This window comes from Lolium perenne, chromosome 4 (genome assembly GCF_019359855.2).
Source record: "Lolium perenne isolate Kyuss_39 chromosome 4, Kyuss_2.0, whole genome shotgun sequence".
Classification (NCBI taxonomy): domain Eukaryota; kingdom Viridiplantae; phylum Streptophyta; class Magnoliopsida; order Poales; family Poaceae; genus Lolium; species Lolium perenne.
In genome coordinates, this window is record NC_067247.2 from 278,382,927 (window position 1) to 278,455,015 (window position 72,089).

At 42.2% G+C, this 72,089-nt stretch overlaps 4 protein-coding genes and 3 long non-coding RNA genes across 18 annotated transcripts; 3 read left to right on the top strand and 4 right to left on the bottom strand.

Moving 5' to 3' along the window:
- The first annotated feature begins 4,769 nt into the window (after positions 1–4,769).
- Positions 4,770–6,843, top strand: LOC139830655 (uncharacterized). The gene is made up of 3 exons (XR_011743627.1): positions 4,770–4,802; positions 4,957–5,066; positions 6,162–6,843. It is a non-coding gene; the product is annotated as an uncharacterized lncRNA (long non-coding RNA).
- A 940-nt stretch (positions 6,844–7,783) lies between these two features.
- On the bottom strand, positions 7,784–19,324 carry LOC127295508 (tRNA-specific adenosine deaminase TAD2). 12 transcript variants are annotated; one of them, XR_007847902.2, is made up of 10 exons: positions 19,005–19,324; positions 13,941–14,122; positions 9,458–9,495; positions 9,295–9,361; positions 9,055–9,214; positions 8,875–8,974; positions 8,500–8,603; positions 8,058–8,170; positions 7,919–7,933; positions 7,784–7,836 (listed from the first exon to the last, which is right to left on the bottom strand). XR_007847902.2 is itself a non-coding variant. In XM_051325465.2 (9 exons), exons 3-9 carry the CDS (start codon positions 13,977–13,979, stop codon positions 8,130–8,132), a joined length of 549 nt encoding a protein of 182 aa, XP_051181425.1. In that variant the 5' UTR covers positions 13,980–14,122; positions 16,314–16,399; positions 19,005–19,324; the 3' UTR covers positions 7,784–8,129. The 12 variants fall into 12 exon arrangements, 7 of the variants coding, with proteins under 7 accessions (XP_051181425.1, XP_051181427.1, XP_071675300.1 ...); XR_007847900.2 differs by having other exon boundaries at positions 7,784–7,933; positions 19,005–19,323; XR_007847901.2 differs by having other exon boundaries at positions 7,919–8,170; positions 19,005–19,323.
- LOC127295510 (uncharacterized) lies at positions 11,032–12,172 on the top strand. Its single transcript, XR_007847904.2, has 3 exons — positions 11,032–11,114; positions 11,500–11,604; positions 11,910–12,172. It is a non-coding gene; the product is annotated as an uncharacterized lncRNA (long non-coding RNA).
- Positions 19,325–19,920: 596 nt separating the features above from the next.
- LOC127295511 (uncharacterized) lies at positions 19,921–20,576 on the bottom strand. The gene is made up of 2 exons (XR_007847905.1): positions 20,476–20,576; positions 19,921–20,184 (listed from the first exon to the last, which is right to left on the bottom strand). It is a non-coding gene; the product is annotated as an uncharacterized lncRNA (long non-coding RNA).
- Positions 20,577–21,953: 1,377 nt separating this feature from the next.
- LOC127295506 (octanoyltransferase LIP2, mitochondrial) lies at positions 21,954–22,879 on the top strand. The gene is given in 1 exon segment (XM_051325464.2): positions 21,954–22,879. A coding segment is annotated over 1 exon segment (723 nt). The 5' UTR covers positions 21,954–22,088; the 3' UTR covers positions 22,812–22,879.
- Positions 22,880–24,765: 1,886 nt separating this feature from the next.
- On the bottom strand, positions 24,766–25,170 carry LOC127347657 (uncharacterized). Its single transcript, XM_051373825.1, has one exon. The coding sequence runs from the start codon at positions 25,168–25,170 to the stop codon at positions 24,766–24,768; it is 405 nt and encodes a 134-aa protein (XP_051229785.1).
- Positions 25,171–26,272: 1,102 nt separating this feature from the next.
- On the bottom strand, positions 26,273–28,070 carry LOC127295505 (uncharacterized). The gene is made up of 3 exons (XM_051325463.2): positions 27,419–28,070; positions 27,219–27,323; positions 26,273–27,008 (listed from the first exon to the last, which is right to left on the bottom strand). Exons 1-3 carry the CDS (start codon positions 27,469–27,471, stop codon positions 26,540–26,542), a joined length of 627 nt encoding a protein of 208 aa, XP_051181423.1. The 5' UTR covers positions 27,472–28,070; the 3' UTR covers positions 26,273–26,539.
- Between the last annotated feature and the right edge of the window lie 44,019 nt (positions 28,071–72,089).

Genomic DNA, 72,089 nt, shown 5'->3' on the forward strand with positions numbered 1-72,089 from the left:
TTGAGACGCCGGCAGTGCCGGCCAACTTTCTGAATCAGCAGGTCGACAGGCAGGCCGGCAGTGCCGGGCCAGAATCGCCGGCAGTGCCGGGGTGCAGCCACCGGCAGTGCCGGCCTTCAACCACCGGCAGTGCCGGGGTGCACTCACCGGCAGTGCCGGCCCAGTATCGCCGGCGGTGCCGGCCAGGGACAGACTTCAGCTTCTTCTTCTTCTTTTCTTCCTTTTTGAGTGGGTCGAGATTTACCCGTGGTATCTTTTTTATATCTGTAATCCACTTAGCACATAGTTAAATTGTCACCGGTGTTGTTAACAAACACACAAAACTCAGAGATCATGAAATGTTCTTTCAACTTGCTGAACACATGAGTATAATAAGGAAAATCTATCAAGAAAAGCTAGCTTAATAAAAATACATTCATGCCATCGTAAATGGGCACTTGATGTGTCGCTCTAAAGGATTAAATTAATACTCCATCGGTTTTGCTATCCATACAAGTATTTCTAGGTCATCCATTTGATGAACTTAATATAAGCTATATATATTTAGAAAATATCATTATTGAACTTTATATTTTATATTGTATACTGCTATAACTTTGTGTTATATTATATTATACAGGTCAAGTTTACGATCTAGTGACACATACAAGACTAATAAACTAAACCAGAGAGAGACCTTCAATCTTACACTTGTATGATGTGATCATAAACATAAAGTTGATGGGTGATACCTTCGATTCAGATTACGGATTGTAGTATGATAAGATTGTTTCCCTAAAAGATCTAGGTTTAATCGAATCTTGGGAAGCACTGCTAAAATGATGTAAAGAAAACGTCTACAAGACTTGCTAGTGTATTTTATCTTCAGTTTACCGGACCGATCTAGTTTATTTTTAAGGGGGTTGTATTCAATGATGGAAATAAGTCAGGGTTAAGGTTTCTCCGGCAGCTATGCATACATATATATAATTGAAGCACATACTTGTAACAAATAAAATAGCAATAAGAGATTTGTGAGTAGTACATCCGTAAATACTCTTGCCTCTAAAGCCAGAGGTGACAAGAGCCTCTTGATCCAACCCATGTCCTTACAACCGCAAGCAACAATAGTTATTAAGTAAATTAATACAGACGAAAGCTTTAAACTAGATGATTGTGCCATAATCTCGAATGAATCGCTAAACATGTACCGTTACTTTCCCCTTTCTGTCACTGAGGTTTCGAGGTAGCACACCGTTTTTCACTCATCTCACCTCTTCCCTTGATCGAATCGAATGATATGGATACTTGCAGATCACCGATACGAGGCAAAGAAACAAGAATACAAGATTGCAAAACTCCTATTCAATCCTTACACATATAATAAGATTAGATACACATAAACGCTGCGAGGATTCATCCAACTTGCATACTTAAATTGAAATCATAATATTCTTACAATGGTCATCAATTCTCAAGGAGATCTCTATTACAATGGTGATGGCTATGGCTATGGAGGAGATGGGAGATGGAATGGATGGACTACAGTGGTGGATCTCCTTAGGTGGGGTGCAGATGAATCTGGTGGATGACGGCTCTGTTTGGCGACGAATGACTTACTTTTTGGCATTGGTCCCTTCACGAAACTTATAGGGTTTGATCTCGGGAATGCAACGGCACACGGTACGGGCGCACGGTAGGGCTTGCCCGTACCGATGCCCATTAAAGCCCCTAGAACCGTCTCTTCGAGCGCAGTCAAATTTGTCATGCTCCTAACGTGATTTTCTTCAGTAATTGCAGATCCATTTGTCATTATGACGCGATTTCCTGCACAACATCAAAAAATAGAAGATATTGCACATCTTTGCATTAATTAGTCATTAGTGGCAAGTTGAGAGTCAAACATAGTCAATTCCTTGACTTAGCTAAGGGTTTAAACGCGAGAAAAAGTGGCGTATTTCACATCCATCAACTTTCCCAAGCTTAAACTTGATCCCCGAGCAAGAAACAAAGAACTATAAGGAACTTGACGTTTAAACCAAAATAACGAGAAAGCAAAATCACTTACAGGTGGTAGCCTTTTGAGTCCAGCACTTCTTCCATTTGAAAGGTTAGCATAGTTAGAGAAGTGCCAAGAATATAATACAAGCATTGGTAACTCGAGACAATCACAATAAAGATTATAAGTATGAATAGCTAGTTGTGTAAACAATCACTCTAGCTGAAGTAGTTAACTCTCAGTTTGCCAAGGAACACTGGAATTTTTATTACCATCAAATTAAGTATGAGCATTCATGTCAAAAGAGGTATAAGCAATGAAGTATCTTAATTACGCCCACATAAATTGATCAAGGCTATCAAAACACTTTACTATCCATTCATTATCTTTCAAGAATATTCATTTAATAGTAGCGAGTCCATGCCAAGACTTGAGAACTGATATCTTTCGGATCCCTTTTCCAAGCAAAAGTCATGAGTGACCTTTTAGTAGGGATTGTGACAATCATGGGGCCAGTGGTACCAGTATCCCAAGAGTGTGTACAACAGTCATGTTGACACGCGTAAAGCAATATCATATATTAATGCATATGTTGACACGCGTAAAGAAATATCTCATATTTATTCACAACCTTACATTTTGGCATGTGTCTCACTAAATTTCAATTCCATCGAGCAACTCCTATCAAGAGTGCTATCAAGTCTATCCAACATCTATGGAGTTAAGTATCTTTAAAGTTAAACCCTTAAGACAATGGGTCATCATACAAGTCATAATTTTAGACTTCTTCTTGTTATACTTGTTTGGCAATATTATTTTCAAGGCAAGACTCGGTTAACTAAATGAACTAGAGTAAGAGCTTTCACAATTAATTAACTAAATATACAAATAAAAACTCACTCCCACTAGTACCATATCTTAACAAGTCTACTGACTAGCACAAACAATTCAAACTTCTAAAGTGGGATACATAAGACATAACTCTTGTAGGCGACTTCATATTTGGAATAGAATTTTGCTACATAGGAAGTTATGGCACATGTACTATACTTGGAATAGCATTTTGCTACATAGGAAGATATGGTGGAGATTTGCTGGAGAATTTTTGGCTAATGGATTTTCGATCCACAAGTCTTTGCTTACACTTTTACTTTATTTTGAGGCTCTAAGGAGGAAGTTTTACTATTACAAGCATGTATAAGTGTCCATAGTGCTGCACATTTCTTAATAAACAAAGTAATATATAGTTAACCATTTATGCGAGTGAATAAAATATATCACTAAATATGGCACGAGAAAATTAGAATTCATCAAAGCACATGAAACATGAGCCTTATACACAACTTTTTTGACAATTTTATTTCCCTTCGTTTTTCTTTTAGAAGCATCCAATTTTAACCTGATTTCATTCCAGTATCTCTCCTATACTATCATTACAAAACTTTAAGGTGGTGGTCTCATTATTATTAATGCAAAAACAAATCAAAAACTATATGCGCTCCAAGTTTAAAGGATAATTTTTTGTTGCTCAAAAAACAAAGTTGTGGTTTGCAAAGCAGGATTTTGATAGGTCTAGTGGGGTGCCTTGACATCTCCAAGCTTATGGCTTTCACCATTCTTGGATAGCTCATAGTGTAATGTTCTTCTATTCACTGTTAAAAAACTTCAACACATAACTCTCTTTCCATTTCTTTTCTATGGGGTGACATTAGTGGTACAAAAGATGCAATACAAACTGCCATAAAATTCTTTTTTTTTAATTTGAAGTGTCCAACAAGTTTATTTCCTGATTTACATTCCCCAAATCTCAAAAGACCCAAAAAGAATCAAGTTGAAACTCAAAAGAATGCACAAAACAAAAAAGGACAGAACTTGTTAAGAAAAGCAACAACATCAAAACGCGAATTGTTCGACCACTTAGACACGTCATGAATTTTAGCCAATTTTGGTGATTATAGAGGATAAAACATTGAAACTGTATGTGAAAAAAACGAGTGCAATCTAGAATATTTATGGTGAAAAGTGTTCTGCAGAAAAATACAACTCCATATATTGCTACAACTTTTATATATCAAAAATGGGTTAAACATAATACTGTATTAAGACGGGAGCAGTGTTTTGGCACAGGAGAGCATATGCTCCCTTTATTTGGAATTGCATGTTACACGTATTTTGAAATTTCAAAAAAAATGAAAACGAAAAATTTGCATGTACGTCTTCACGTGCTACACGCTCGTGTGGCGTGTGTAAAAAAACAAAATTCAATGCTAAAAATAAGGCTTTTCAGAAAATAAATTTTCTCTTTTTTTACATAGACCACAAAAAATATTGATTCCTCGCGAAACTTGACAAACGCACCTATATTATGGAAATGAAGAACATGTAAAAAAATTGTCAATTTTTTTCAATATTTCGAAATATAATATTTTGGTAGAAGGAGCATATGCACCCGGAGCCGAATTGAATTTCCGCCCACACCAGCCCTACCAAATATTTGGCAAGAGTTAGCTGCCATTTTTTTGGTCAAGAATTCCTTAGCCAAACATTTGGCCAATTATTTGCAAGAATTTGTGAATTTGTGAGTGGGAGGGCTGGATATCTATTGGGAGCTAAAATTTTGGCTACAAACCAAACAATGACCAATGCTTGATGGGCAGCCAATCTTTTGGCGTGGCTACTTGGGGGGATCAAACCAAACGCACCCTTACTGCCCAAAGTTGGAAAAGACTAGTTGGCGACGTTCTCGTAGAAATACTCGATTAACCTACTGAGGTCCATCTATGTACAACAAGTGCGGCTACTTCCTCCCAAGATATCTTCCTAGGTATTCCTTGTGAATTCCAAAATGGATACGCTAAAGTCACGGTCCAATTTTGCAGCTTTAATATATGAATTTTCTCTTCTTCTGTGTGGCTTATGTGTTGTGCACTACCTGACTACATGAATACCCTTTATGTCTAATGGGGGTGATTTTTCAGGATGTGACTTTCCCAAATTTAACACATTTGCTCTAAGACTGGGCACTGAATATGTTGCCAAAGATCTTTCCTTGTTTGCAGAGGCTTCATAGAGTTACACGATACAACTGGTCAGTACTTCTATAAACCTAGAAAGATAAATATTTATTGTAGAAACTAGAAAGATAATGAAATGCTCTGATATTTTTGTCAAACTGTTTCAGTACATGTTCATTTCCATTTCAGTTTATAGTGGAGGACGTGGCAAACTTGTATTTTTGTGATGAGTATATATCACAATCAATGTCGTGATGAGTATTTTTTTGGATGCACATTTCTGGTACTCCTGGGGTATTCTTGATTTTATAGATTACATTATACATACTGATGAAGCATACTGATTGGAAAACTAAATCCGAACATCTTTTTTTTTGTGGGAGATGCTAAAATAGAGGCATATAAAAAACTATTCCCCATCATTTAGAAATAATAAATCATGTAGACCCAATATGACCAAAGTTGTGATGCGTGGGATGGAGGAGGAAAGAGACTCGAGGAGAGTAGATTGGTTTTTTTATATAATATTGATATCATTATAAGATCATCTTATACTTTTAGTTCTAAATGATGCGAGGCAACCAGGGAACCACCTCGATGCCCTACCTAGCGGGGCACCTAAGATCCTTGGTTGCTGGTCCCTAGACGGTAGAGCTTACCAGTTCTTTTTATTGGACATGTTTTTGTAAGCATTGAATCTTAGTAGAGTGATTACAATTGTATCCACTATTCAGCAATCTTTTTTCTTAGTACAATATGTGATGCTATGTCTGTACACCTAGCTGTCTCTAATTTATATCATATAGCCTGGTTTATGCAGCAGGGATCAGGAGTTTGCAACATTACATGCGTAAGCAACGATTACTTTATAGGGTACTGCATCATATCATTGTTATGTATGATTAACTAAGTACAAAGTGGATGCTATTACTGACGTATGAAAGTTTGTCTTGTATGAGTGATAATCCTGATGCCACCTCACACGTTTCTTTGTATTACTAGGTTACTTACTTTGGGATAGATTTATGCATGGAAGTATTTGCATGTCATACCGCCCAGAAATTAATTTAGCATTCAAACACTGCACATGCTATTAATTTTCATTGTGTTTACTAGAAATTAACATGATTCAACCTCGCTAAACTGTTAAATGATTCTTTTATTTGCAGTCTGGAAATGTGATTATCAAGCCAGAAGTTCCAGGCATAATCTCAAGACGTGGAAGTCGGCCAGGCCCACTGAATGTATCAATTCGTGCATCATTGTATTCTCTATTAGAGAATACCGAGGAGAGCTCAAGGTGGTTGCCTTCCTCAAGGTTTTCTTCCGAAGTATGAGAGTCCTCAAGAGTGCTTCTATATTAATGACTAGCCCATGCTTCACACCATTTTTAGTGGAGGAGGTGCAATTCAAGTTTAGCAAGATTCTAAATAGATAGACAGTAACAACTGCTAAGTACCTTGGAGTGAAGGTACTGAAGGAGGCGTACCATGGATCTTTGAGGAAGGAACTGATGCCTGCGGAGTTCCTCGACCAAGCTTAATGCTTGTGGAGTAGTGCAAGCTTTTGGGATGTGAACTATGAAGCATGCTTGTTATCTGCGTCATGAGTTTGTTGTATCACATTGCAGACTCCGCAGACAATTCGTGGCTTGATGTCTCGTGGGAATCAGACACACTTTTTTGCGAAGTGTGGACTGATAGTTTGTTGTTGTCTAACTCGAGTTACCAGTTTTCCCCGGTATGTTTTCATAAAGACAACATGTTTCATTGCCTAAATTTTGTGATTCTTGTCACACTGCCGGTGGGAGTCGAAATCCAAAATCACTATGGACTGATAGTTTTCTTGTCATGTAGTTCGTGTTAGCAGTTTCTGTCAGTATAAGCTCCTTGACAACACTTTCACTGTGGCAGTATGATTCTTCGTCCCCATTTTCATATAGATCAATTGGTATTTAGGTATCCATTGTGATGATGAATGATCCAACCATTTATATTATGTTTTGTTCCGCCACTTTTACTGCAAGAATTATATATTGGTATCTTTGTGTTGATCGAGGTAACTAGACCCTTTTGCATTTTTTTCTTGAATGCCAAAACAGATTACATATTTACTCTTTTTCTATTGGGTTGGTTATTTTCTTACCACAACTAATGTGGTATAAACATATCCATGTAAAATTCAATTGCAACCCAAATATGCTACTCTCTTTGTTCCATGATAACTATCGTGGTCTTACTTGTTTTAGTTCAAATTTGAACTAAAACCATGACACTTATTATGGATCATAGTGGGAGTGCCATTTTCTCGTGTCCCGCTGCGTTTGTTTTCATGAAGGATAGGTTGTTCACTCATGTATATTTTTTTCCCCCGGTGGGCACTCTACAGGTTCATATAAGGTATATTTTTTTTCCCCGGCAGGCACTCTACAGGTTCATATATTTATCTCTTTAAAAAATGGATGAAATGGTAGTAATAACTACCTTGTTTGTTTTAGGAACCTTATCATTAAGATTAAAACATTTTATTATACCTTAAAAAAACATAGAAACATGACACATATCTGATAAGGGAAAATGAGGTATACACGGAGCGGTCTATGAGTCTCGAACAACCATTGATCAATTTAATACAATATTTGACGCATCATAATTACAAGTAGCATGTAACATATTATGATAAATATTTCTATATTTAAGGTTGTTATTCCGTAGCAACGCACGGGCATTCAACTAGTTACATATAAAAAGCAGTAGCATATAAAAAGAAATTGCACAAGTAAATTGGCCCATAAAAGAGAAATCAAATGTCTTTCAGACTTTCAAGGTTGCAAATGATGGATATCTGCAACCGCACAAGGGTAAATTTTTGGGTGAACACAAGGTAATCAACAATGGAACAAAAAAAAAATCTTGAATCGCCTGACCTGTAGCCTGTAGATCTGCAAATAACAATAGCAGACCCATAAACAGATGCTGCAGTAAGTTTCAGCACATAGCTTATTGCAAAGAACACAATGATACTATGTAATGGCAGCAGTGCTCAGCTCAAATCATGTCCCAAACCTTAAGCAGATTTCCATCACTTAATTAAATCTAAAATCCCTGTGATCTTCCTCGTCATGCTTGTATTACAGGTCATTGCTGATCTACCCGGACAGGTCTGTGAGGCTTCGGCGCTGAAATGCAAGGGAGAAAATCATCGTCATCATATAGAACATTAAATGACATGGCAAAAGCATGTTTGATGCTTTTATGTTACTAATCCTCAACGTCAGTTTTTCAAATCAAACTGAAAATGAAATCTCAGTGATTAGATCTATATTGCTAAGTGCTAACTGCTGAGATCCCAACTACGTTATAACAGAACCGGTAGATTTTGAATTTTAAGCAACATTTTAGCACAGAACTGAGAATTCTAACGTGCAAAAGAACAAACCGGTAGATTTTGAATTTTAAGCAACATTTTAGCACAGAACTGAGAATTCTAACGTGCAAAAGAACAAACCATTCGGGTTTCCTTGTTCATAGAAATTCCTGAAAAGAGCTACTGCCTCTTCTGCCATTATCCCCCCGGTACATTTAAAACCTCTTGGTCTGGTATCTTGCCTCCTAGCAAAAGAAACATGTAAGACCATGTTAGCTGCACAATCCGTGAATAACCTAATAACTAACGTAATTCAGGTTACAAGAATTTACGAGAACTCAAAAACCATGTATGGCATGCATGCAAGAAAGAAAAAAAAAAGGAAGATTATTCAAGCCCAACTTTGTCATGACACATCATTCAGCATATTGAAATTCTGGCAGAAAAGTGTTAGCACTCAAGGTATTTGATCTCATGAGCAGATAACCTCCAGTTTTCTGCTGATATTTCCCTCACCCTGTCAAATCATCTGACGAAGAACTCTCATGCAATGACATGACTGATCCACATCCTCCGAATTTATCATTCGCACAACCGAAGTATACTTCCCTTATTCCTAACCAAAAGAAAGAAATTCTTATTACTGTTTAATATATAGTTTTGACAAGAAAAATAGAACAATCAAGGTATTCAGACCTAGTATTGCTAATGCTGAAGCACACATTATGCAGGGCTCACACGTGACATAGAGGTCGCATCCTGCGAACTTCTCCGCAACTAGTGGCTGGTCAAGGCCAATACTCTGCCACTCACGGAGAAGGACATCGATTGCTTCCATCTCAGCATGTCTGGTAGCCTTAAAATTGAGATTATCTCTTTTAGAGAGGAAAAGACGGGAAAACATTCAAATATCCAGCACCGATAAGAATAGCATACGTTTCGGGTGGCATTGGTCTTGTTGCTACCAGATGAAATAACCTTCCCATTCTCTACAATCACACATCTATCTTGATAGGGACAGAACAATATGGTTAGCATGTTAGGAACTACATATTCACCTAGTGAACTGTAACAATATTCAAGGGAAACTGGAGCATACCCTACAGGAACTTCGAGGTTGTCCAGCGCAAGCTTGGCCTACAAAAACAAACCCAATTTTTTTTATTCAAGCAACTAGCAGTAGCTCTGCCTCTCCACAAATCGAAATAATTGACAGGTTTATGAGAAAAAAGTAGAAAACAGGCAAAACTGGCTCAACCTGCGTAGCTAAACTAGGCCAGGAGCAGCACGCTCACCAACAACACAGTGAATGCAACAAATGAGCTCATTATCCCAAACACCCATAAACCAACGAACATTTGAGGCAACCGTGAGAAGATGTCCTCGAGCAGACCAGATCTGGTATGTCCCACATAAACGAAGGGCACATGATTCCCACTAGGCTTCAAAGAAGCACAAAGGACACAATACAGAGAGCCGATGACTCTGAACACCGCCGAAAGCTGCCACCGCCACAAGGAGAAAGAATCCAAACCAACTGAGGCCTTGTTCGGTTGCTCCCGACCGGGACGGTATCGGGCCAAAATCCGCGTGGTTCCACCGGTGTTGGGCCCCCGGGTGTTAAATACCGGCCCGCGCCTAGGAAGCGTTCGGTTAAACCGCGCCGGTTTTCAGCACCGCCCGATTTTGGCCGAAACCTCTACGTTAGACCGGTTTGCGGAGATACACAAGGGTAGACGCCCCTGGATTTCATCCCGACCGACGCGAGCGACACGTGCGAGCGATACGAGTTTCCTTCCTCTCGGCTCTCGCGTCAGCGGCTCTACCGGAGGGGATGGCGACGGCAGCTCGACCGGAGGGGATGGCGGCGGCGGCTCAACGGTGGACGGCTGGAGGAGAGGAGATCCTCGACGCTAACGCCGCCATGGAGACCGACCGAAGACCTTGCCGACGGAAGCTCAAGATCCCCGGCATCTCCCCCTTCCCGCCTCCAACGCCGGCTGGTAGAAGGTAAGATCATCTCCTCCTCGTCCTCCCCTTCCCCTCTTGTACTGTTAGGGCTTGCTAGTGTAGGAAGGGTCAGGGCGCTAGGATGTTCTTGCGATTTGGGAAATGGTAGGATTAGCACAACACAACGACAGCAGATCAATAATCCAAGCATGTGTACAGAGACTGGTAAATCTACAGGGCACCTACTTTTTACCTGAACAGTCAGATTGGCACTCTGCTAAAATAACACTCCACAAATCTAAACCAACATCATTTTGCATAACCAATATTATGTGTGTAAAGTAGCTTTTATTAACTCTACAAGGTTTACTCAAGAAATATTATTTACTAGTGGAAAATAGTACCAAATGGAGGAACTGATCTATCTAAACCAACAAGTTCTATATCAAGTTTGACTGCAAGCATGTGGTTTATAAAGCTACAGAATTATAATCCACAAGACTACAATAGTTATTGTTTCTATTCAACTATTTTACTTATCTGCAAGACTACAATAGTTTCAGGCATGTCCCAAGTTCTAATAGCAGCAGATTAGCAACAGTTTCAGGCCACCGCTGTTTCAGTAAACTGTCTATCAGAATCAGACTACAACTATTTTAGTCAACTCTTTTGACAATAACAATTAAAACCCCACGTTTACTCTTTTTTATTTGTTCATGTTCAGTTTGGCGCAGTGGTGACACTTTCCATCGGACCATCAATAACTTCTACAACATAATTCCTCTTACCAGGATTGCCAACTCCAGGTATATGTTGCCCCGGTACTGTTAGTTAAAGATTAGGATTACATGATTGGCTGCATCTGGCAGCACCAAAACCATGTTAATAAATTGCTAATGTCATCTGTTTAAGATTTGCATATTATATTACTACTAATTTCATTTGTCGAGTTTTCTGATTGAAGAAGTAACCCGAGAATTATTTCGTCATCAGTTTCTTTCTGAAGGTAAAATCAGTTCAATTATCTTGAGAAAATAGAGCATAATGTGCATTCAAATGGACCATATCCTGAACAAGCCTCTCCGATGCCATTTTTCCATCCAAACTCTGTTTTTTTATGTGGCCTTCAAATGAATTTATGTGGTCTGCAAATGGAATATCATTTTAACAAGATCACAAAATTACATGCAGGGGGTTGCGGGGAAGCTATCATAGACATGCTATCTATAGAACTGGATTGTTGCTACAATACCTTGCAAGTAGCTGCAGTCTCTCACTTATACAGTTTAATCTCAGGTATGCCAAGATTGATAGGAAGCGATATTCATCCGTGGATGCAGATTTTTTTGTATTCCATTGTCCATAATATTAAATGTTGTCTGGCATCTGAGTGGCATTGCCAACTACATCTACAAGCTGCGGTGAAATCAGTTTGACATATGCAACCTTGATTCTTCTTGTGGCTCATGTGTCGGCATCGCAACCTTGCTCTTACAATTACAGATTTTTTATGTGTGCAGCAATATTCATCTGTTGAGAAACTGCAGGTTGGTCAGGTAGACAACTCAGCACAGCTAATTGATAATTTCATTCTTTGGCAGGGCTTGAAGTACACTGATGGTAGGATCTGGTATTGAGGTGGTGCACGCGAGTGCCATGGATTTGTGATTGTGCCTTGCCACTTAGGAACCGGCAGTGTCTATTTGCTAATTAGGAGTGATGTTTTTTTCTTGATTTTGTGATGAACTAGGAAGATGAATGCTATACCGTGGACTCAATGAGCCATGGAATTTGTGTGTTACTTCAAATTAGTCATCAGCATTCACGTTTATGAGTATATGACATGTGAGTGCCTTTGATTTCATCGACGAACCTTCGTGAGTATACTCCTCGCTGCTTCCTTCGTCAGGTTAAGGATGTGGTTTCTGGCATTTTCTTGTTTTTTCTCTGTTCAGATTCATCCTTTCAGCTCATATAAAAGAAAAGAGAACATTTGCGTCTGTATGATGACGAAATATTCGAATATACTGTATTTTAAGAAAAATAGAAGTGTAATTTGTATGCTGATGGATTAGTGGAAAGGCACGGTAGTAAAGTAACTCATGCATGCTAATGTGCGATTGCCCACATTTTCCTGTGAAACCAACGGACCAAGCCTAGCATTAAGGTTGCAAAGCGCAACCCTGCCTAGCGTGAGCAGGGATTAACCAAGCCTAGCGTCAGCAGGTATTAACCGAACGGCAGAAAAGTAGGAGGATTATACGGAAGGGATTAGCGGGGGTTTGGGTGGCCGGTGCGGGTTCACCCGATTCACAAGCGATTCAATCCACCGCGGGATTCGCCCCCTGTAACCGAACGAGGCCTGAGTTGGGTGGATCTTGGCCGCTGGTGTCTCGATGACAACGACAGTACACAACCATCCTTGAACTATAGGCAATGTAATGTGCTATCGGAAGTGGATCTTGGCCGCTGGTGGGGTCTCACTTTGGCAAGTCTGATTCCTGTTAGGCCACATCCAGTTATTATGCCATATTCTACATATCGACAAAATCAACTTCAAAAAGTCATGTTGGAGAAAAATGGGCACCTGCTAAATGCAAATTCTTCACATAGACACTGCTTCTAGACCAGGTTCTCATGGCCGACAAATTACTCATGTGTCAAAGGGGAAATGAGTACTTCTGCCTGATGTGCGTTAGAAAACTGGAACCCCAAAGCACATCCTCATGGATTGTCCATGAAACAAGGCAATATGGGTAGACGCTGCTAGCAAGTTCCAGGCTACAAATTCAAACCCAGAATGCGGGTGTGACGATGCAGCATGCTTCAAGGATACCTTCACGAACTTGGCTAACAAGGGCACTTCGGCCCAAAGAAAAACAGCGCATACTATCTCCTCCCTTGTTTGCTGGGATTTCGAAAAGAACAAACTCATCACCTTCTTCAGCAGAAACGGTATTACAGCGCAAGCACTATCAACTTTAATTAAGGAAGAGGAGGCAGCCTGGTGCCTGGCAGGAGCACCTACCCCTCTCTTTTATTTCCCCTTTGATCCAAGCTGAGCTTTCCTTCTCTTTTATTTCATAGGCGACTGACCTCTAGTTTTTCTCTTTTTTGTAAACAACCCTAAATTCTCCATTGATAAATGACTAAAGCATTCTCCTGCTGTTACTAAAACACACACTACTCGGTAGTTTTATTTGGAAATCCTTCATGCTTTGTTGCAACATTAATTGGCATATATCGGGTTCAACTATCCCGGAATTAATCTCAATAACGTCTACCGATTACTAATCTAAAGGATGACCTTAGGATTGAGCTAATCTACCAAAATTTGAGAGAGTTGACAGCTGTCAAACTAGCTGTAGGGAGAACGAAAAATCATTTAATTAGGGGAACACCCCGATTACCCATTGGCAAATCCGCCAGCCACACCTATGGTAGGGATCAAAGCCCCCCCCCCCCCCCCCCTCTGCCACAAATCGACCTGGGGCCACCATACCGACGTCCAGGATCAGTTGAGCTTGCAGCGAGGATGGAGGATCCCTGTCAACATCAGCGACAGGCTCCACCACACTTACATTGGTTGGGCAGATGTTTTACTCGTACGACAAGCAGGATTTGAACCATACCTGGTCAAGTGCGAGCTCCATAAACCCCGTCACTGCCATTAATTAGGCACGAAGGGTCACCCGGGCGAGAGAGCGCAAGAAGGCGGGCCGGCGGCGTCAGGTACAGCCACGCTGGGAGAAGCGGCGAGGAGAGGAACTGTTGTCCAGCAGCAGATCCAGGATTCTGAAGTAGGGTGGTCCACCTTTATAAAAAAAATATCACAAATAAGACAATGGTGATGTACTACCGAGTTACTCCCTCTATCCCAAAGGAGGTGGCACACACGTTTTTGGAGATTCAAGTTTGACCATTGATTTCACCGACCAAACATGAATTATATGTTATGCATGTTATACCATTAAATTTGTATTTGAATAAAGTTTCTAATGACATGATTTTTGTAACAATCGAGAAATGTTTAACTGGTCAAATTAGTGGTCAAAATTTAGGCACGCAAAACAATGGCGCCACTTCCATTGAGGCCGAGGGAGTATCACCTTTTCCATACCCAAAAAGACTTATATTTTGGAACTGAGGTAGTAGCATATAATTTAACTACTGCCTCCGTTCATAAAAGAATGCCGAAAATTTATCTAAAGTTAGATGTATCTATACAGTAAAGAGTGTCTAGGTACATTTAAATTTAGACAACCTTGCGACATCAGGTAGAATATAACTATGGTCTTACGAACTTATTATAATTCACAATGAACTCTGAAATTTGAGAGAACAGCCAAAATACCACTAGTGAAAACCAAACATGCGAAAATACCACTAGTGAAAACAACTTGCCAAAATAACACTCACTTCGGTTTTTTGTAGCCAACATACCACTAGTGGCTAACTGAGACTAACATCATTCAAGAAAGACATATATGCCCTTATCTCTTCACAACGTTTCAACAACAACAGATGAACAGAAAACAATACTCCGTACAACACTATCTCAGCTCACTTCTTTAACAGCATTTATTTCAACACAGCTTTCAAATAAGATTGAACGTCTATTTTCTACTATGAAATCGTCCATCGTCAGATCGACTCTGAAACACATAAACACAGCAAGCTCTAAATTTGCTGCAGTTGCAATGAATATACTGGGAACAAACAGGGGAACAAGGGCCGGCTCACCAAGGGAGGGTTCCTGTGGAGGTGTGCCGGGGCGTCGAGCGGAGGGCGGCGCGCGAAGGGCGGAAGGGCAGATCGGGGACTCGGCGGCTGGACTCCGGCACCAGCAGGTTGTGGTCGGTGCGGCGCTTGCCGAAGGTGTAGGTCGGCGGGTGCTGCAGGGAGAGCACGAGGTCCGGGACCTGGCCGGCCCGCCGGTCGGCGACCAGCCGCTCCTGGAGCTTGAGGGCCTCGCCGTACTTGACCACCCCCAGCCTCCACGCCTCCAGCACCCTCCTCGCGCCACCGCCACTCATCTCCGCCGCTGGGTGGATTTCCCCTCGGCTTCGGTTACAAGTTAGACGACGACCAAGTACTAGTGGATGGGCTTCTCGGCCCGGCCCACGGCCCACCAATTTTTTTTTTATCCCAATTAATGCGTTGTGTCATGTGTAATTAAGCACGACAGATTTTGTATAAATTATGTAGTCCTCGATTGATACACCATTGATTTGGGCGTTGGATTGGATCTCCTAGATTGTGCTGGCCCTTTCCTCTACTCGACGTTCCTCTCTTTTCCCAGATCGGTGAGGGACTGAGTCTTATGACATGTGAAAACTGCAGTACACAACTGTGAATGAACTTTCTTTCATCTGTAAATTGCACTGCTCAACTGCCTTTGCAGGGTTTACTTGGCCTTTTTGATGTACTGTCATCCTGGAAATTAATCAGGTTCACTCATTGGACGATAATTTCACTTCAGCTCTCAATGTATGCATGATCATCGAGTGTTCATTTATGTGATGGCATGTTCACTGTCTGTAATATTTTATGAGGGCCAAACATAATCATTGTACAAAGCACTGGTTAGTCACAAACAAATGTACTATGCCTAACTGCATGCTCTCCTGGGGCAGCCAATACTATTTCGTATGAGGATGTTTTGCTCTATATTGCACGTCCCTATATTTACACGAAATTTATTTCACTTCAGCACTGAATTCTAATGGAATTGTTCGGTGTCAGACTAAAAATAAATCCCATTAACCCATCTATGCCTAATTGGTCTTCGCTTCTGACTATATAAGAGCTTTCTGTTTATCTCTATTTCAAAATATTTATGTATAGAATTTTAGGTTGCTCTTACCAATAATAATTAGGTTCAGTTTGTCATGTATTGCATTTGTTTTTTTGCTATTTATTGTGCCTACCAATGCCAATTCGTGCATTTGAGATCAGGTATAAAATCAGTTGACAGTCTTAATATGTATTGGCTCATTGCATACCTTGCAGAGGGCACATCAACCAAAAGAAAATGTAGCTTTGAGATTGGAGGAACGCTCCAATATAGGACAACCTCTAATGCTTCATTCTGTAAGATCAAGAAAGACCATTGTGGAACAATATATATATTATTAGACATAGGTGAAAGGTACCATCACATTGTTTCTTGTACAGAAAGTGTGCATATGTTCTTTCTTTTTCTTGGACAGTTTCAGGGCCCTTTTGTTTGGATGTGTTGGCATACAATAAATCTTCTCTGTTATAAGATGTACCACACAAGTTTGACATGGTCTAAGGTTAGCAATAGATTGGCTTGTAAAATTTACGAACAGGTTACGTTTTGTCCAACTAACCCACAACCTTTGTTTTTGTACATAACTGCTATTTGAAACGCTTCTATAAAGTGGAAAGGCTATGTGCATCTACTTATACAGAGGCCATGGTTGTCCCCATTTCAAAAATAAAAAAAAATCCGATGGTGAAAGACAAAGATACAATTTTTGTACCTTGTTTGTACGTAGCTATTTCTATGGTGATTATAAGTTTTCCGTTGAAAGCATGAATAAGAGGGGATGTTAGAAAAGTATTCAAGGTTTCTTTATTTGATTTATGTTAAATTTTAGATTATGGTTCTGGCCTTTCTATTTAGTAATCTGTTTCATTTCTGTTGTATAGATAAGGGAGTTTGCATGCTGGGCTTAGATAAAAGAAAGTAAAAGATGCCGAGGTTCTCAAGGTTAGCTTCAAATTTCTGTTGCGCATGGCTCTGTTCTATATGTCATTTTTTTCGAACTCAAGAAAACTGATGGCCCGTGTTAAGTCTTGATTGCAGATTGTTTGATGGAGGAAAACTATTTTTTTCAACCTTTTTTTTGCTGGATTCCATGTTAAATCTTGATTGCAAAGTGCCAGTATATACCCAAATGTAACCTCTGAAACTCTAAATGCCTTTTCAGGTGTGGGTCCAGTAGGAGAATGGCAATCCCCCTGGACTTGTTGGACCCGAGCTCTCCAAATTCATCAACGAGGAGGTGGTTCAAATGATCCACCTCACACTCATATGCACCCAGGGATCCCTAAACATACGGCCTTCCATGTCGAAGGTGCTCACGGTGCTCATGAGAGAGATCATCAAGCCCAACTACATCACAGAGTGGCAGATGAAAGTCCAGGAATCAGCAGGTCGGTTCGTCGATGCATTAGTCTTCCACCAGCCATGCCGAATATGTCACATCAGCGACCCCGCTGCTCTTGTTCACCTCCATTATCGATGAGGTCATGTGACTGAATGAAGGCATGGACATACATGCTAGAAGGATGTTGAATATGACCGTGCGGCTCTTCAGTCTTCACCTTAAACTATGTCCTTGCTAAGCTCAGGTGCATCAACTCTTCCCTTCTATGCATTGTTCGCTGATGCAATTTCAGATACGGATCACTTCCGTAATATTAGTTACCTCATAGAATTTCGGAAATGCACTTTTGATTTGAGTATTAATTTGTGAGGTAATATTTTGTAAGCAAGACATTAGGCTTTAGTTTTTCTTAATCAATGTTAGGTTAGGTCAATTTTGGCAGTAATGCACACGCTAAATGTATGCATCACCCAGCTATTTTCGCATCTCATGTACTTGACCCCTCTAGGAATACTTATCTTCACTACCATAAACGAGGTGTACAAGTTAAACTAATTGAAGCCAAAGTTTTTTTTGGCGTTGAATTTGATCTTACTATTCTTTTTATTAAATAGTATATAGCTAAAGAAAATGGAAATCAATGGGATAAACGCATCATGATTATTTGATAAATGGTGGAAGAAGGAATGCTTTGGTGACTGCGGCCTTAGGGTAAAAAAACCGCATGCACTCAATACTCACTACAATCAGAGTTTGATACATCCCTTAGTTTGATACGGTTATAATAAAGTCTCACAAGCTCCTGTTAGTAATGAAGTTGTAGTTTGCTTTCTTAATTATGTCTGTTCATAACAATTCTTAAGGAAACAATTGTCTGGTTTACATATGTAAACCAGGGAGTGCAAGTAACGCTTTCAGTTGATCTTGGCATAAATTTTGTAATGCTCAAAATAAAAAAATAGAGTTATCTCTGTTTTATTGTTAATAAACTACTACTGTGAACATTTTAAGACATGTATCTCCTTGAGAACGGTTTTGGCATTCTATTTGGTGGAGATCTAATAATTTGGAACTTAAGTGATACCTCAAAGAAGATTGTGCATGGTTAAACTAAGCTCATGTACGATTAAGTATGGTTTCAATTTTGTAGAACCCTGCATTTTGTTTTCAAAATGTGTTCGAGTTATAATTGCTATAATTTCTCATTGTAAATCAAACTTTAATCATCAGGAAATACATTATTTTTAGGAAAAAATGTATTATGAAAGGCTTTTTGTTTATAAATATTGGTTATTGCAATTTGTATTAGTTGGTATTGACTTACTAGTACCTTCAAAAGCTCAAAGAAAAAACTACTTTTGATGGGGCTTACGCCCTGTCATGGCCTGAAAGTCTCAATTACTAGTATCTTCTTCATCCACTTTGGAGAAAGTATCTCTCAATATGTGGATACAATTAATTGGACATCAATCCTAAATTCCTAATTGCTAAACAATCCATTATCCATCTTCCATCATTTTACATTTAGACATAACAGTGACAAAAATCTGAAATTACCTAAATGGTTGGAGGATGAACTGGGGGCTGCTCAGCTGCTGGCCTGCTGCTGGCCTTCTCCACGCCGCCGGAGCAACGTAGCCGGGCCGTAACGAACGCCGGTCGACGGCGCCGGCGGCCTCCCTGCTCGGCTGCTCTGCCTAGGGTTCAGGGGAGGGGAATTGGGGAAGGGCGGCCGGGACTGGCTGTTGCGGCGGAGGCCGACGGAGGTTGTCTGGAGGGTGGAGGCGAGCCGGCGGCGAGGGCGCGAGGCGGGCGCCTGGGGCGAGGTGGGGGCGCGGGGCAGTAGGGCGACGCGGTCTCGGCTCCGTGCCTCCTGTCCAAGTCCAGACACGAACGGGTTTGCACATTGATGGGCTTTTCATTTTTTTTTTCCTACATGCTATATGGGCCGAATCAAAATTCCACCCTGTAGATCCATCCGCCAGTGGTTACAGGGGGGCGAATCCCGCGGTGGATTGAATCGCTTGTGAATCGGGTGAACCCGCACCGCACCGGCCACCCAAACCCCCGCCGTATAATCCTCCTACTTTTCTGCCGTTCGGTTAATACCTGCTGACGCTAGGCTTGGTTAATCCCTGCTCACGCTAGGCAGGGTTGCGCTTTGCAACCTTAATGCTAGGCTTGGTCCGTTGGTTTCACAGGAAAATGTGGGCAATCGCACATTAGCATGCATGAGTTACTTTACTACCGTGCCTTTCCACTAATCCATCAGCATACAAATTACACTTCTATTTTTCTTAAAATACAGTAAATTCGAATATTTCGTCATCATACAGACGCAAATGTTCTCTTTTCTTTTATATATGAGCTGAAAGGATGAATCTCAACAGAGAAAAAACAAGAAAATGCCAGAAACCACATCCTTAACCTGACCAAGGAAGCAGCGAGGAGTATACTCACGAAGGTTCGTCGATGAAATCAAAGGCACTCACATGTCATATACTCATAAACGTGAATGCTGATGACTAATTTGAAGTAACACACAAATTCCATGGCTCATTGAGTCCACGGTATAGCATTCATCTTCCCAGTTCATCACAAAATCAAGAAAAAAAACATCACTCCTAATTAGCAAATAGACACTGCCGGTTCCTAAGTGGCAAGGCACAATCACAAATCCATGGCACTCGCGTGCACCACCTCAATACCAGATCCTACCATCAGTGTACTTCAAGCCCTGCCAAAGAATGAAATTATCAATTAGCTGTGCTGAGTTGTCTACCTGACCAACCTGCAGTTTCTCAACAGATGAATAAAAAATCTGTAATTGTAAGAGCAAGGTTGCGATGCCGACACATGAGCCACAAGAAGAATCAAGGTTGCATATGTCAAACTGATTTCACCGCAGCTTGTAGATGTAGTTGGCAATGCCACTCAGATGCCAGACAACATTTAATATTATGGACAATGGAATACAAAAAAATCTGCATCCACGGATGAATATCGCTTCCTATCAATCTTGGCATACCTGAGATTAAACTGTATAAGTGAGAGACTGCAGCTACTTGCAAGGTATTGTAGCAACAATCCAGTTCTATAGATAGCATGTCTATGATAGCTTCCCCGCAAGGCCGCAACCACCTGCATGTAATTTTGTGATCTTGTTAAAATGATATTCCATTTGCAGACCACATAAATTCATTTGAAGGCCACATAAAAAAACAGAGTTTGGATGGAAAAATGGCATCGGAGAGGCTTGTTCAGGATATGGTCCATTTGAATGCACATTATGCTCTATTTTCTCAAGATAATTGAACTGATTTTACCTTCAGAAAGAAACTGATGACGAAATAATTCTCGGGTTACTTCTTCAATCAGAAAACTCGACATTAGCAATTTATTAACATGGTTTTGGTGCTGCCAGATGCAGCCAATCATGTAATCCTAATCTTTAACTAACAGTACCGGGGCAACATATACCTGGAGTTGGCAATCCTGGTAAGAGGAATTATGTTGTAGAAGTTATTGATGGTCCGATGGAAAGTGTCACCACTGCGCCAAACTGAACATGAACAAATAAAAAAGAGTAAACGTGGGGTTTTAATTGTTATTGTCAAAAGAGTTTCTAATGTTATGCATGTTATACCATTAAATTTGTATTTGAATAAAGTTTCTAATGACATGATTTTTGTAACAATCGAGAAATGTTTAACTGGTCAAATTAGTGGTCAAAATTTAGGCACACAAAACAATGGCGCCACTTCCATTGAGGCCGAGGGAGTATCACCTTTTCCATACCCAAAAAGACTTATATTTTGGAACTGAGGTAGTAGCATATAATTTAACTACTGCCTCCATTCATAAAAGAATGCCGAAAATTTATCTAAAGTTAGATGTATCTATACAGTAAAGAGTGTCTAGGTACATTTAAATTTAGACAACCTTGCGACATCAGGTAGAATATAACTATGGTCTTACGAACTTATTATAATTCACAATGAACTCTGAAATTTGAGAGAACAGCCAAAATACCACTAGTGAAAACCAAACATGCGAAAATACCACTAGTGAAAACAACTTGCCAAAATAACACTCACTTCGGTTTTTTGTAGCCAACATACCACTAGTGGCTAACTGAGACTAACATCATTCAAGAAAGACATATATGCCCTTATCTCTTCACAACGTTTCAACAACAACAGATGAACAGAAAACAATACTCCGTACAACACTATCTCAGCTCACTTCTTTAACAGCATTTATTTCAACACAGCTTTCAAATAAGATTGAACGTCTATTTTCTACTATGAAATCGTCCATCGTCAGAAACACATAAACACAGCAAGCTCTAAATTTGCTGCAGCTGCAATGAATATACTGGGAACAAACAGGGGAACAAGGGCCGGCTCACCAAGGGAGGGTTCCTGTGGAGGTGTGCCGGGGCGTCGAGCGGAGGGCGGCGCACAAAGGGCGGAAGGGCAGATCGGGGACTGGCGGCGGTGGCGTGGGGCGGCGACGGAAGAAAACGTGGCGAACGAACGCTTGGTGGGCCGTGGGCCGGGCCGAGAAGCCCATCCACTAGTACTTGGTCGTCATCTAACTTGTAACCGAAGCCGAGGGGAAATCCACCCAGCGGCGGAGATGAGTGGCGGTGGCGCGAGGAGGGTGCTGGAGGCGTGGAGGCTGGGGGTGGTCAAGTACGGCGAGGCCCTCAAGCTCCAGGAGCGGCTGGTCGCCGACCGGCGGGCCGGTCGGGTCCCGGACCTCGTGCTCTCCCTGCAGCACCCGCCGACCTACACCTTCGGCAAGCGCCGCACCGACCACAACCTGCTGGTGCCGGAGTCCAGCCTGGGGCGCCTCGGTGCCGAGCTCCACCGCACGGAGCGGGGCGGCGACGTCACCTTCCACGGCCCGCGCTAGGCCGTGCTCTACCCGATCCTCTCGCTCCGGGACATCGGCCTCGGCGCGCGGAGGTACGTGGAGGGGCTCGAGGCCGCCATGGTCGAGGTCGCCTCGCTCTACGGCGTCGAGGCGCGGCCGGGGGGCCGCTGCACCGGCGTCTGGGTCGGGGACAGGAAGATCGGGGCCATCGGGGTCAGGATCTCCTCCGGGTTCACCTCCCATGGCCTCGCCTTCAACATCGATCCCGACTTGGGCTACTTCAAGCACATCGTGCCATGCGGCATCGCCAACAAGGATGTCACGTCGCTGCGTCAGGAGGCAAAAGTGGAACTCCCTCCTGACGAGGTGATCCATCATCAGCTCGTGCAGAGCTTGGCCAAAACCTTCCGTTTCAGCGATGTGAAAGTCAAGGATGATTCCGAGTGTACAGAGATGGTTTACTCAGCTGCTGCGCAACGATGATGTGTATTTTACTCTGTATACTGGGGATTCTTCTCAATACATACATTGTTATAAATTTGGGTTTGAAATTTGTTGTCTGCAAATGTTTGTTGCCAAGGGAGGTGATTCCCTTGTTTTGTGCCAATAGCTAACATTTGAAACATCTTATTGGTGTCTACTTGTTTGCTTCCAACATATAACAACATTTAGAAGAAATTGTCTGGTTATGCTTGTTGCAAACAAATGGGAACTAAGGTATTTTCCATGGTATACATAGGCAAATAGGGAACACCTGAACAGGCATATTTGTGTCTGCTTCATGGAGCTGGCAATTTCTGTGGATATGTAGCACAGTTACGCTCTGGATACTGAATGGAGCTAGCAAATGTAGATACTGAAACTTTCTACTATTATTGAGCATGCAGACTTTTTGTCTGATTTGATGTCTTGTCCTTGTTTTGTTCTCTCTTCATGATTAGGTCCATTTGGACAAGCCCGGGCTGCTGTAGGATGCTTGAAGGCAAAGAAGTCTTTAAGAATGCAATTCATATGTACAAGTGCACCAATAACCTCTCCAACTATGGGATATAATCTATTTCTTTTTCTTCAATTTCATCATGAGTATGCCTCTTGATTCACTGAGATCGTAAAGCCGGTCTGTATGTACGCCACTCACAAATGATCTTATGTTTTCTCTGAATTAGAGTTTTGCTTATTGCAATGGCATTAGGCAGATGATGGCCAAGGCACAAAATGTGGTCTGGAATAAGATTGTGCTGCACATTTTTCATGTTCATATGCTTCTTGTCTTTTCTATGGTGTGTTTTTATGCATTTGAACCATCTGAGGTGTTTCCTTGGTATGCTTCCAGCAACATCCTGCTTCATGTAGATGATAGTTATGTGTGGACATATAACAACATTGTTGAAATATATGGGAACGCTTCGTCATTAAACTCGCTAAGAATATTTGTAGGAAATTGTCTGATTATGCTTGTTGCAAACAAATGGAAACAAAAGGAATTTCTATGATTTATAGGCCAGCACCTCAACAAGCCTATTTGTGTTTGCTTGGTATTCTTTCCAAGGCATCCTGCTTGATGGAGTTGGCAAATTCTCTGGATATTGAATGGAGCCAGCAAATGTCGATACTGAAATTTTCTTCTATTATTGAGCATGTAGACCTTTTGTCTGATTTGATGTCTTGTCCTTGTTTTGTTCTCTCTTCATGATTAGGTCCATTTGGACAAGCCCTGGGTGCTGTAGGATGCTTGAAGGCAAAGAAGTCTTTAAGAATGCAATTCATATGTAGTATTGCACCAGTAACCTCTCCAACTATGGGATATAATCTATTTCGTCTCTTTAATTTCATCGTCATGTCTCCTGATTCACTGAGATGGTAAAGCTGGTATGTTCTTAATTCATGCACAATTGGTAAAGCATAAATAATCTTACCTTTTCCCCTGAATTGGATTTTTGCTTATTCCAGTGTCATTCAGCGGTTGTTGACCAAGGTAAAAAATGTGGTTTGGATTAAGATTGTGCTGCCCATCTTCATGTTCATATATACTTGTGGTCTTTTCTATGCTGTGTTTTATATCACCAACATGGCAAGAAATTTGCTAGCTTATTATGACCATGCTGCATATATTTATACTATGCCCTTTTTCATCTTGTGTGTTCCAACCCTAATCCATTATTATTGTACATATGTAGCATAACACAGTAAGGAATGTATTCATTTGGCATTGCAGGTACAAGATGCAGCTGCAGTGTCTCAACAGAAATAACATGAGAGTTTGCAGAACTGAACTCTGCCATCTGAATCAGCAGTGGTATTCCAATTGAACTAAGAAAATCTTGTCCACATCTCACATGCCAATACCTGGTGCTCTAGCGTGCAGATGGGAAAAAATAAGATGCGTATCATATTAGTTCTTTGAAGTAAAAAATCAAGTGTCTTCCATTGATTCCATTTACAAAAAATGGAAGAATGTGATAGAATCCAATCTGCCTGCATCTATGTCTTCAGACATTGTAGGGTCTGAATACGCATCTTGGCACTCGGTGCTGCAGGACTGGAGCTCGGGCTTTTGTTCTACGACACTGGGGCCCCACAAAAGGCTTCTGACGCAGCTTAAGCATGGTCTGGTTCTTGTTCTCCGAAGGCGCGCCACTGCGCTCGAAGACGGTGATCCTCCTCCTGGTTCTTGAGCCCCAGATGAATCAAAGCTGATGGAAACCGCCTTCACAGATGCAGTCTGCAGCTGGAACTCTCTCGGGGTGAGGGCGACGAAGGTGCTGTTGCATAAATTCTCTTTGTAGTAGGTGACTTGGTACAATGGGGGATCGTTGTGGTCTTTCTGCTGAATCTGCTTCATCGCAGGGCAGTTCATGTTGTCTTTCGGCGATGTTGAAGTAAATCATGGTTTGGAGTGTGCAGAGATGATTTACTCAGCTGCTCAATGATATGCATTTCACTCTGTGTACTGGGGATTCAAATTGTATTACATTTGGGTTTGGAATTTGTTGTCTGCAAATGTTTGTCCCCAAGGGGCGTGATCCCCATGATATGTGCCAAGAGCTAAAGTTTGAACCATCTTATCGGTGTCTCCTTGGTATGCTTCCAACAACATCCTGCTTCATGGAGATGATAATTATGTGTGGACATATAATAACATTGTTGAAATATATTGGGGAAACCTTGTAAGCGAATTTGGCAACAACATTTGGAAGAAATTGTCTGATTATACTTGTTGCAAACAAATGGAAACTAAGATATTCCATGGTATAATAGAGAACACCTGAACAGGCATATTTGTGTCTGCTTCGTTGAGTTGACAATTTCTGTGGATATGTAGCATAGTAAACAGATCCTGTGGATACTGAACGGAGCTAGCAAATGTAGACACTGAAAGTTTCTTCTATTATTGAGCATGCAAACTTTTTGTCTGATTTGATGTCTTGTCCTCGTTTTGTTCTCTCTTCATGATTAGGTTCATTTGGACAAGCCCTGGGTGCTGTAGGATACTTGAAGGCAAAGAAGTCTTTAAGAATGTAATATAATAAAGTTGCACCAATAACATCTGCAAATATGGGATATACGTCTTCGTTTCTTCAATTTCATTGGCATGCCTCCTGATTCACTGTGATGGTAAAGCTGGTATGAAATGATCTTTGTTCTTCCTGAACTGGAGTTTTGCTTATGGCAGCGTCTATTCAGCAGTTCATGGCCAAGGTACAAAATAAGGTTTGGAGTAAAACTATGATTGTGATGCCCATGTTTCATGTTGACATACTTCTGGTCTTTTCCATGCTTTGTTCCATAGGTACCCTTGTTTGATATTACCAAGATATTTCCTATAGCTTATTTCTGACCATGTTGCATATATTTGTACTGGGATTTGAGAGCTCTTGGGCATTTTTCATCTTGTGTGTTCGTGCCCTAATCAGTTATTATTGTATATATGTAGCATAATGCAGTAAGGAATGTATTCATTGGTATTCATTGCTTTTGAAGGTACAAGATGCAGCTGCAGTGTCTCAACAGAAATAACATGAGAGTTTGCAGAACTGAACTCTGCCATCCGAATTAGCAGTGGTATTCCAATTGAACTAAGAAAATCTTGTCCACATCTGGCATGCCAATACCTGGCGCTCTAGCATGCAAACGGGAAAAAAAAAGAACATGTGTATCATCATATTAGTTCTTTGAGGTAAAAATCAAGAAGTGTCTTCCATTGATCCCATTTACAAAAAATGGAAGAATCTGATAGAGCCGAATCTGCCTGCATCTATGTCCTCAGACATGGTCGCGGCTGAATACGCGTCTTGGCACGCGGTGCTGCAGGACTGGAGCTCGGGCTTTTGCTCCACGACGCCGGGGCCCCAGGAAAGCGCTTCTGACCGCAGCTTGAGGGTGGTCTGGGTCTGGTTCTTGTTCTCCGACGGCGCGCCGCGTGGCGCCGCTGCGCTCGAGGACGGCGAGCCTCCTCCCGGCTCTTGAGGCCCGGATGAATCGAAGCAGATGGAGACCGCCTTCCCGGATGCGGTCTGCAGCTGGAACTCCGTCGGGGTGAGGGCGAGGAAGGCGCTGTTGCAGGAATGCTCGTTGTAGTAGGTGACCTGGTACAATGGGGGGTCGCTGTGGTCTTTCTGCTGAATCTGCTTCGTGGCCGGGCAGTTCATGTTGTCCTTGTAGGTGCATCTGTAGTAGTACCTGCAGCGGGACAGAAGGAAGATCAGAAATTTGTGAGTAATCCGAACTGATCCAGCTTTCCCAATCTCCTATTTGTGACACTATGCATCTCCCTCTTATGGCAGATTTGTGTAGGAAGCAGAGAAGCAGCAACTAGAGGTGGGGAAAAGGAGTAGACAACCATCAGACGAGTTAAGCTGTGCAGATGCAGATCAGGAAATGGCTACGAACCTGGGGAAGTTGCAGTTGTTAATCTTCTTCTCGCCGTACTTCCTCCATTGGTGGCCGTCGTTGTGGGGCGCAAAGGTATCAACTTTCCTCATCCGCTTCTCCTTCCTGCATCAGAAACGAATCAAGAAAGGTTACTCCAACTGAGCCGCCGCACACACATATACAAACATCACAACAAACAGTATCTACTTATGGCTTACCTTGATCCGTGGCCTAGAAGGTGTGACTGATGTGGGCTGGGCACAGGAGACATTGCTCTCAGTCGCCAAGAGCAAGAAGACTAGCGCCGGCCGGAAGAGGAGGAGGAGGAGGAGGAAGAAGAAGAAAAAGGTATGAGCTAGGCTTAATCAGAGGGAAGCGTACCAGACCGGAGCTCCCCTTTTAGCTTAACGTCAAGACCTCTATAATTGAGACCCTGATGCAGCTTACAGACTAAAAAACTCCCCCTCATAAACTGAGACCGGGAACGGGAGATGCAAAGATTATCTTCTCCTCCCAGCGAGCGAGCGTATCGCTATCACGTGCTCCCGCCGCACCGACGGGGCGCCCTCGCGACCCTCAGAAATTTCTCCGCACCTTCTTTCTTTCCTCCGAACTCCAGAGGCCTACAAGTGGCCTCGGCTGATGTGTTCCGGCCTTATTTTTATGGCACTCTCATCGATCTCGCAACTTGGTCTAGCCTGAATGATAAACAAATCCTTGAGTTGATCGGGACTCGCTGGGGGTGATACAGTATTGTATTCGGCAGGACCGGTTCAAATCTTGTCCAAAATGGAAGTTTGGTACCGCTGGGGGATTAAACTAGTCGGATTCTTCTTGGCTCGCGGAGGCCGGGAATCGTCTCGTTGCTTGGCAGAGAGATTAGCTAGCTAGCTAATGATACCTAACGCACATCGACGGGTTGTGTTTTTATATAAGACCTGCACATGCCGCGGAGGCAAGTTGAGCGGGCAAGGAATCTCTACAAAAGCTTTCCCCCTTATTTAGGACCCCCGTACCCTAAAAAGAAAATTAGGACCCCTGGAACATGAGATCATCGCTGAGGTTTTATCAGGGCAACTGGATGGATGCCTGGTCACCGCAGCAATATGTTATGCCCAGATGCCCCTGCTGCATCACGATGGTAGATTAGCGTCAGTAGCGTGTGTCCTGAACTGCTTTTTCTTTGTTTGTGACTTTCTTTTCTTTGCTGTCCTGAAATAGTATTAGCAAATGGCATGCAAATCTTTTACGTGTTCTTGTGAGAAGAAAATAGTAGATAGTATTAGCAAAATATATGATGATGGCAACTATAAGGAAGGAGGTGTTGCCAATATATGAATTGCTTTTTCTTTGTCCGAGACTTTCTTTTCTTCTTTGTCCTGGAATAGTATTAGCAAATGACACGCAAATCTTGTACGTGTTCTTGTGGAAGAATAAATAGCATTAGCAAAAAATATGATGATGACAACCATAAGGAAGGAGGTGTTGCCAATTGAATATTTATAAGGATGTGCACAATGTAAGTTGTGAGGTACTTAGCTTAGTGGGTGCTTACGAAACTAAACCAAACATTTTCTTAATTTTAGTAGTGTTTATTTGATTGGAGAGATGTCTAGTTAGGCATCTGTCTGGTGTAAATAAGCACTAGTGCTTAAGTGAGAACCGATTTACTTTTTAAGCACCTTCTATTATGCATGCCTTAAAAAGACACCTAGCAAATGCAAGGTCAGAGAATTCAGAAAGAATGAAAAAACCAGACACACCCTTTGTTAGCTAGTCGGTGCGTTTGTGTTCTGAATTTCTTTTCTTTTTTTTGTTTGAGATCTTCTTTTCTTTCCGTACAGAAGTAGTATTATTGGCCAAAAATATGGTGATGGTGACCGTAAGGAGCTGCTGCAAATTGACCATGTAATATAGGAAGACAGCTCACAAGTGCGAGGTCAAAGAATTCAGAAAGAAGGAAAACCAGTACACCAGATCACATTGTTTATTCCTCGCGCCAAGAAAAAAGATCACATTGTTTATTGTACCAGCATGTTACTAAAATTAAGACCTGCTGGGCCAAGCTCTGACTTTTCTTTACCCCATCTCATACTCTTGGAATTTACTTTTGTGTTACAATTTACAAACACTACCAGACTGAGACACGTATCTAATTTTCTAACTGGCTTCTTCTAGAAATAGGACAGGTTACGCCTTCTGATTGGCCGGTCGACGTAGAGAGAGAAGGGGGATGCATTGCCATCCAGATCTTGGCTTATTCATTGACTTTGCATAACATATACATATAGGAGTTTGTATAGATGTCCCGCTAATTGAGTTTGGTTACCGACTAAAATATGGCGTCACAGTCCCTGATATAGAAGGAGATAAATAAGTGTTGAAGTGTGGTCACAATGAACTACACGATTAACAATCCAGAGCCAAGTGATAGAAAAGGTGTATAATTGCGGCTACGCCAGTCGACCGGCATACAAAATGTGCAACACAGCTACACAAAGGCGCGTCCATGTTCACACTTTCAAAATATCTCTCAGGGTCATAGACCCATGCACTTAAGTAGATACGAAGTGATTGCCCCAAAGTAAAAATGATTTGTAAACTTTGAGACCAACAGAAAGAAGCAATACCACAATTAAAATGATGAGTACTCCTTGATATATCAACACAAAAATGCGGTACTGAAATCCCTACTTGAGAAGAACTGAAGTAAGATCCGAATATCCTTGGCTAAGTCCAAATGTGCCGTCGAATGTCGTCTGAAAATGAGTGTTTTTTGGCAATGCATGCGGCTTAAGATTTGTGGAAATAAATTAGCACTGTGAGCCGCCAGCACTAGGGCCAAAGCACAAAATGTTTTTTATGAAAGATGATAGCGCCAAACTATCTTGTGAAAAATGTGTCTTGGCACAGTCATTACTTATGTGGAAACACTTGTTACTAGCTTATTGGTCTTTGTTAAAACTGACCTCACTTTTTTTTAAGTCAGATTAAACTACTTCGGGTGGCGCAAGCCGGCAAGTCTGGTCACCAAAATTAGTTGTAGGAGTACTTGTCGTAGCTTGACACACATCCATTAACTAAGACAAGACGAGAAGATTGACACTTTCCTGTAGACTACTTTTCAGAAAAATTGTTGTGCGGACCTACGCTTGGAAAACAAAAAGAAATTCGTTGTGTTTCTAGTTGTTACTCAATAGTAGTATATGCTAAGTATTTCGTTTTGAAATATTCAGAGCGGACCACCGGTGGTCAAACTAAATTTGATTGATTGGGTTGCTCGTCAGTCGTCATGTTGCTGTTGGAATCCCAGAACTGGGAAAAGGCAACAGGAAAGAAAAATGTCAAGAAGATGATCCCTGTTGGCGCCCATGGTTAACTCTTCCAGTTGGACGGATTAGTCTTGCATGATATATAAGGTGGCCGGTGCGGTGCTGAGTGTTAGCAGCTGTTCTTCTCACGTCGTCACCGCATCTCTACTTTATTCATTCGTCCATTAAGATTGTCGGCAAACTTTTCACCCTATATAGTAGAAGAAAACTTGTATTTGCAAATATTTCATTTCCTTTTGTCTATTTCCATTGATTTTCGTGGCAATTCTTTCTCGCTTTTTAGTTTCCCTGCTCGCAACGACCAGGTGTGCCACTATTGTTGGATAATTAGAAATAATTTTCACGATTAATTTCAGAACATTAAACATAACTATAACATCTATTAACATTGAAACCAAAACGTACTAGATGTGCTAAGCAACATGAACAGTAGCGCATACAATACAACATCCATCGCTAAACAGATCGAAATATGATGCCCGTACCGATCAATTATAGATGAAGCAGATGTTGATGTAGTGGTGACGTTGTTGACGGTAGCATTGGCGAAGAAAGGTCAAAATAGACGGTGACGTAGAAGCGGCACCGCTCGACTTGTCCGATAGACAACCCCCGTGATGAAGAGCTTGAGCAGCAGAGCGCTTCACAAAAACCTAATTCACCTTCTCCCATACATGATCGCAACGATGAGTCGTTCTGGAGACCTGCTCTCCCGTTCGCCAGTGCATGCTAGCGGGTGGGATGAAATAGACTACGGTGGCGGCACAACCAGAGAGAGCTGGCAAAACCCTAACTCGTATATTAGATGTGTGGCTACGATGACAACACAAGCAAAGAGAAGTGGCAAAACCTAAGTCATGTATCAGATATGTATCTGCAGCAGTCGGGCAAGAGATTATATAGGCTTAGGAAACCCTAGGCAACGTGGGCAACGCCCATGTTAAACGTTTTGAGTTGGTTACAGATAGCTCACGACCCAGGAGTGACCCGAACCGACTAATAGAAAAAAAAGCAAGTATTGGCTCAATCCACTCTTGTCGTGTCGAGTCGAGATGAGACGAGCGAGCGAGGAGGAGGAGGAGCGCGCGTGTATCACTCATCTTCTACTCAGTTACTAGTGGTGGAACAGTCGACCTTATAAGATGGTCTAACTTCCCTTGTGAGCTGCTACAACTAGAGCTCAAACGCACATGGGTTGTCACATACGTGGGCTTTGAGATTTAATTAAAATCTGAAATGCTACCTGGTTCAAAGGATTTAGCATATTATTTTAACAATCCCTAACTAAATCTCAAAGGCACATTTTGAGATTTTTTAATACTTGTTGCTTGATTATATACCAGTGTTTCGGTAGATACCGTTAAGTTGAACTTTCGCCTAGAACTTTAAGCTACATCTAATCTTGCTTCAACAATTAACTATGTCTTGAATTGTAAGTTTTGCGTGAATTGGTTTCACAAGAAGTCATAACCAGTACATGGCTATCAGTAGCCTACCCTACTGGTGAAGCATATACGTCAGCATCTTTCCTAAAATAGCCAACAGAAATAGCCAACAGAAACGAGTTAAGGCATGTTGCCAACGTGCCTTACAACCATTGAGAGTTGTGCATCTTCACATAGAGAGGATTAGATAATACACTCCTCGGTTAAACCACTAGTTAGCTTGTTTTTCTGAGGTCCTAATTCACGGGATATCTAATCACAAAGCTTGGGTTACTACTATGGTGTAATATTTTTGGGACTCAAACCCATCTCTCTCGATGCACTTTCTATCATATTACGTGATAGTTCCTTTGTAAATAGATTTGTCACGTTTTTGGATGTTTGAATATACTTAACCGCTAATTACCGGGAGTTTCGCAATTTCCTAATAGACTTCAAACGTCTCTTTACGTGTCTTGATGATTTCGTGTTCTCTTAGAATTATTCACTTTGACAATTACAGTTCAATTGTCACAATTCAAAAGAATTGTCGCAACAGATTTTTCAACCCAGACTATCAAGAGCTCACGCAGCCATTCTGATTCAACAATAGTTGTGTCTGAAGCAAGTTCTGATTCTATTATGGTCTTCGTCAATATGGTTTGTTTGCAAGATCTCCATGACATTGTGCCACCTCCAAAGGTAAATACATACCCACAGTGGCATAGAGATCATATGCATCATATATCTAGCTTGAATCATTATAGCCTTCAAGCACAGCTGTGTGTCCTGAATGTTGAATCCTATAACTCATTGTACCACATATATAGTGCATGACACTATCAAGTGCATGCCAATGATTAATACCTGGGTTTAACATGAACCTACTCAACCTAATTACAGCAAAAGAGATGTCAGGTCTAGTCGCGCTCGCTAAGTGCATGAGTGGGCAAATGATCTGAGAATACCTCAATTGATCTATTGCATTCCTCATGTTCTTGTGTAGTGTCACGGCGGGGTCACAAGGTGTGGAAAAAGACTTGCTACCAATATAGCCGAACCAGACGACTCAAGATCTTCTTAACATAATGGGATTGCGTTAAACTAATCCCAATCTTGTTCTTAATCACCTTAACTTTCAGAATCACATCAGTTTCTCCCAGATCTTTCATATCAAAGCGCTTTGGTAAGAAAGACTTCACCTTATTTATTACTTGCATGTTTTTACCAAAGATTAAGATATCATCCACATACAAACATAGTATAACACCTCCATGGTCATAGTAAACACACTTATCAACCCCATGAACGACAAAGCCTACAAAAGTTAAAGTTATGTCAAACTACGCATGCCATTGCTTAGGTGCTCGTTTTGGACCGTATAAAGATTTTAGCAATTGCAAAGTCAAGATTATCTCTTCCTCCTTAGTTCTTGATCCGGTTGGGCTACCCTCAAGCCATGTTGTTCATTTGTCTCTCGTTTGAACCAGCATTGATAAGCTGAGCGCATAGAGAAAATTCCTTTGGTTTCCAACATCATCAACAGACTCGATCAAAAGCAGTTGCTTTCGTGCATTCGGTTTCCCTCCGACACTTCCCTCTTCCTCCCCAACCAACTTTAGCAGGCTGCCCAATGTGTCATCAAGCTCATTACCTTTACTCTCCTGAAGTCTAGCATCGCCCGACGTCCTCTTTTGTGACACATTATTTTTTTGGGATCCATTACTTCCTTCTCTCGCCACACCCCCTCTCCTCCAACACCTCACGCGGCCCCAACTCGACTGTTCTCTCCACTAGTTGCACGTCCGCCCGCGCGACCCCGACCACCACTGCCATGTCACATCCTCCCCATGAGCTATCACGTTCTCTAGAAAAACCGCCATCATCCAATCGCCAAACTACAAGTGGTCATGATCATACTCGCTTGTGCCTCACTCCAGCACGATGTGCCCCATTAGCCCACAATGGTGACAAAACTTCAGAATTTTCTCGAACATGACATGCATGTACATGATCTTACTTCCTTTGGGAGATAGACTGACAACCCTGAGCAGCGTCCTCTCCATATTCAGTTTGACTTGAGCTTTGTGGAACTCGTCATTCCCAAAAGAGATAACTTTCATATCTACCCCATCTACCTCTCCAACCTTGGAGGTCGGCTGCTTCAAGATGTATCCAGTTTTGAACAGGTGAGGAATTTGTGTATCTGAACCCATCCTTAAACCTTGTATTGGATCACTGACATCATAGTCATCGCCCCATCGTAATCCTCCAACATCAGCGTAGAGTCACGAAACAACCTTGGACCCTCATCAGTGACATGCTACTAATCTCTAAAACATTATGCCTGAAAAGAAAAGAAAAAGTTCTCGATCGCTCTGAAAGTAACCTCCTAGAAGTATTCTAGGCCGCAAACATCGTACGAAGCCCATCCTCGTGAGTAGATTCTCTACTTCCATCCACTTCACAATGGGCAAATCGCCGCAGTCCTCATTAGCTAGGAGCACTCCCTCCCTAGGTCCCTCTCCACGTCGTTAAGATGCAATTTGCGTAGGAGATCCTCCACATCAACACCCTTTTTCCCTCACACGAACACACCGCCATCACCACTTTCTGCAAAGAAACCGATCAGCCTCCAGCGAAACAAGTCCTCTGGCCACCAAGGATGGATAGTTGCGCAAGACAACTCCTTACTCAGCCTTAGCGAAGAGGAAGAATGCAATCTCCGAGCAGCACAGGACTAGAAACCCTCGTCGGCACAAGATCTCCTCCGAGGTCACCAAAACCTTTGATGCAAGTTCTCGACTTCTTTTTGGTGTGGAGCTCCTAGTGTGTGAACTGTCCTCACTCAACTGAAGTGGCCACAAACTCCTGGAGCAACAAGTGTTGCCTAGGCTGAACCATCAAATGGGATAGCTGCTTTCGTTGGTAGTAAGGCCCACCTCATGGCTATGTCATATGGCCCATCTTGAACCTCGATATGTTTGTGTAAATAATTAATAGTGCGAGCCGCCAGCACTAGACCAAATGCCAAGCCACAAAATGTTTTTGTAGATAGTAGGACCAAACTATCTTATGGAAAATGTTTATTGGCACCACTGTTTCTAAAAATCATCCGAGATGCCGATTTATCGGCCGATTTATCGTGAATCGGGTGGTAACCGATAAGATTTTGGCATATCGGTCAGTTTATCGCTCCACTGATATTTCGGCCGATTTTCTGTATGAGAGCCGATATTTCGTCCGATTTTCACTCTCACGGCCGATATTTCGGCTGATTGTTAGAGAAATTTCAATGACATTTGATATGGCAGTCGATATTTTCATCCTATGATTTTGTAGAATTGTGCATTAGCTTCCATTATTATTGATTCAAATGCAAGGAATCAAGGTAATACTTATGTGTAATGCTTAAATATTATTTTTTGCATAGCATATTATAGAAAATTTAGTGTCGAAAGTTAGGATTTACAAAAAATAAACCGATAAATAGTCAACCGATAAAATTGATTAATCGACCGATAAGCGATTAATCTTCATTTTAAGGCCGACCGATAAGTTCAGATTAACGATTTCTTAAACATTGATTGGCACATTCATTACTTATGTAGAGGCACTTGTTATTCGATAATTGGTCTTTGTTAAAACTGATCTCTTTTTTTGAACTTTCGAAGTCAAACTAAACTACATCTTTGGGTGGCCTGAGCCGGCAAGTCTGGCCACCAAATTAGTTGAAGGAGTACTTGTGGTAGCTTGACACACACATCCATTAACTAAGACAAGACGAGAAGATTGACACTTTCTTGTAGGCTACTTCAAAAAAATTGTTGTGTGGACCTACGCTTCGAAAAGAAAAAGAAATTCTCGTTGTGCTTCTAGCTGTTACTCAATACTTGTATAGTACTGTATTGTGTTGCGTTGTGAAATATTCAGAGCGGACCACCGGTTGGTCAAACTAGATTTGATTGAGTTGCTCGCACTGTTCTAAAAATCATCCGAGATGCCGATTTATCGGCCGATTTATCGTGAATCGGGTGGTAACCGATAAGATTTTGGCATATCGGTCAGTTTATCGCTCCACTGATATTTCGGCCGATTTTCTGTATGAGAGCCGATATTTCGTCCGATTTTCACTCTCACGGCCGATATTTCGGCTGATTGTTAGAGAAATTTCAATGACATTTGGTATGGCAGTCGATATTTTCATCCTATGATTTTGTAGAATTGTGCATTAGCTTCCATTATTATTGATTCAAATGCAAGGAATCAAGGTAATACTTATGTGTAATGCTTAAATATTATTTTTTGCATAGCATATTATAGAAAATTTAGTGTCGAAAGATAGGATTTACAAAAAATAAACCGATAAATAGTCAACCGATAAAATTGATTAATCGACCGATAAGCGATTAATCTTCATTTTAAGGCCGATCGATAAGTTCAGATTAACGATTTCTTAAATATTGATTGCTCGTCATGTTGTTGTTGGAATCCCAGAACTGGGAAAAAGCGACAGAAAAGAAAAATAATGCCGAGAAGATGTTCCAGTTGGCGCCCATGGTTAACTCTTCCGGTTGGACGGATTAGTCACCACATCTCCACTTTATTCTTTTGTCCATTTAAATTGCCATCAAACTATTGGTCCTAGTAGAATATAAGAAAACATGTATAATATATGCAAAATATTTCATTTCCTTTTCACTATTCCATTGATTATCTTGGCGATTCTTTCCAGCGTTTTAATTTCACTCATGACGACTAGATGTGCCACCATCACGACGCCATTTTCAGTAACCCTCCTTTGTACTTAAGGATAGGTGTTGTCGTAGTAGAGAGATTACAAGGTGTAGGCAACGGTTAGTAGTTGAGATGAAATGCAAGGAGGTGTCTACGTGGACGCGGACAATGTGAACCCCGTGCACGCACGTGCATTCCATGATGAAAAATTCTAAAAGATGTTATTTTAAAGTTTTTAAAAAATGCACGAATGTATATTCTATGTATGCATGTAGAAATTTTTTTTAAAAAAAGAAGCGAATTATGGGGGAGCAATCCGCAAGACCTCACCAAACAAACACAATCATGAAAGATGCTCAAGTGAAATACGCAAGGTTAAGATTTATTCTTTATAGGGGATTTTCTTACCCGTCTCATTGTGTACTTGGGATAATGGTTTATAGGATAGTTTGCCGTACTATGAAGCACAATCTTTTTTCGTTCCTACAGCATCTAAAAGAGGTTGTCGGAATTATTCGTAATAAAATATTGGCTACAATTGAGGAGGTCTTATCAATGAAATTTCCATTTGCGCGGGATCTTTTCTTCTTTGACAAGGACCGCGCTAGACAAGATATTGAAGGGTCCATCGACATTCACAAGGAAGGCCCTGGATGTGACATTCAATTGGGTTAGTAGGAACGAACCTTTGCTTTGGATAGTGGTTGGTGTGCCTGGACCGACAGACTAAGGTGCGATTTCCCTTTCTGAGCTATGAAATGATTTACTCTTTCTTAAGCAGCGTGAAAACGGATTGCACTGGTGGGTTGACTGAGCAGCGAGAGCAGACTGGATCTTTTTCAGATAGGGGTGCGCCAGGCCTTCGATCAAGGACCGGGGCGAAGGGCTCTCGAATGAGTACCTTGATCATATTGTTCGGACAGAGCTCAAACCCTCGCGTTCTTTGCATCATATTTTTTGGTTGTTCTTGGTTCTTATCCATGTTATTTTTAAAGCTTGCGTTCATTCTCATGATAAGCTCTAGCTCATCAAAAACGGATTTCGTATGAAAAACTTGTTGCGTTTTTGAGTTTGGAGTTTTTCCTGGTACTTCGTATTGAGAAGTTCCACGTCTTGATTCATATAAAAATCTACTCCAATTGTTCTCAATATTTCACAATGGCTATATTTTTCTTCCTCGTCCCAACAAAATTGGTTTCACCTAAATGAGAATTTCCCATCTCAAGTTATTGCTTTTCTGGTTTGTGAAATTTTGCCTTAATTGGTAGCACCGGTGTGGCCACCCTAGTACCGTTGTCTCCACGGGGGCGGTACTACCTCTGCCCATCCATCCGGTATCCAAGCGATAGAAATGTTGTTGAGGTACTATCGCTGCTCCTCAAGGAGCGGTAATACTGCATGCAGTACTGCTCTAGTTCCGTCCCGCGGTCGAGTTGGTTCTATACCCCAACCAGTACTTGGCCTGGAAGTACCACTCAGGCATGTTCTACGTGGCTCACGGTAATACTAGTCATGGTACCGCTCGGTGGTCTCACACGGTTGCGGAAGTACCGGGCTCAGTACCGCTTAGGTACCGTTCGGGACACAGAACTCCCATACCAAGCCATGGTACCTAGCTAGAGTTGCACACATTGATGAGGACTACCAGTAACACCAAGAGCGGTGTTACCGCTCACCCATACGGTAGTACCGGTCGTGCGTGAATCTGCCCATAACAACCTTATTTCATGATGACCTATTTAAGGCCCCCCTTCTTCCTCATGGGCTGCAACTATTTTTTCTTGTTCCTCCATTGTTGAGCTTGAAGAGGTTCCCCTATCTCTTAATTCCTCACATAAATCTTGAATCTTTTTTAGGGAAAAGAGAGATGATAGCTAGATCTACTAATCCACCAATCAAAATCTTCTCTTAGTGAGGGGAACTTATTAGATCTAGATCTTGGAGCTTTACGTGGATTTCATCCCCTGTCCTTCCTGCCTTATTTTACCATAAGCATTTGTAACTTTGGTAGAATATGGGAGTGAAAGATTTGAGCACTTCTGTTATTGCCATTGCATAAGGTGCATCGATTTGAGTTCTCTATGATTTGGTAAATTGAAAGCTCGTGGACGGTTCTCTCGGGTGCTTGTACCCGGAGCTTGTGCCTCTGTAATATCCCAGGTTTAGAGGCTATAAAATGAGAGAACACCAAAGTGTGCATTGCATTCATGCATAGAAAATCAGGGAAATTTTTGCGCTTTCAAATAAAACTTACCACGGTAATTGAAGTTTCACTTGACTTGCTGGAATTGATGTAGATCATCAAGTCAAGCGCTATAAACCTCACTGTGATCTTTGCTTAAACTCATCAAGGTGATCAAGGTTACTCGTACGTCGGTGGAATTGAGTTAGTACTCGACATGAGTGCAATAAACTTCGACATGACCTTCGTTGAACTATTTGATTGTTTGGGAACACAATTTGAATTCAATTCAAATATGAATGATAAGAATTCAAATTGAAATTTGAATTGGATTTGTATTCCAAACAAGAATTTCTAATAACAACTCAAACAGTATTGAATTAGGAATCAAGACAATGACCATAAAGAATAAGGAATTTAAGAATAGATAAATTACAACTTTATTAATATTAACAGAATAATACAAAGTCTTTACAAAATGAATAAAGAATAAGACTATAATCACAATTACAATTACAGGAATAAGAAAAGTAAATTAAATCCTAAACTAAATGTTGGAGAGCTTCATCTCTCGTTTAAGATAGTCCCTGCAATAAACAAAGAAAACAAAAAGTAAAGTAAAGCCAAGTGGCCAGGTTAGAAAGAAATGGAGAAGAAACTGAGAAGATCTTTTCTCAATCATGCATATCCACAAGAGGGGATGCACCTGGTTGGGACTTGTACCATACAAGCAAGCAGCACACACACATGTTTGCATGTATGTGCTGTCATAACAAGCAGCAAGGAGAGCAGGGTATAAAAGCCTGCTAGTGGTAGCTGCCTTAAGCACCACACTTCTACCCAAGAACATCAACCTTAGTTCCAGAGCCAAAACCACAAATCATTCCCAGGCAACGATTTAGGAAATCAATACCTAGATCACGGCCAAGGTTGCAAGGAGAACCATGGTTACAATAAGAGTCCAGGAGGAGTAGGCACAGCCCATGGAGGAGATGGACGCCAAGATCAGTAGCAAAGCTAGATCAACATCAAGCAAGATCAAGCTACTCTTGTCAACACCCGGATTTTTAAGTCCGAATGCCTATTATGTCATACATCGCAATCCCAGGAATATTGTTGTTGCGAGGCATAATAGTTAAGTATCACAGTCATCATTCATTACAAACCATAATGTCTTACAAATTGGAATCACATGATCCATATTACACGAATAGTTGATCTATCGATCAACGAACAAACACAAGTTCATAGCGGAAGCGTAAGATACAAGGACTCTTTAGTCCATAGGCCAACGCTTGACGTCGGAAGACTCCTAGTTGTCGTAGGCGTCCTGCTGGTCATCTCCTTGGTCATCTTCATACTCTGGCCATTTGAATAGCCAGGGACAAAGCCGTAAGTACTTCAAGTACTCACAAACTAATACTAATGTAAGTGCTAGACATTTCTAGTATGGTTTGCTAAGCTCTAGTTTATTTGCATAAAGCCAATTTTAGTTCACAAGTATTTGAGAAAAACTTGTTCATATGCTAACTAACTCAAGCGGGAACATTAGTGTCATTCCCACCATTCAAGTGGTGATTTCAATTCAATTCACCACAAGTCATTTTACCCTCTTATTTCAACATCATTTTCAAAGATATGACATCGGAAACTGTATGGCCTTTTCAACCGTCCGTAACCGTGGACGCGGCTATTCGAATAGATTTACACTCTGGAGAGGTTGCACACTTGTGCCACAACATTTGATTTCATCCGTCGGGATTACCCCGAATCATCGTAACACAGTACGCGGATCATCAACCATAACCTTTCACTTACAAATCCTAGTATGAGCACCTCTCCCCATGAGCTTGGCCTCCCAGTGAAGACCAACTGTCAACTTGGGAACTGCACAGGGCTTGGCCGTACAATTCACCTCAATTCACATCTTTTCTCAACAACGGAGGCAGCCTCAAGCATAACCCCTATGATGTGTATTTAGAGGGAACCCATACTAAGATGCATAAACTTCCAGTTAAGCCCTACCCATAATCAGGTATTGTGGGGGTACTTACTATTGGAAAGGTATCGCATTCAAACCAATATCATGTTTATCAAAAATCACTATCTTCTCTTGGTCATATTCACCTTCAAAATCATTCAATGGAATGCTTCCCCATTCCAAGGTTTCAAATCTCAATTCAAGTCACATTGTTCCCATCTAAAGTAGTCAAGTTTTAATTCATTAGCACTAGCTCTAAATCATGAGGGGTGCTACCTTGCTTTGCTACAATGAGACTCACTTTACTACCCTAGTAACTTTCCTTTACTTTGACCAAAGTTAACTATAAAAGTAACTCTTTGAGAAAACAAGTAAAAACTTGTAATGTATAAACTTGGGGTAGGCTTATGTAAGAAAAGGTAAGATTCATGGTGCTTTGCCCCAAGGGGCTTTGCACTTTGCAAGAATATTAGCTTGCCTTGGTAGTTCTCAAAATTCTCCTCCTCCTCCTCCTGGTAGCAACCTTCTTCTTCCGTGTACTCTCCGGTGCTAGCGTCTAAATTTGAATACGAGTATAATTACTCACTAATTCAATGGCTATTCCATACATCACATATAATCACACAAACTATTCTATGCACATAAATAATCTAGTTTGGGTGCATGGATTGTGTTGCTTGAGGAGAATTTACTTCTTTGTATTTAATATGTAAATGATAGTTTCCATAGGGTTCTTGAGAAATAATTTCCTCTCATTGAAATCTTCTTAAGATTTAATTAAACAATCATATATGAACTTATATTGACCTAGGTCAAACATTCATCATTATCATTTGAGAAAATGATTTAAATGAAGTAGACCACCTCATACCATTTAATAATGCTCCATATAATTTAAATCTCCAAGTAATTCATATAAGTGAGTTTGGCCAGGGGTCCAAACATCACATGAATTCATTTGAGACAAGATTTAAATGAAGTATATTACTTCATAAGATTTACTTAATAGTTTTGGACAATATCAACAACATAAACTAGCCATATTGTCCATTAATTAAACTAGGGCATGATCATGCAAAGTGACCACACCATTTTCTTGCATAAACAATTAGTGCAAGTCAAATGTGAGCTATTAGAGTTGGAATTAACTTAATATCTATTTTGGTTGATTTTTAATAATTATTTGAATATGGAAAAGTCCCTGCCTTCTTCTTTTTATCAGATTAATTCTACAACAAATCTTGACATGGGACCAGTGGCATTCTTTAGATCTTTTTACTAGCTTTCTAACCATATAAAATTCATTGAGTTTGGTTAAGCCAATTTGAATCTATTGATTTTCAAAGTTTGGGTAGTATTGAAATTATTTGGAATTGTTTAAATGTCATTTGAATTAATAGGGCCGGCGGGAAATGAAACTAGGCTAGATTCGAATTAAAACGGCCCAGTCCAGCCCAGCCACGATCCACAGATGCGCGGCGCGCTGACAGGGTTGGGTCCAAGCGTCAATGGCTCATAAAACCCGAAGTGGTACGTTTTAAACAGAGGCGTTGGATTAGAAATCCAACGGCGCTCGTTCATCGTCGTCGCCGGCGAGAGGGGTTCACTGGCGCGGTGGCACTAGGGGGTCGGAGCGCTCACCGTGGCTCCAGCTAGGGTGGGCAGTGTGCTCGGGGACGATGTCGATGACGGCGAAGCTCCTGGTACCGTCGGCTCGTCCTGGGGCGGCTCCAATCGACGGCAAGCTTCGGCGGCGATCACGGGTAGTGAGGCTTCGATTGGGTGGCATCAGTGGGCAATGTCGACGGTGGAGTGGCTCTGGTGGTCGAGTGAGGAGAGGGGAAGGCGATGGTGTGCTTGGATTGACGCAGGGAGGTCTCCTTTTATAGGGACGCGAGGGTGTTGCGGGGCCGTGAAGAGGTCGACCATGGCGCGGCTGCTCTGGTGGTCTATCGAGCTAGGCGAGGGTGTAGGTGGGTTCGTGGCATCACGGTGGTCCTCTGGGTGGCGACAGCTAGGGTAGGGGGTGGCTGGTTTGGTCGCCTCGCTTCCGCGTCTGCCGCGGCGTTCACGGAAGCATGTCGTCGTCTCCGGCGCCGACGGTCACGGGTCGTGGTCGAGGGCATGTCTGGCGGCTGCGTACGTGTGCGGCGGTGCTCAACTCATGGCGAGGTGGTCCAGGGCGTGCTCGAGGTGGCCAGGCAGCGCGTGTCCAGGGCGCGTCTGCGGCGCTCACTCGCGACGTCCTCGGCATGGCGTGGCCACCACTGGGCGCCCGTTTTCCGGCGAGTCCACGGCGTCTACGGCGAGGTGGTCGATGCTAGCTGAGGTAGAGAGGTGAGGTGGAGTTGCTGGACACCAGGGCCAAGGTTGGGGAGCAATGGAGAGAGGGGGAGGTTGTCAGGTTGGCGACATGGCCGGCATGGCCATGTCCTAGCCTTGCTCCTCCTCTCTCTTAGGGTTTCTATTTGGCATTGATGGTTAGAGGGGGCAGGGGAACCAGTAGTGTGCAAATGGGGTGGTTAGGGTTAGAGTAGATCACTATAGCAAATAGTGTCAAATAGTCACATAGATGCTATTTGTGAATTTTGTTTAAATTTGATTCAATTCAAATGGTTGCAAGTGTTGAGTGGTGAGTATTTCATTTAGTTAGAAATGACCAGAGGTGATGGAGTGTGGTGGTGGAATTGTTAAATTCAAAGTTTGGCAAATTTGGCTAAGTGTGAGATTGTTGCACATATTAAAATGTTGCAACTTTGGTTGAGCATAGCTAATGATCAAGAAAGAATTTGGCATGGTGATCTTTACAAAAAGTGTTCCCCTTGATGTTGACTTGGATGTGGTGCAAAGAGTTAGCAAGGTTTAGTTTGAAAATTTTGAATTGCAAGGGCTCAAAGCAGTGATCAGACTATAATTGGCAAATTTGACCATTATAATATGTGAGCAAGTTTTGTATTTGAAATCCATTTGATTTGTGATTCTTTGAGTCCAAAAGTTGTAATAAGTGTTTAGTAACATTATTCAACTAATGGTGAAGACCAAATTGGTCTAGGGTCAAAATTTATAAAAATGCCATAGGGCATATGTGAGGGTTTTAGGGTTTTTCCTTTATTTGATTTCTTTCTCTTTTTGATTTATTTGGTTGGTGATCTTCTCATGATCACCTTAGGGTTTTAGGGTTTAACTTATACACCTAATAACAATCATCATGGCATATCAATCAAATGCACAAGTCCTATGCATGGCACTATATGCAATTTAAAAAGTTTTTGTTTGTTTGAAATTTTGCTCTCTGGAATTCTTCTAACTTTCTTTTATTGAAATTTGGGATGTTACAAACCCTTCCCCCTTACAAAAGATCTCGTCCCAAGATCGAAAAGAAAGTTAGGTACTAAAGAGATCTGGGTACTCCTTCTTCATGAAGTCTTTGCGTTCCCATGTGGCTTCATCCTCGGTATGATTGCTCCATTGTATCTTCAGAAACTTGATGCTTCGGGTGCGGGTGGTTCGGTAAGCTTCCTCCAGGATGTGAATCGGCACTTCGCGGTAAGTCAAGTCCTTGCTGATATCCACCGATCGGTGATCGATGTTCTTGAACACTTCGGTCTACTCGGGGACTTCAAGACACTTCCGGAGGAGTGAGATATGAAACACGTCGTGCACAGCCGACATTTCTTCAGGCAACTCCAGTTGATAAGATACTTCGCCTCGGCGACTCAGAACTTTGAAGGGTCCGACATATCGGGGTGCGAGCTTTCCTTTCAGCTGGAATCTCTGCATTCCTTTAAAGGGGGATACTTTGAGATAGACGAAGTCTCCGATCTCGAAGGTCATCTCCCTACGTCTCTTATCGGCGTAGCTCTTCTGTCTTGATTGCGCCGTCTTGAGGTACTCTCGGATTTTGTGTACTTTCTCTTCGGCTTCACGAAGAACATCTGGGCCAAAGACTTGGCTTTCTCCGACTTCCGACCAGTTCAGGGGGGTACGACATTTCCTTCCGTACAAGGCTTCAAAGGGGGCCATCTGTAGGCTAGCTTGATAGCTGTTGTTGTAAGAGAATTCTGCGTAAGGTAAGCAGTCTTCCCACTTGGATCCGTATTCCAGTACACATGCTCTCAGCATGTCCTCCAGTATCTGGTTTACTCTCTCAGTCTGTCCGTCGGTCTGAGGGTGATAAGCGGTGCTGAAATTCAGACGGGTTCCTAATCCTTCATGCACTTTCTGCCAGAATCTTGAGGTGAACTGTGATCCTCTATCTGACACTATCGACTTCGGGGTTCCGTGCAGAGCGACTATTCTGGAAATGTACAGTTCAGCTAACTTTGGGCCTTGGTATGTGGTCTTGACGGTGATGAAATGGGCGACTTTGGTCAATCTATCGACAACTACCCATATTGAATCATTGCCTTTGCTGGATTTGGGCGGTCCGGTGATAAAGTCCATTCCTACGGAGTCCCATTTCCATTCTGGAATCTGGAGTGGCTGTAACAGTCCGGCGGGTCGTTGATGTTCTACCTTGACTCTCTGACAGATGTCACACTTGGCGATGTAGCTGCCGATCTCTCTCTTCATTCCATGCCACCAGAATTGCTCCTTCAGGTCTTGGTACATCTTGGTACCTCCGGGGTGGATTGAATAAAGAGTGTCATGGGCTTCTTGCAGGATGACTTGTTTCAAGTCTGAGTCCGATGGTACGCAGAGACGTTCTTTGTACCAAAGAACTCCGGCTTCGTCTACGGTGAATTCGGGGGCTTTTCCTGCGGCTATTTGCTTCTTGATTCCGTCAATGCTAGCGTTGTCCTTCTGGGCTTCCTTGATTTGGCTAACCAAGGTGGGTTGCAGTTCTATGCTGGCTAGGAATCCTTTACTAACAAGTTCAAGTCTGAATTGTTCAAACTCTTAATGCAAACTGGGCTGTTCGGTTGCGAGCATGGAGTTCAACTGACACGGCAGTCTACTCAAAGCATCCGCTACCACATTGGCCTTGCCGGGGTGGTAGTGAATCTCCATGTCGTAATCCTTGATCAATTCGATCCATCGGCGTTGTCTCATGTTCAGCTCCTTCTGAGTGAATATGTATTTCAGGCTCTTGTGGTCGGAGTAGATCTCGCATCGATTACCCATGAGGTAATGATGCCAAACTTTCAAGGCTAGGACCACGGCTGCAAGCTCGAGGTCATGGGTTGGGTAGTTCTGTTCATGTTGCTTCAGTTGTCTTGAAAGATAGGATACGACTTTGCCTTCTTGCATAAGCACACATCCAAGACCAGTCTTGGAGGCGTCGCAATATACGTCAAAGGGCATGGCGATATCTGGCATGATCAGGATTGGGGCAGTTGTCAATCTACTCTTGAGCTGTTGAAAGCTCTCTTCACATTTGTCAGTCCACTCGAACTTCTTGTCCTTCTTCAGCAGTTGGGTCATTGGTCGAGCGATGCTCGAAAAGCCTTCTACAAATCTGCGGTAATATCCGGCTAATTCAAGAAAAGCGCGGACCTCGGTTTGGGTGGTTGGGGCTTGCCATTCCATAACAGTTTTGATCTTGGCGGGATCTATGGCAATTCCTCCTGCAGACAAGATATGTCCCAGGAATCCTACTTCCTCCAACCAGAACTCACACTTGCTGAACTTGGCATACAACTGGTGGTGTCTAAGGGTTTCTAGGACAGTCTCCAAATGCTGTTCATGTTCCTCTTCGGACTTGGAGTAGATAAGAATGTCGTCAATGAAGACAACGACAAACTTGTCCAAAAAGTTCATGAAGATCTTATTCATGAGATTCATGAAATAAGCGGGGGCATTGGTTAATCCAAACGACATGACGTTGTACTCATACAACCCATATCTGGTGGTGAAGGCAGTCTTAGGAATGTCGGTGGCTCGAATCTTCAGCTGATGATAACCAGTTCTAAGGTATATCTTGGAGAAAACTTTGGCTCCTGTCAACTGATCAAACAGGTCTTCTATCTTGGGTAGGGGGTATTTGTTCTTGACGGTGACATCGTTAAGCTTACGGTAGTCCGTACATAAACGAGTGGCACCATCCTTCTTGTCCACAAACAAAACTGGTGATCTCCAGGGGGATGCACTAGGTCGAATCAGACCTTTGGCTAGCATATCATCTATCTGCTTCTTCAGCTCCACAAGCTTTGTTGGGTTCATGCTATAGGCTCTCTGCGCTATAGGTCCAGTTCCGGGGATTAACTCGATGATGAACTCGATATCCCGATCCGGGGGCATACCGGGTAGATCATCCGGAAACACATCAGGGTATCGACAAACGACCCTAATTTGATCCAGAGCTGGCTTGGCTACACTTTGGTTGCAGGTGAATTTTCTGGGTAGTCTTTCAGAGACATGTTCTACTAGGATACCGGCGCTGCTAGTCATGGTGATGGCTTTCTTGGCACAGTCTATCAATCCATGGTGTTTTGACATCCAGTCCATTCCTAGTACAACTTCCAAACCTTTGGTTCCCAGAATGATTAGATTGGCATAGAAATCTACGTCATGGATTTTGATGGGTACATTTTTGCAAAATTTTCTGGCTTTGGTGGTTGATCCGGGGATTTGAACTATCATAACATGCTTCAAACTGATAGGTTGAATTTTACTTGTTGATGCAAAGTCTTCAGTGACAAAAGAATGAGATGCTCCGGAATCAAACAACACTCTGGCAGGGATGTGGTTGACAGAAAACATACCCAGTACAACATCTGGTGCTTCCTGGGCTTCTTCGGCGTTCATGTGGTAGAGACGGCCGTTGCGGTTATTGGGGTTGTTGGGGGCGAACTTCTTGCCGGTGGAGACACGGCGTTGCTGCTGAGCAGGGGCAGCGGTGTTGCCGGCGAGCTTGGCGAGACGCTTGGGACACTCGTTGGAGTAGTGCCCCACTACACCACACTCATAACAAGTGATGGTGGTCTTGTCCTGCTTGTTCGCAACGGGGATCGCGTTGCTTCCGGTTCTGGGAGCGGTGTTGGTGTTGTTGTTGTTGGGGGCTCTGGGCGGAGCGCGGTTGTAGTTGTTGTTGTTGTTGTTGTTGTTGTAGCCTCCTGGCTTGGAGTTTCCTCCACTCCGGTTCTGGTAACCGGGGCGCGAGTTCTGCATCTGGGGTTTGTTGTTATTGCCTCTCGGAGTGAAACCTCCGCTTGAGCTAGGGCGATACTTCTGGGTGTGGCTAGATCCACTCTGGTTTATCATGCGGCGCTTGCGGTTCTCATTGGCTTGGTTCAACTTGCCCTCCATCTGGATGGCGGAGTCGACAAGGGCTTCAAGGTCGGCGAAGGGGATGTTGACGAGGACAGTCTGCATCTCATCATGCAGTCCGTTCAGGAATCTCTCCTTCCTCTTCTCAACAGTGTCGGTCTCATCAGGGGCGTACCTCGACAGTGTAAGAAACTTGTCGCGGTATTCTACCACCGTCATGCGACCTTGTTTCAGTTCACGGAACGCATCCCTCATCTTTTTGATAAGACCCGAGGGTACATGGTACTTGCTGAACTTTAGCTTGAAATCCTCCCAAGTCATGAACTGACCTCCGTTCATGGCACGGGTGCTTGTCCACCAAGCGCGGGCTGGTCCAGCGAGACAGTGGGTTGCAAACAAGACCTTCTCGTTGGCTTCCACTCCGGCTACTTCCAGGTTGTTCTCCATAGTCTGGAGCCAGTCATCGGCGTCGAGGGGTTCCTCAGTCTTGCTAAACACCGGAGGGTTTGTGTTTTGGAAGTTCTTGAGCTTGGATCCGGGGTGGTCATGATTTCCAGGGCCTTGATTGGCAATGTTCTGCAAGGCTGCGATGTTGGCTTGGCGTTCAGCTCTTTCGGTTTCCCTGTCGGCAAGCAGGGTTTGCAGCAGTTGCATCATCGCATCGTTGGTGCGATTGGGAGGGGCCATCTGAAGATAGAGAAGATCATGAGATAAGAGGGAACATTTCTATGGTTTATTTTGGGTAAGTTTGAAAACATTTGAAAACTTGTAATTTTTTCATGATAAACATAACATTCATTCATTCATTCATCACATAGTACAAACTAACACACTCATACTCCAATGGTTTTAAGAACCATTCTCATGCTACGATACAAAGGACGGGATACAACTCACACCTACATAAGTGAACTAGTGCAACTACTCCTCATCCTCGACGTCGATCGGGACGTAGTCATCCGGTCCTGCCTCCAGGAACTCGTAGTCCTCCTCCTCAGTGAACTCGTCCTCCTCGAAGTCGTCGTCGTCGCTCAGGAAGGCTCCTCCTCCCTGAAGGTTGATCCCTCCGTCGTCATCCTCCAGCTCCCGAATCTGATCCTCCTGGGCCTTGACAGTGGCCTCAAGTGACGTGATCTTGGCGCGAAGGCGCACAATCGTAGCGTCCTTCTTGGCACGCTGCTGGCGAAGGCTCTTGCGGTCGTTGTTGAGTAGCTTGATCGCCTCACCCTGCTCGATGATGTGAGCATGGGTCTGGTTCGCGTAAGCGCGAGTGGCGTCGAGGTCCTTCTGAGTCTGGTAGAGCATGAAGTCCAGGTGCTCAGCGTGGTGCCTCAACTCCGGGTGCGGCTGCAGCTCCATGGGCACTCCCATGGCATCACGCCTCACGATATGCGCGAAGCGAGAGGCGAGGATGCGCACCACGTTCTATCCACAGAGGCGCGCAAGTGCCTCCTGAAGGCCATGTGCGAGTCCGTCGAGCCAGTTGCTCTCGCGGAAGGAGAAAAGGATCCTCTCCGAGGTGGGAGGCTCCATCTTGCCCCTCAAGTCGGCAGTGATCACCCACTGCAACTCTCCTCCGGGCGTGTCGTCCAGCTGAATCCCGTGGAACTCGGGGTGTGGGCGCCCAAGGAAGTCAGAGACGGCGTTGAGGTCGTGCTCGAAGATCAAGCTCCCTCCGTTCCCAAGCTGGTAAAACTTGGTGTTGATGGGTTCATTCGGCTCCATCTGAAAGAGAATTGGATGAGTAAGTTAGAGAGTGTAAAGTGTGGCAAAATTTTAGGTAGATTCAAATAAGATAGAACATGATTCATCAAATTTTGGCAAAGTCTCAAAGACAAGAGTGTAAGTAAATTTTCACAAATATTCTCTTCATTTGTTTTCAAAGTTAAGTTTTTTAGAACGCCCATTCTAACTAAGGTCTTCTAAGGTCAAACAATGGCTCTGATACCAACTTGTCAACACCCGGATTTTTAAGTCCGAATGCCTATTATGTCATACATCGCAATCCCAGGAATATTATTGTTGCGAGGCATAATAGTTTAGTATCACAGTCATCATTTATTACAAACCATAATGTCTTACAAATTGGAATCACATGATCCATATTACACGAATAGTTTATCTATCGATCAACGAACAAACACAAGTTCATAGCGGAAGCGTAAGATACAAGGACTCTTTAGTCCACAGGCCAACGCTTGACGTCGGAAGACTCCTAGTTGTCGTAGGCGTCCTGCTGGTCATCTCCTTGTTCATCTTCATACTCTGGCCATTTGAATAGCCAGGGACAAAGCCGTGAGTACTTCAAGTACTCGCAAACTAATACTAATGTAAGTGCTAGACATTTCTAGTATGGTTTGCTAAGCTCTAGTTTATTTGCATAAAGCCAATTTTAGTTCACAAGTATTTGAGAAAAACTTGTTCATATGCTAACTAACTCAAGCGGGAACATTAGTGTCATTCCCACCATTCAAGTGGTGATTTCAATTCAATTCACCACAAGTCATTTTACCCTCTTATTTCAACATCATTTTCAAAGATATGACATCGGAAACTGTATGGCCTTTCCAACCGTCCGTAACCGTGGACGCGGCTATTCGAATAGATTTACACTCTGCAGAGGTTGCACACTTGTGCCACAACATTTGATTTCATCCGTCGGGATTACCCCGAATCATCGTAACACAATACGCGGATCATCAACCATAACCTTTCACTTACAAATCCTAGTATGAGCACCTCTCCCCATGAGCTTGGCCTCCCAGTGAAGACCAATGTCAACACAGGGAACCGCATTGCAGGCTTGGCCGTACAATTCACCTCAATTCACATATTTTCTCAACAACGGAGGCAGCCTCAAGCATAACCCCTATGATGTGTGTTTAGAGGGAACCCATACTAAGATGCATAAACTTCCAGTTAAGCCCTACCCATAATCAGGTATTGTGGGGGTACTTACTATTGGAAAGGTATCGCATTCAAACCAATATCATGTTTATCAAAAATCACTATCTTCTCTTGGTCATATTCACCTTCAAAATCATTCAATGGAATGCTTCCCCATTCCAAGGTTTCAAATCTCAATTCAAGTCACATTGTTCCCATCTAAAGTAGTCAAGTTTTAATTCATTAGCACTAGCTCTAAATCATGAGGGGTGCTACCTTGCTTTGCTACAATGAGACTCGCTTTACAACCCTAGTAACTTTCCTTTACTTTGACCAAAGTTAACTATAAAAGTAACTCTTTGAGAAAACAAGTAAAAACTTGTAATGTATAAACTTGGGGTAGGCTTATGTAAGAAAAGGTAAGATTCATGGTACCTTGCCCCAAGGGGCTTTGCACTTTGCAAGAATATTAGCTTGCCTTGGTAGTTCTCAAAATTCTCCTCCTCCTCCTCCTGGTAGCAACATTCTTCTTCCGTGTACTCTCCGGTGCTAGCGTCTAAATTTGAATACGAGTATAATTACTCACTAATTCAATGGCTATTCCATACATCACATATAATCACACAAACTATTCTATGCACATAAATAATCTAGTTTGGGTGCATGGATTGTGTTGCTTGAGGAGAATTTACTTCTTTGTATTTAATATGTAAATGATAGTTTCCATAGGGTTCTTGAGAAATAATTTCCTCTCATTGAAATCTTCTTAAGATTTAATTAAAAAATCATATATGAACTTATATTGACCTAGGTCAAACATTCATCATTATCATTCGAGAAAATGATTTAAATGAAGTAGACCACCTCATACCATTTAATAATGCTCCATATAATTTAAATCTCCAAGTAATTCATATAAGTGAGTTTGGCCAGGGGTCCAAACATCACATGAATTCATTTGAGACAAGATTTAAATGAAGTATATTACTTCATAAGATTTACTTAATAGTTTTGGACAATATCAACTACATAAACTAGCCATATTGTCCATTAATTAAACTAGGGCATGATCATGCGAAGTGACCACACCATTTTCTTGCATAAACAATTAGTGTAAGTCAAATGTGAGCTATTAGAGTTGGAATTAACTTAATATCTATTTTGGTTGATTTTTAATAATTATTTGAATATGGAAAAGTCCATGCCTTCTTCTTTTTATCAGATTAATTCTACAACAAATCTTGACATGGGACCAGTGGCATTCTTTAGATCTTTTTACTAGCTTTCCAACCATATAAAATTCATTGAGTTTGGTTAAGCCAATTTGAATCTATTGATTTTCAAAGTTTGGGCAGTATTGAAATTATTTGGAATTGTTTAAATGTCATTTGAATTAATAGGGCCGGCGGGAAATGAAACTGGGCCAGATTCGAATTAAAACGGCCCAGTCCAGCCCAGCCACGGTCCACAGACGCGCGGCGCGCTGACAGGGTGGGGTACAAGCGTCAGTGGCTCATAAAACCCGAAGCGGTACGTTTTAAACAGAGGCTCTAATCCAACGGCGCTCGTTCATCGTCGTCGCCGGCGAAGGGGTTCACTGGCGCGGCGGCACTAGGGGGTCGGAGCGCTCATCGTGGCTCCAGCTAGGGTGGGCAGTGTGCTCGGGGACGATGTCGGGTACCATCGGCTCGTCCTGGGGCGGCTCCAATCGACGGCGAGCTTCGGCGGCGATCACGGGCAGTGAGGCTTCGATTGGGTGGCGTCAGTGGGCAATGTCGACGGTGGAGTGGCTCTGGTGGTCGAGTGAGGAGAGGGGAAGGCGATGGTGTGCTTGGATTGACGCAGGGAGGTCTCCTTTTATAGGGACGCGAGGGTGCTGCGGGGCCGTGAAGAGGTCGACCATGGCGCGGCTGCTCCGGTGGTCTATCGAGCTAGGCGAGGGTGCAGGTGGGTTCGTGGCGTCACGGTGGTCCTCTGGGTGGCGACAGCTAGGGTAGGGGGTGGCTGGTTTGGTCGCCTCGCTTCCGCATCTGCCACGGCGTTCACGGAAGCATGTCGTTGTCTCCGGCGCCGGCGGTCACGGGTCGTGGTCGAGGGCATGTCTGGCGGCTGCGTACGTGTGCGGCGGTGCTCAACTCGTGGCGAGGTGGTCCAGGGCGTGCTCGAGGTGGCCAGGCAGCGCGTGTCCAGGGCGCGTCTGCGGCGCTCACTCGCGACGTCCTCGGCATGGCGTGGCCACCACTGGGCGCGCGTTTTCCGGCGAGTCCACGGCGTCTACGGCGAGGTGGTCGATGCTAGCTGAGGTAGAGAGGTGAGGTGGAGCTGCTGGACACCAGGGCCAAGGTTGGGGAGCAATGGAGAGAGGGGGAGGTTGTCGGGTTGGCGACATGGCCGGCATGGCCATGTCCTAGCCTTGCTCCTCCTCTCTCTTAGGGTTTCTATTTGGCATTGATGGTTAGAGGGGGCAGGGGAACCAGTAGTGTGCAAATGGGGTGGTTAGGGTTAGAGTAGATCACTATAGCAAATAGTGTCAAATAGTCACATAGATGCTATTTGTGAATTTTGTTTAAATTTGATTCAATTCAAATGGTTGCAAGTGTTGAGTGGTGAGTATTTCATTTAGTTAGAAATGACCAGAGGTGATGGAGTGTGGTGGTGGAATTGTTAAATTCAAAGTTTGGCAAATTTGGCTAAGTGTGAGATTGTTGCACATACTAAAATGTTGCAACTTTGGTTGAGCATAGCTAATGATCAAGAAAGAATTTGGCATGGTGATCTTTACAAAAAGTGTTCCCCTTGATGTTGACTTGGATGTGGTGCAAAGAGTTAGCAAGGTTTAGTTTGAAAATTTTGAATTGCAAGGGCTCAAAGTATTGATCAGACTATAATTGGCAGATTTGACCATTATCATATGTGAGCAAGTTTTGTATTTGAAATCCATTTGATTTGTGATTCTTTGAGTCCAAAAGTTGTAATAAGTGTTTAGTAACATTATTCAACTAATGGTGAAGACCAAATTGGTCTAGGGTCAAAATTTATAAAAATGCCATAGGGCATATGTGAGGGTTTTAGGGTTTTTCCTTTATTTGATTTCTTTCTCTTTTTGATTTATTTGGTTGGTGATCTTCTCATGATCACCTTAGGGTTTTAGGGTTTAACTTATACACCTAATAACAATCATCATGGCATATCAATCAAATGCACAAGTCCTATGCATGGCACTATATGCAATTTAAAAAGTTTTTGTTTGTTTGAAATTTTGCTCTCTGGAATTCTTCTAACTTTCTTTTATTGAAATTTGGGATGTTACAACTCTCCAACAGCAGGTTGTTAGGCAACAAATTAAGCATAACATCTGTTCTTAAGCTTTTGCATAGACTCATCAGGAAAATAGGAAGAACAATACATATCTATCCAATCTAAATACCCTTCAACTAGATTTTCATCTAGGAGGATGGAGAGATGGATATTTCTCTCAGTATTGCATAGAGGTGCTATGCAAGAATAATCACAGAGAAGGAAAGCCACATCATAGTATCTATTCTTAGTTTAAATCTATGCCTCATCCTTTGTATCATCGGCTGGAGCAAGCATAGATCTGTCCATTAAAATCAATTCAAGCATCACTAAGGGCTTGGAATGGACAGATTGCATCATCTGACCCTACAGCTATGGTCAATGCCTATTTCTCATTTTACACAAGCACCTACAGCACCAGATCATATTCATACATATGTATCCTGTGCACACTCATATGAGGCACCACAGGATATATATGGTAATTAGAAAGCACATGGGCACTTATGCAAAGGAAGAAACGACATTAAACCTAAGCTGTAAGAACATCAGCTTAAGCACAAGCTAACCACCATACAAAGTATCTGTTTATAAGTAGCATATCTATCCAGAGATAAATCTCAATACACCACCAAGACAAGCTTGTCCAGGATCATATATACACATGATCTAGGTATGAGTAACAACATCCTGGAATTAAAAGTACAAGTAAAATGGGGCACCAAAGCTCTGTAAGCATGCTTTTAGCTCACAGTCAAACCACAAACCAAGCATCAAGTAAATAATGTATGATGTAGTGTATACTCAGTTTCATCAGTAAAAGAAATACAACCAGTTACATATGCCTGGATGATTAATCATCCAATTAGAGGCATCACTGTAATTATTAAGCAAGGATCTGTCCAGTACCATTTGTGCACTCGATTTAGTCATCGCTATAATCAGCCAGTAATACACAACTTGCTCCAGGAATTACTTGGGGTCCAGAAAATGTATTCCAGGCCAACCAAGTAGTGTATAGTCACAACCAAGCCATATTAAACAAATAAATAAGCTCAACAGCAAGCCAACAATTAAATCCCACTTGAGAAATCAATAATACATGTTTCTTGTATATATAAGCCACTAAGAATTAAACAAGAGTATCACTGATTTGCCTCAGCCAACAGTAATATCCATATTCAGTTTTGCTAGAGATAGCATTTTAGCAAAGGCCAGGGATGGTTATCCATCCAAATTGAGGCTGCAATGGTAACAGCAGACCAGCAACCTTTTTACAAAACTCCTGGTTTACCAATTCATCCAAACTGGAGCCTTACAAAGCACATATTAGCTAACCACTCTTAAGCATATAATATAGCTCACTAGATTAAGTATTTGTCTGATAAATTTACAAGTCATATAGCCCATGAATAGCACTCCCAAGCATATGCATTAATCAGGACAAGCACTCAAGTTCTTGATCAACAAATTCATAGCCATAGAGAATACAGAGAGGGGGGAATAGCTCACAGTGGTGTAGTCGAATAGAGGAAGAGGCCGACGCCGGGGTTGCGTCCGCGGCACCGTCCAGCCGGCGTCGAGGATGAAGTAATCACCACAGCACCACACCACCACCCCATGTCATCACATCCACACCGCCACCAATCCACCACCAAAGCAACCGACCAGTAGATGGAGGGCGCCGGGGTTGCAGACACTGTCGTCCGTCGGCGCCAGGTAGAGCATGTCGTGGCAGTTCAGAGCCCACCTTGCCGGTGCCAGATAGGACAGGGAACAGCCGGGGACGCAGGTGTAGTAGCCGCGCCGCAAGCACGAGCCCTATGGCTCAGGTTCTGGGGACGTCCGCGCGCAGGTGCTGGAGGGTGGTGCTGAGGCGGGGATCTGATATAGGAGTCAGTGGCGGAGCCCACGCTCGCAGGCGGCCGACGATGGCCAAAGCAGCAGCAGGCGATGGTAGAACCGCCGGTGACCATTAGGGTTTCCGGGGTCATGGGCGAGCAACTGGGGCCATGGGAATCAAATTGAAGAGAGGGATTCGTAGAGCATGAGGAGGCGGAGCAGATCTGGCCAGCGGCGGCGCCGGAGAGGGCCGGAGGCAGCCAGGAGAAAGCGGCGGCCGCATCACGGAGGAGTGTTGGATGTCGCGTGCGTGCTAGAGGTTGGGGTCGACAGGGAGAGTGCGAGTGAGGGCAAGGCCGTGTGCGTGCCTAACTTGTGCGTAGATTCACTTTGGGCTGGGCCCAAACTAACTGATTAGTGTATCTGTGTTAATATTTCGAGCATGTGTTATTGACCCATTCACTGTAGCCAACCTAACTAAATATTGTGTAGCAATAATTCATACATGTATTTAATTCACTACTCATACATATACACTGATGTAGGTTCAGTATTCACACGCAATATAAAATTATCCACTAACCTATTTTTGCATAGATAACTTGTGTAGTTATTTGATTAGGATGTAGAGAATAAAAAAAATATACTCTAAGGTATCAAACAAACATTTTAAAAATACGAAATGTAGATTGAACTCAAAAATATATTTTTATGCTTAGTTTAAATTTCTAAAATGCTCAAAATATTATTTGAACCATAATCATGAAATAAATGTGTTCATTATTATTTGAACATGATTTAACGAACTAAACTTAGTATTAATAAAAAACATAAAAAAAATATTTAAGATAAATGCATTATAATTGATATCTTGTACTTGCTTATACTTTTAATGAATATTTTAAAGTAATTAACACATTTGAGGAATTCTTAGAACATTAAAAAAAATCCCTTAAACCTAAATATGATATGAAGTGATATACCTTTACTTTCTAAAATCAATAATATTATGAGTTCACAACCACATCTAAAGTCATAAAAACTCCAACAACACTTAAATTCATATACTTGCACAAACTCAAATCAAAGTAAATTGTTTGACTTACTTTGCATGCTCATGATCCACTAAAATAAAACAAGACCAATTCACTTGAAGTCATCATTTCATGTCTTCATTTTTGAATAAACCTTATATGTTCAACTAGTACCACCTAGGTGTAAAACCTAGCTTGTTACCTCATGTTAGCATTGTTAACCATCATTTCTCAACACCATACCATTGGAATAACCCTTAACCCCACAACTTAGTAGAACCATAGTGATCAACCACCATAATACCAACCTTGTATAGTAATTCACATTATATGCTCCTCTTCAACTAAACCCTACCTAGAAGGTAATAAGCCACTTAGCTTAAGAACCGTTAGAGGTTACTTAGTGATGCAAATGTGAAACCATAGTAAACCCTAATAGCTAGTTATGGAATCATCTTGAACCATCCTTTGATTTGATGCTTATGAGAAACCATAGTAATAAACTTGTCTAAACTTGTTACATATAAACCCATTCCAAGTTAAGAACCCAACTAGTTCCTATTAGAGAACTAAATGAATTCAATAGTAAACCCTATTAGCACTTAGCTCCTATTTATAGTAATTATTGTTCTTTATTAACCTGTTCTTCAAAAGTTATTCTTTTGAAGTACAAATGTCAATCAAACCATAGAAGCCCTAATTCTTATTTGAAATACTTACTATTGCTTAATCAATATGTCCTTCAAAAGTTATTCTTTTGAAGTATAATATAAGTAATCATCAACCATGCATCATGGAACTTAAAATTGACAATTGTTCTTTACATATTGTTCCACCACTATTCTTTATGTGTATGATTGTTATGATGCATTATATCACTTGTTTATGCTATAATATCACCAATCCTAATAAGAACCTTGTTTGAGAACGATCATAAAAATGCAACACACCCTAAAGAAATCTTTACAAATCAACCAATCCTAAATCATCGGGGTTAAGTTACGCTCGGGACGATTGCATCTCATACTATGCATTATAGCATCTTTGCGAGTTCTTTAAACATTGTCCTTACCGGACAATGATGGTATTTCAGAATTTGGAGTTCTCACATATCGAAGCTTTTGCCTGCATCATCTTGCAGTCAAGAAAGGCAAGTTCATCGCTTTCTCATGTCATTTGATTATTTTTATCAAATTATATGCAAAGTACTATACTTATCACTCTTGCATTGAAAAGCAAATATTATTTTACAATTATGAATATGACTATGTGGTGGGCAATGGAACCATGGTATGTGTTGATTGGTGGAGGTTCCATTGCACGGGTACTATTCATCTAGGATTAAGTACCAATGTCGTCCAGCGATTCTAGCGCCGTACATATCGCGTTAACCATAAGATCTATAATGGCTCTGGGGAAGTCAGTTGTATCTTTTCCCTCTCGCATGCCAACGGACTAGTAATAAGGGTTGCCTGGATCAGTCTATCTTTGGTAAAGGTGGGGACATGTGGTCCTTCACGGTCTACCATTAGATACAGGGGAGGGTAGAATTATTATTGGTCTATGAAGGATTGTAAGGGTTGTCCGGATCGGTCTATCTATGGTGTATAGGACAGGGCACATAAGTTGTTCGGATCGGTCTACCTTAAATGGTATAGGGGAGAACAAGTGCCTGGGTCGGTCTACCCATAGATAAAGGGGAGGACAGACTTACAAAAGGGTGGGTCTGCGGGGGTCGCGGAGAAGGCAGTGATTGGCTTGGATCTTACTCCTGGCCTCACACCAAGGAAGTGTGGACGGGAAAGTTAACGCCTGGTTGGAAAAAAGGATAAGGTCTCTTATGGGAAAAGTAACGCACCTCTGCAGAGTGTATCAAATTGTGGCAGTCACTCCCTGTTCCGGGAAGGGAACTACGAACGCGGCAGGAAAGGAACTCCACGAAGTTCTGTTCAACCTGTGAAGACTGACGGGCATAGTTTTCAGAATAAAATAAACCTTTTGAAGAAATATTTATGAAAACTTGCATTGTCCTATGACTTTCTGGTCTATGGCTGTAGCTAGTGCATGATACACCTATTTCCTATTATGAACTTGCTGAGTACGCTCGTACTCATTCCCTCCCATTTGAACCCCCTTCTTAGATCAAGGCACCAAAGGAGAAACTACCGTGGAACTCGAAGACAAAGGAGTCAACTACAGCAAGATGAAGAATCCAAGCAAAGAAGTCAATGAAGTCAACTTCTTCAGCAACTAGAGTGGAAAGTTAGACTAGTACTAGAAGGGAACCTTTCCCTAATCCTAGCACCTAAGTAGATAGATTTCTACAGCAAGCCAAGTAGCTCTTAAACTTGAGTTAGCAATGAGATAGAATACGAGTCGTTCTTCTAGAGCTTTATTTGAAGTTTTACCTCACTGTAAAGTAGGAGGCTGTGTTGATCTTATGTAAACAGTTCGTGTATACTTCTATAGACATACCTTGGACTCGCATATGTTTCTGTTGGACCACTCTGAGGGATGTAATATGAGTGGAACGGTGTTTCGCTTGTGTTATGTCAACGACTTGTGTACTACACCATGTAGTGGTACGCTGGGTCACCACAGCCTCTTGGGTTCTTGGAATCCTTGACAACTTTTATGCGTTTTGTGGCGGTGTGGTCTTTGTAGCATTGAGACCTTAGTGGTAACTATTTCGGAGCCTCCAATTATTGTGGAGTTTTCCTTATTCTTGTGACCTTCGTGGAGATTACTTAGGAGCCTCCAGTTAAGTTGTGGAGCTCGCCCTAATCTTGTACGGGTTTCGTGACCAACCTCAAATGGTCCCATAGTGGATCGATGATTTCCCTTTTGTGGGAAGGCTCGAGGAGAATACGACAAACCATTATGGAATTTGGAGTGCCTTATGCCTTCACACCATCCCAACGGAGAGTATCACTCGCAAGGGTGTCAACTTCGGGATACATTGTAGTCTCAACGTGTCTCGGTTATTCCTTAACCCGACCTCCTTATTTATGCACTTTACTTTGTGATAGCATCCGTACTTGAAGTTCTATATCTTGTTAGCACCTTGTGACCTGTCTTGCTTAGCATATGTTGTTGGTGCACATAGGTGAACAATAGTTTGTAGGTTTTGTCCTTGATAAATTAAACGTTATTTTTATTCCGCACTTAGTCAAGCCTCCGACGTAAAAATTAGACCCCTATTCAATCCCCCTTCTAGGCGGCATCGTTGGTATTTCATCTGTGATGCGTTCTATCTCTTCAGAGACAGTTTCGGTCTTCTGGTTGCTATCGACTGGTAAACTTGTGGTCTGCAGCGGATGTGGATCCATTCGATCGGAAGTCCTCATCCCTCTGATGGGATAAATTCATATGAACCGACTCCTACTCTTCCATCACTAATTGGGTTGGCCCAAGTGTAACACCCCAAAAATTCAAAGCAAAGAAGAAAATCAATTTCCCTTTTTCCAAAATTTTGAGCCAACAAAAACTTGGATTGATTTAAAAAAATTGTGCATAGTGTTCATGCATGAATGTTTTGATGTTGCCATGATTGTTGTTTGGAGTGTGGGAATTACCTATGAACCCAAAACAATAACATTTGGGTCAAAGAAAAGCAAAACAAATAAAAATAAAAATAAAAATCAAGGCATAAGTGGTAATGGTCATTTTGGACTTTATTAGTCTGATGCCTACTTTGAGCCCCTGTGGTTATTCTTTTCTAATCCAAGCATCCTAATCTTTTTGCTCAGATCACAAGTACACATGAAAGTGAGTAACTTGGTGTTGGCCAACCTTGTTGATTCACTCTCAAATGCTTATAATAAGCATCCAAAGTGGCAACCTTAAAACAGAATTAAGATCACCACAAATATGATTTTCATCAAACCAACCTCATTTTGCAAACCAATGCCACCAAGGGATGTCAAATAATATTTTAGTCACACCCATGAAATATTTTGGCAAACTTCAAAATAAAGTTTCTTGTGGCCATTTTTACAAACACCTTGCAGGCAGGTACCAAATAAGAGCCAATACTAGTCTAATCAATGGAATCTGGCCTAACTTTGATACCCTGGCTCATCCTCAGTGTCCCCTTGAACCCTCTGGACAATGGCATGCCTCTGCACCACTGCTCACTGGTGATCATGACAATGGCAAGCCCATGCCATGCCACCAATGGCACCCCACCGTGAGCACATGCTATCTCTCCCTCTCATCCTTGCCCAGCATGTATAGCATAGCCCCCTCACTCCCCTGAACACGATGGTACACTCCCCTGGCCAAGTGGAGCCCTACCCTGCCCAGACCAGGACGCGCCCGCGTCACCCAGGCGTGCCACGACTGACATGGTCGTGACGACAGCGTGCGCACGGGCGCCACGGTGCCCCGTCGCCTCTGCCCTCGCCTTGCCATCAGCGCCCGCCCGGAGCATCGCCATGCCATCAGGAGCCTGCCATACATCGTCCTCCGCTCCCCCGTGCCATGTTGTCATCGCGCTCGTCGACAACGTCCGTCACGTTACCGCCGGACGCGTCGAGCTCACCACTGTGTTTGACCACCGTTCACTGCACCACGAGCATCGTGACAATCGCCATGATGCCGTGAACAGCACCCCGTCCTTGCCCATGCCCCTAACCGCCCGTAGCACCACCTCACCATCCGCCACCGTGACCTCCCGCTGCCACTCGCCAAGCCTATATAAAGAGCCCTCCCCCGTGCTAACTCTCCACACCATCTGCCTCCACTCCCTCCACTGACCATCTCAGAGCACCGCCCCATCCCAATTTAACCCACTGAGCCCCAATTGCTGGCCGGAGACCCGCCAAAGCTGGAAAAGGTCGAGCTGGAGTTGCAGAGCACCCCCGGAGCTGCCGCGACCACCATCTGCTTCCTCTTCGTCCGCAACGTCGATCTCCGTCACCCCCTGATGTCTACTCACGCTTCTTTTCCTGTAGACAGTGTTGGGCCTCCAAGAGCAGAGGTTTGTAGAACAGCAGCAAGTTTTCCCTTAAGTGGATCACCCAAGGTTTATCGAACTCAGGGAGGAAGAGGTCAAAGATATCCCTCTCGTGCAACCCTGCAACCACAAAGCAAGAAGTCTCTTGTGTCCCCAACACACCTAATAGGTGCACTAGTTCGGCAAAGAGATAGTGAAATACAAGTGGTATGAATAAATATGAGCAGTAGTAACGGCACCAGAAAATAGCTTGATGCTACAAATGGCGTGTGGTTGATGGTGGTAATATTGCAGGCAGTACAAATGCAGTAAAACAGTAAACAAGCAGTGATAGCAGTATTTAGGAACAAGGCCTAGGGATTATACTTTCACTAGTGGACACTCTCAACATTGATCACATAACAGAATAGATAAATGCTATACTCTACACTCTCTTGTTGGATGATGAACACCACTAATTGCGTAGGATTACACGAACCCTCAATGCCGGAGTTAACAAGCTCCACAATATTCAATGTTCATGTTTAAATAACCTTAGAGTGCACGATAGATCAACACAACTAAACCAAGTACTAACATAGCATGCACACTGTCACCATCACACTATGAAGGAGGAATAGATCACATCAATACTATCATAGCAATAGTTAACTTCATAATCTACAAGAGATTACAATCATAACCTACGCCAAGTACTACACGATGCACACACTGTCACCATTACACCGTGCAGGAGGAATAGAGTACTTTAATAACATCACTAGAGTAACACATAGATGAATAGTGATACAAAACTCATATGAATCTCAATCATGTAAGGCAGCTCATGAGATCATTGTATTGAAGTACATAGGAGAGAGATTAACCACATAGCTACCGGTACAGCCCCTTAGCCTCGATGGAGAACTACTCCCTCCTCATGGGAGACAGCAGCGGTGATGAAGATGGCGGTGGTGTCGATGGAGGAGCCTTCCGGGGGCACTTCCCCGTCCCGGCAGCGTGCCGGAACAGAGACTCATGTCCCCCAGATCTTGGCTTCGCGATGGCGGGGGCTCTGGAAGGTTTCTCGTACCGTGACTTTTCCGTATCGAAGATTTAGTTCAGGGACCTTTAAATAGGCGAAGAGGCGGAGTCGGAGGGCTGACGAGGCGACGACACAATAGGGGGGCGCGGCCCCCCTTTGGCCACGCCGGCCTACTGTCTGGTGGGCCTGTGGCCCCCCTCTGGCGGCTCTCGGGTGTTCTGGAAGCTTCGTGGGATTTTAAGACTCTGGGCGTTGATTTCGTCCAATTCCGAGAACATTTCCTTACTAGGATTTCTGAAACCAAAAACAGCAGAAAACAGGAACTGGCACTTCGGCATCTTGTCAATAGGTTAGTTCCGGAAAACGCATAAAATCATCATAAAGTATGTATAAAACATGTAGGTATTGTCATAAAACAAGCATGGAACATAAGAAATTATCGATACGTCGGAGAGGTATCAGCATCCCCAAGCTTAGTTCCTACTCGTCCCGAGTAGGTAAACGATAACAAAGATAATTTCTGAAGTGACATGCTACCAACATAATCTTGATCATACTATTGTAAAGCATATGAGATGAATGAAGCGATTCAAAGCAATGATAAAGACAATGATTAAACAACTGAATCATATAGCAAAGACTTTTCATGAATAGTACTTTCAAGACAAGCATCAATAAGTCTTGCATAAGAGTTAACTCATAAAGCAATAATTTCAAAGTAAAGGCATTGAAGCAACACAAAGGAAGATTAAGTTTCAGCGGTTGCTTTCAACTTGTAACATGTATATCTCATGGATATTGTCAATGCAAAGTAATATAACAAGTGCAATAAGCAAGCATGTAAGAATCGATGCACAATTAACACAAGTGTTTGCTTCTAGGATGGAAGGAAGTAGGTAAACTGACTCAACATGAAAGTAGAAGAATGGCCCTTCGCAGAGGGAAGCATGGATTGCTATATTTGTGCTAGAGCTTTTATTTTAAAAACAAGAAACAATTTTGTCAACGGTAGTAATAAAGCATATGTATCATGTAAATTATATCCTACAAGTTGCAAGTCTCATGCATAGTATACCAATAGTGCCCGCACCTTGTCCTAATTAGCTCGGATTACCTGGATTATCATCGCAATACATATGTTTTAACCAAGTGTCACAAAGGGGTACCTCTATGCCGCCTGTACAAAGGCCTAAGGAGAAAGCTCGCATTGGATTTCTCGCTTTTGATTATTCTCAACTTAGACATCCATACCGGGACAACATAGACAACAGATAATGGACTCCTCTTTAATGCACAAGCATTTAGCAACAATTAATATTCTCATATGAGATTGAGGATATTTGTCCAAAACTGAAACTTCCACCATGGATCATGGCTTTAGTTAGCGGCCCAATGTTCTTCTCTAACAGTATGCATGCTCTAACCATTCAACTCATGGTAAATCGCCCTTACTTCAGACAAGACGGACATGCATAGCAACTCACATGATATTCAACAAAGTGTTGATGGCGTCCCCAGGAACATGGTTATCGCTCAACAAGCAACTTAATAAGAAATAAGATGCATAAGTACATATTCAATACCACCATAGTTTTTAGGCTATTTGTCCCATGAGCTATATATTGCAAAGACAAAGAATGGAAATTTAAAGGTAGCACTCAAGCAATTTACTTTGGAATGGCGGAGAAATACCATGTAGTAGGTAGGTATGGTGGACACAAATGGCATAGTGGTTGGCTCAAGGATTTTGGATGCATGAGAAGTATTCCCTCTCGATACAAGGCTTAGGCTAGCAAGGTTATTTGAAGCAAACACAAGTATGAACCGGTACAGCAAAACTCACATAAGAACATATTGCAAGCATTATAAGACTATACATTGTCTTCCTTGTTGTTCAAACACTTTACTAGAAAATATCTAGACCTTACAGAGACCACTCATGCAAACCAAATTTTAACAAGATCTATGTATTTCTTCACTAATAGGTGCAAAGTATATGATGCAAGAGCTTAATCATGAGCACAACAATTGCCAAGTATCACATTATTCAAGACATCATACCAATTACTACATGTAGCATTTCCCGTTTCCAACCATATAACAATTAACGAAGCAGTTTCAACCTTCGCCATGAACATTAAAAGCTAAGAACACATTTGTTCATATGAACCAGCGGAGCGTGTCTCTCTCCCACACAAGCATTTATTCAAACAAAAACAAAAACAAAAACAAACAGACGCTCCAAGTAAAGTACATATGATGTGACCGAATAAAAATATAGTTTCACTAGAGAAGGAACCTGATAATTTGTCGATGAAGAAGGGGATGCCTTGGGCATCCCCAAGCTTAGATGCTTGAGTCTTTTTGAAATATGCAGGGATGAACCACCGGGGTATCCCCAAGTTTAGACTTTTCACTCTTCTTGATCGTAGTATATCATCCTCCTCTCTTGACCCTTGAAAACTTCCTCCACACCAAACTCAAAACAACTCATTAGAGGGTTAGTGCATAATCAAAAATTCACATGTTCAGAGGTGACACAATCATTCTTAACACTTCTGAACATTGCTCAAGGCTACTGGAAGTCAATGGAACAAAGAAATCCATCCAACATAGCAAAAGAAGCAATGCGAAATAAAAGGCAGAATCTGTCAAAACAGAACAGTCCGTAAAGACGAATTTTATTGAGGCACCAGACTTGCTCAAATGAAAATGCTCAAATTGAATGAAAGTTGCGTACATATCTGAGGATCACTCACGTAAATTGGCATATATTTCTGAGTTACCTACAGAGAATTAGGCCCAGATTCGTGACAGCAAGAAATCTGTTTCTATGCAGTAATCCAAATCTAGTATGAACCTTACTATCAAAGACTTTACTTGGCACAACAATGCAATAAAATAAGATAAGGAGATGTTTCTACAGTAGTAATAACTTCCAAGACTCAAATATAAAATAAAAGTACTGTAGTAAAATAGACACATGGGTTATCTCCCAAGAAGTTCTTTCTTTATAACCATTAAGATGGGCTCAGCAGTTTTAATGATGCACTCGCAAGAAATAAGAGTTGAAGCAAAAGAGAGCATCAAGAAGCAAATTCAAAACACATTTAAGCCTAACATACTTCCTATGAAAAGGAATCTTGTAAATAAACAAGTTCATGAAGCATAATGCAACAAGCATAGAAAGATAAAACAAGTGCAGCTTCAAGATTTTAAGCATATAGAGAGGTGTTTTAGTAACATGAAAATTTCTACAACCATATTTTCCTCTCTCATAATAACTTTCAGTAGCATCATGAGAAAACTCAACAATATAACTATCACATAAAGCATTCTTATCATGAGTCTCATGCATAAAATTATTACTCTCCACATAAGCATAATCAATTTTAGTAGTAATAGCGGGAGCAAATTCAACAAAGTAGCTATCATTATTATTCTCATCAAGTGTAGGAGACATAGTATAATCATAACAAAATTTACTCTCCATAGTAGGTGGCACCAAAAGACCACTATCATTATAATCATCATAAATAGGAGGCAAAGTATCATCAAAGTAAATTTTCTCCTCAATGCTTGGGGGACTAAAAAGATCATGCTCATCAAAACCAGCTTCCCCAAGCTTAGAATTTTCCATATCATTAGCAACAATGGTGTTCAAAGTATTCATACTAATATGTTCCATGGGTTTTTTAATTTTCGCATCAAACCATCCATGTCTTAACTCAGGAAATAGAATAAAAAGCTCCATGTTGCTTTCCATTATGCCAAACTAGTGATAAACAAGAAACAAAAAGATGCAATTGCAGGATCTAAAGGAAATAGCTTCGAGTACTTACAACGGCGCCGGAAAATAGCTTAGTAGCCGAGATCCGGAGTGTGAGTGCCTTTTACCTTTCCTACCCGGCAACGGCGCCAGAAAATAGCTTGATGTCTACTCACGCTTCTTTTGCTGTAGACAGTGTTGGGCCTCCAAGAGCAGAGGTTTGTAGAACAGCAGCAAGTTTTCCCTTAAGTGGATCACCCAAGGTTTATCGAACTTAGGGAGGAAGAGGTTAAAGATATCCCTCTCATGCAACCCTGCAACCACAAAGCAAGAAGTCTCTTGTGTCCCCAACACACCTAATAGGTGCACTAGTTCAGCGAAGAGATAGTGAAATACAGGTGGTATGAATAAATATGAGCAGTAGTAACGGCACCAGAAAATAGCTTGATGCTACAACTGGCGTGTGGTTGATGGTGGTAATATTGCAGGCAGTACAAATGCAGTAAAATAGTAAACAAGCAGTGATAGCAGTATTTAGGAACAAGGCCTAGGGATTATACTTTCACTAGTGGACACTCTCAACATTGATCACATAACAGAACAGATAAATGCTATACTCTACACTCTCTTGTTGGATGATGAACACCACTAATTGCGTAGGATTACACGAACCCTCAATGCCGGAGTTAACAAGCTCCACAATATTCAATGTTCATGTTTAAATAACCTTAGAGTGCACGATAGATCAACACAACTAAACCAAGTACTAACATAGCATGCACACTGTCACCATCACACTATGAAGGAGAAATAGATCACATCAATACTATCATAGCAATAGTTAACTTCATAATCTACAAGAGATTACAATCATAACTGATACGTCTCCAACGTATCGATAATTTCTTATGTTCCATGCCACATTATTGATATTATCTACATGTTTTATGCACACTTTATGTCATATTCGTGCATTTTCTGGAACTAACCTATTAACAAGATGCCGAAGAGCCAGTTGCTGTTTTCTGCTGTTTTTGGTTTCAGAAATCCTTGTAACGAAATATTCTCGGAATTGGACGAAATCAACGCCCAGGGTCCTATTTTGCCACGAAGCTTCCAGAAGACCGAAGAGGAGACGAAGTGGGGCCACGAGGTGGCCACACCCTAGGGCGGCGCGGCCCCCCCTTGGCCGCGCGGCCCTGTGGTGTGGGCCCCTCGTGCCGCCTCCTGACCTGCCCTTCCGCCTACTTAAAGCCTCCGTCGCGAAACCCCCATCGAGAGCCACGATACGGAAAACCTTGCGAGACGCCGCCGCCAATCCCATCTCGGGGATTCGGGAGATCGCCTCGGCACCCTGCGGAGAGGGGATTCATCTCAGGAGGACTCTACGCCGCCATGGTCGCCTCCGGAGTGATGTGTGAGTAGTCTACCCCTGGACTATGGGTCCATAGCAGTAGCTAGATGGTTGTCTTCTCCCCATTGTGCTTCATTGTCGGATCTTGTGAGCTGCCTAACATGATCAAGATCATCTATCTGTAATTCTATATGTTGCGTTTGTTGGGATCCGATGAATAGAGAATACTTGTTATGTTGATTATCAAAGTTATGTCTATGTGTTGTTTATGATCTTGCATGCTCTCTGTTATTAGTAGATGCTCTGGCCAAGTTGATGCTAGTAACTCCAAGAGGGAGTATTTATGCTCGATAGTGGGTTTATGTCTCCGTGAATCTGGAGGGGTGACAAGAACCTCTAAGGTTATGGATGTGCTGTTGTCACTAGGGATAAAACATTGGTGCTATATTCAAGGATGTAGTCACTGATTACATTACGCGCAATACTTAATGCAATTGTCTGTTGTTAGCAACTTAATACTGGAGGGGGTTCGGATGATAACCTGAAGGTGGACTTTTTAGGCATAGATGCATGCTGGATAGCGGTCTATGTACTTTGTCGTAATGCCCAATTAAATCTCACTATACTCATCATAATATGTATGTGCATGGTCATGCCCTCTTTATTTGTCAATTGCCCAACTGTAATTTGTTCACCCAACATGCTGTTTATCTTATGGGAGAGACACCTCTAGTGAACTGTGGACCCCGGTCCAATTCTCCATCTGAAATACAATCTACTGCAATACTGTTCTACTGTTTTCTGCAAACAACCATCTTCCACACAATACGGTTAATCCTTTGTTACAGCAAGCCGGTGAGATTGACAACCTCACTGTTTCGTTGGGGCAAAGTACTTTGGTTGTGTTGTGCAGGTTCCACGTTGGCGCCGGAATCTCTGGTGTTGCGCCGCACTACATCCCGCCGCCATCAACCTTCAACGTGCTTCTTGGCTCCTACTGGTTCGATAAACCTTGGTTTCATACTGAGGGAAAACTTGCTGTTGTACGCATCACACCTTCCTCTTGGGGTTCCCAACGGACGCGTGTTGTACGCGTATCAAGCAGCTTTTTCTGGCGCCGTTGCCGGGGATCTGAAGAAAAGTTACATCACAAAGATCTCTGACTCCCACGTCAACTACACGCCATCAAGCTTTTTCTGGTGCCGTTGCCGGGGAGATCAAGACACGCTGCAAGGGGAGTCTCCACTTCCCAATCTCTTTACTTTGTTTTTGTCTTGCTTAGTTTTATTTACTACTTTGTTTGCTGCACTAAATCAAAATACAAAAAAAATTAGTTGCTAGTTTTACTTTATTTGCTATCTTGTTTGCTATATCAAAAACACAAAAAAATTAGTTACTTGCATTTACTTTACTTGATTCATCATGTTTCCTTTTAATTTTACCACGAAAGACATACCGGTAGGACGTGGGTCTATAGTTGGGAGAAATAATATAGATGAATTTTTCAACCATGTTAGTACCATTGATGATTTTGAGGATAGACACTTGGTAGACCTTGCTCCTACTTATGAAATTGCTGCTGCTGCTTTAGTTCGCATGTTGGAAACTAAATTTGTTAATCTCAATCCTATAATCCAACACATGTTTCTCACACTTGGTGATATGGAAGAAGGGGAAAAGAAAGATTTTGTTTTAGAAACCCTTCTTAGAGAATTTGGTGGTATAGCAAGAGAGGCTAGAAAGGTCTTTGCTAAATATGATATGCTTGGTTCTTATACCAATTTTGTTAGTCTCCTTGAAAAGATGGATATAGATAGAATAAAGTACACTAATAATATTAATGATGGTGGGGAGATCAAAGCACCAATACCATGTAAGCTCCTAGCGATGAATGATGCACTAGAAAATAACTATGCTTGGCTTGTTCCCGAAAATTTATTTGATGAGAGTAGCAAGCCCAAAACTAATGAAAAGGGAGACGCTAAAACTTATGTATCCAATATACTATGCTTGGTTGAGAAAAATCCACACCCCGCTGAATATGCATCACCCTCTGATAATACTTGATACACACTTTCTGCGCCTAGCTGAAAGGCGTTAAAGAAAAGCGCTTATGGGAGACAACCCATGTTTTTACCTACAGTACTTGTTTTTATTTTGTGTTTTGGAAGTTGTTTACTACTGTAGCAACCTCTCCTTATCTTAGTTTAGTGTTTTGTTGTGCCAAGTAAAGTCGTTGATAGAAAAGTTCATACTAGATTTGGATTACTGCGCAGAAACAGATTTCTTTGCTGTCACGAATCTGGGCTGTTTTCTCTGTAGGTAACTCAGAAAATTATGCCAATTTACGTGAGTGATCCTCAGATATGTACGCAACTTTCATTCAATTTGAGCATTTTCATTTGAGCAAGTCTGGTGCCTCGATAAAATTTGTCAATACGAACTGTTCTGTTTTGACAGATTCTGCCTTTTATTTCGCATTGCCTCTTTTGCTATGTTGGATGAATTTCTTTGATCCATTAATGTCCAGTAGCTTTATGCAATGTCCAGAAGTGTTAAGAATGATTGTGTCACCTCTGAACATGTTAATTTTTATTGTCGCTAACCCTCTAATGAGTTGTTCTAAGTTTGGTGTGGAGGAAGTTTTCAAGGATCAAGAGAGGAGTATGATGCAACATGATCAAGGAGAGTGAAAGCTCTAAGCTTGGGGATGCCCCGGTGGTTCACCCCTGCATATATCAAGAAGACTCAAGCGTCTAAGCTTGGGGATGCCCAAGGCATCCCCTTCTTCATCGACAACATTATCAGGTTCCTCCCCTGAAACTATATTTTTATTCCATCACATCTTATGTGCTTTGCTTGGAGCGTCGGTTTGTTTTTGTTTTTTGTTTTGTTTGAATAAAATGGATCCTAGCATTCACTTTTTGGGAGAGAGACACGCTCCGATGTAGCATATGGACAAGTATGTCCTTAGGCTCTACTCATAGTATTCATGGCGAAGTTTCTTCTTCGTTAAATTGTTATATGGTTGGAATTGGAAAATGATACATGTAGTAAATTGCTATAATGTCTTGGGTAATGTGATACTTGGCAATTGTTGTGCTCATGTTTAAGCTCTTGCATCATATGCTTTGCACCCATTAATGAAGAAATACATAGAGCATGCTAAAATTTGGTTTGCATATTTGGTCTCTCTAAGGTCTAGATAATTTCTAGTATTGAGTTTGAACAACAAGGAAGACGGTGTAGAGTCGTATAATGTTTTTAATATGTCTTTTATGTGAGTTTTGCTGCACCGGTTCATCCTTGTGTTTGTTTCAAATAAGCCTTGCTAGCCTAAACCTTGTATCGAGAGGGATTACCTCTCATGCATCCAAAATACTTGAGCCAACCACTATGCCATTTGTGTCCACCATACCTACCTACTACATGGTATTTTCCGCCATTCCAAAGTAAATTGCTTGAGTGCTGCCTTTAAAATTCCATCATTCACCTTTGCAATATATAGCTCATGGGACAAATAGCTTAAAAACTATTGTGGTATTGAATATGTACTTATCCACTTTATCTCTTATTAAGTTGCTTGTTGTGCGATAACCATGTTCACTGGGGACGCCATCAACTACTCTTTGTTGAATTTCATGTGAGTTGCTATGCATGTTCGTCTTGTCTGAAGTAAGAGAGATCTACCACCTTATGGTTAAGCATGCATATTGTTAGAGAAGAACATTGGGCCGCTAACTAAAGCCATGATCCATGGTGGAAGTTTCAATTTTGGACATATATCCTCAATCTCATATGAGAAAATTATTAATTGTTGTTACATGCTTATGCATAAAAGAGGAGTCCATTATCTGTTGT

Bases quoted from the DNA above. Each gene is read 5' to 3' on its own strand.
- LOC127295505 (XM_051325463.2), bottom strand. From the start codon at position 27,471: ATGTCTCCTGTGCCCAGCCCACATCAGTCACACCTTCTAGGCCACGGA. The intron at 27,324-27,418 runs GTAAGCCATAAG...TTTCTGATGCAG, and splicing joins CTTCTAGGCCACGGATCAAG to GAAGGAGAAGCGGATGAGGA. The intron at 27,009-27,218 runs GTTCGTAGCCAT...GTCCCGCTGCAG, and splicing joins AACAACTGCAACTTCCCCAG to GTACTACTACAGATGCACCT.
- LOC127347657 (XM_051373825.1), bottom strand. From the start codon at position 25,170: ATGAAGCAGATTCAGCAGAAAGACCACAACGATCCCCCATTGTACCAA.
- LOC127295508 (XM_051325465.2), bottom strand. From the start codon at position 13,979: ATGGCAGTGACGGGGTTTATGGAGCTCGCACTTGACCAG. The intron at 9,362-9,457 runs GTATGCTCCAGT...CTATCAAGATAG, and splicing joins AACCTCGAAGTTCCTGTAGG to ATGTGTGATTGTAGAGAATG. The intron at 8,171-8,499 runs GTTTGTTCTTTT...CTTGCATTTCAG, and splicing joins TGAACAAGGAAACCCGAATG to CGCCGAAGCCTCACAGACCT.